General features: G+C 41.1%; 1 protein-coding gene across 1 annotated transcript; it reads left to right on the top strand.

Moving 5' to 3' along the window:
- Positions 1–225: 225 nt before the first annotated feature.
- On the top strand, positions 226–56,533 carry LOC129351595 (zinc finger matrin-type protein 4-like; the record flags this gene model as incomplete). The annotated part of the gene is made up of 5 exons (XM_055020517.1): positions 226–367; positions 18,527–18,628; positions 29,842–29,931; positions 48,476–48,632; positions 56,312–56,533. Coding segments are annotated over exons 1-5 (658 nt in total), but the record flags the coding sequence as incomplete, so codon positions are not given.
- Positions 56,534–60,661: the final 4,128 nt, after the last annotated feature.

The following is a 60,661-nucleotide window of genomic DNA, read 5'->3' on the forward strand; positions in this document are numbered from 1 at the left end:
GTTAAATGATACTTGCATGTGAACTCAGCGGGTGACCCGTGATGTTTCTCCTGCAGAACGCTGCAGCGTTCTGTGTGAAAGGTGTGTGCAGGTGATATTCCAGTGATGCGGGGAGCAGCAGGCGCTTCCTGCCGCCTGGCCCGAGCTCAGCTGTCACGGCCAATGGCGGCGCAGCGGGGGCGGGGACAGCCGGCACATTACAGATACTCCAGCGTAGTATCGCGGCCAGCAGCAGACGAGTCTCCAACTCAGTCTGCCGCCCCTCCGTATCCTCTGGTTCATGGAGTGTACACTTTCCATCCAAGTGCAACAACTGCTGGGGGTCCACCCGACGCACCACTACGAGGGCTACAGCGTGGAGTTACAGGTACCTTCCCTCTGCACCCGCTCGCGCCTGCCTTCTTTTCCCTGACACGGGGAGGGAAAAAAGTAAACGCGTGTGAGTTTGAATATGCTGCCTTGCAGAGGATGAAAGGCACAGCTGTTGGTGCTGCGTGCTGATTTTTGTGAGCATCCCGGATTGTTGTCGCGCGCGCGCGCTTCCTCTAGGAGCCGAAACGAAGCGGCGCGCGGCGCGGAGCCCCGCGGGTCTGATGGTGAATCTGATAGAGTTAAAAAGTAAGCTAACCCTCCCGGAAGGGTCCCGGGGGATGCCCCCTTTGAACCGGTTCTCTGCTGCGGACAGGACAGAGGCGGTCTGTGTTCGCCGGGCTCTCTTTTGAACCTTCGAGTCAGATTTCCCGCCGACAGTCTGTCGGAGTGGCGTTAATTTCGCTGCCCGTGGGAGCGAAATGAACCCCACTGCCGTGTCACGAAATAATAATAAAGCAAGAACGTGAGCGTCAAGTCCCCGTCCTGCGCGTGCCTCCCCAGGTTGCTCCGCGTGCTGCAGAATGGCCCCACTCTCCTCTGAAGGTGACATTTAAGGCAGAGGGAGAAGAGGAGTGGGCGAACCTTCTGGGTCACGATTTCATTTAAAACCCCAGAACAGACTGAATGGGTTTCAATGTCAGGCTTATTGAGATGTGATGAATGTTTTTTTTTTTCTCTGTTTTTCTGCTCCACCTGCAGGGGGTCAGAGGGTACTTCTTCTTTTTTTGTTTGTTTTATTTTTAATTTACCTCCAGTGTTTTTTAAACAGATTTAGTTTGTTTTCATGTTTAGTTCTCTACAGTCAACAGCAGTGTAAATTAAGCCAAACTGGCACATTTCTGACTAGCGTATCAGAAATGCAAAGGTCAGGAGATTTTATGGTCAGTCTCTGATGACCAGTTTTGTAAAGCTTTGATCTGCCAATTCAGTAGATGAAATCATAATGGGACGATAACAGAGATAAACATTTCACGCTTTCGCAGTATTACGGTGTTATGATTGCACCATGAATGTGTTTCTGGTGCAAAAGTAGTTGTGCCCTGAAGTTAGAAGAGGAGTGGGTGATGTGGGTAAGTTTTATCACAATATTTTGTGGCGCTATTGTGATAGTGGTGATGACAAGAACTATTTAATGCTTCTTTTTATAGCTGGCACATCATAGTCTCTCAAACACAAATGCTACTTTTGAAAAACATTCCCATTTTTCGTATCCTTCTTTAGGACCCCAGTCTCATAAAGAAGGTTGATTTAAACAATTAAACTGTACAACAAGCAGCCCTTATTGCTGCTTTCATTGAACAAACAGTGGAGAAAATAGTAAAAATAACAAAACTAACAATGAGGGCAGTTTTTTAAACATCCTTAATTGGAATTTGTCGTGATAAGGTAAAGTCAAACTTATTGTCATTATAAGAACTTTAGCCTGATAAATGATAGTACTATAAATCCCCACCATTAAGTCAGAAAGGAAGAAAAAAAAAAACCTATGTAGGAATTTTGTAATTGTGGGTTATTGGAAATCTTTTACAAATGCAAATTGTTTTCTTTGAGGGCTTGTGATACTGCAGCTGAAGGTAACTGATGGGCTTTAATCTGTACTTTATATCTGACCAGACAAAAAAGAAAAAGAAAACAAAAAACTTATATTGCGGCAGAAACAGCACGATGGAGGATTTTGAAACCATGACCTTTGTATACCTTGAAACCAGTAACTTACTCACGGTACAAATGGCAAAAGGACAACAAAATAGCCCGAGTGCTTCTGTCAAGACCAAAAATGTCTTTCTCTGGTTGTATTAGACTGGGCTTGGTAGGTCAATACTAGAGCTGCACAGATCTGATATTGGAAAGGAAAATTCTAGATAGGGTATCTGTGACAATGTGCCTGATTCATAGGGACAGATCTACTCAGTCTAATGGCACTGGCTGAAGAAATTAATGTTGTTTTTCCATGTTGACCAAGCTTGTTTAGTATTGGTGTATATTAAGTTATCAAATTATTTTGTAATTCAGTCCATTTATGTTTGTTTTAAATACACAACACTTATATTTATATTTAAAAACAACAAAAGGGGTTAAGTCAATTCAGTATTTTCTTCTGTATGACATTGGTATCAGTCGATGCCAAACTTCAAATATCGGTATCGGAAGTGAAAAAGGTTCATCCTTTTTAAATACATAGAAAATAGCTAGAGAGAAAGATGTAGCAGATAAAGATTGAAAGACGGAGAGAGACAAACCGATAAAAGATAGTTAAAGAGACAGAAAGATAGAGAAAGACCGATTAAAAAAGGATATATTACTGAAGAGGGATATATAAATACAGCACATAAAATTAGAATAAAGAACATTTTCAGTCTTTTTTCTTCCTTGTTAATGTTCTGTGAAATGATGTATTCAAGACACGTTCAACTACTTCTTCAATAACTGTTAGATGTATTTTGTCTGGGCTAATAGCAATCAACTCAGTTGCACAGCGTGATTGCTGTTCAACTGAATTAAATTGTTAGTCTTTGCAACAGCCTTTCCCCCCCAGACCAAGTCCCTGGGGGAAACTCTGCGTTCACAGGGAAAAGTCTGCTCAGTCAGGTCACCTGTCGGTTCCTCCGTGCAGGTCTATTTGTTGATTCCTCAATGGACAGACCTGTCTGTTGGTTTTTCCAGTTTAAAAACGAACTATAGCAGAACAGATAAAGGTCATTAGTTTACATTTCAGAGATATAACATCTGCTCATTTGCAGTTGCCGTTTGGATCATTTTTCTCTCTCACAGCAACTTTAAAACACATTTAGTGCGGCGCTCTCTAAACTCAGGCTGTTGTGTTTGATTTTTAAATGCAGTTTTTTTGCTGCTGGTGTGTGTTGGCAACCCAAACAGTTAAGATGTTATTGACTTGACTTATCAGACACTTTTGGGATGTAATTCAAACATATATGTTTCGATTGAAATCTGCTACAGTTTGGAAGTACCTCAAAAGACAAAAATTGAATAAATTAAATACTTTGGTGAGCCAAAACATGTACAACTTGATACTATCTGACTTATTAATATCTGTGTTTAACTTCCACTATCTGTGTTTAACTTTGGGGACTTTTTAAAACGATGTGTCAGAGTCAGGCGTTCTCTCTCGGTGAGCCGGACCTGGAGCGCCCGGCCGGCCAGCTGGCTGTTAATTCAGCGGGAGCAGACATCTCTAAAAACCTCGGAGCAATATTGCAGTTAGATGATTGATGAACTGAGCAAACATTTGAGATTTATACATCTACAGTCTTGCCTGAAAACATTGTAAAAAATGATTTTGTGCAATTTGAAGTGTAATACAGCAAAATAATTTTGCTGCTCTTCACAGCCATTGCCCCGGTTTGAACCTGCATTGAGTCATGTGGGTTTGAAGGATGCGGACCCATCCTTCAAATCTGGGGGAAAAGAAGGACACATTTTCAGGCCGCATTTAGAGGAGTCTTGGAATAGTCCATGTGCCACGAGTAGTGTTGACGGACTTCCATTTAATCTTAAACCACATCGATTTTTTTCTGTATCCTTCTTTTCCTTCATTTTATTTGTGGTTGTAGTCTTTTTTTTGTTTTGTTTGTGTCTCTTCTCTGTTGCTTTGGCTTTTTATGTGTTTGCTGTGCGTTCGAACCTGTTGGACACCGTACAAATGAGACAAACATGGAGGGGGCAAACACCGCAGTAGAGCTGATGTTTTTATGTTTGACTTTAAACTGAGAAAGAAAGTAAATACTGAGTCTTCCTGTTGACAGCCACTAGAGGCACTGGATTAAACCAAACGACTATGGCTTCTATTTACTGCCGAGTGTTTCTTTCACTCAAATATTTAATGTAACAGAACGTTACGCCTGGTCAGGTCATTTTTGCCTATAGCAGATTTAGGTAGAAAAATCTATTTTGGAATTCCACTCCACCGCTGTGACAAGAACCTGGGAATAAAATGATTTTCACCACACAGCTGTAACAGCCAGAACTGATTTGGCCTGTTTAGCTCGACCATGCAGAGAGACCTTTACTATTAATACTCTCATCAAACAGATGTGCCAAAAACAACATGATGTGTCGAATTTTAACTCATGTGCCTAATCAACTCACGACGTCTTATTTATGGCATAACTGATGTTTTAACACAACGATTGTGTCACTCAAATCAACACAAATGTGTGTCATTTTGACAAACATACATATAAAATGAATTATCATAGATTAGGTTAAATAAAAAAACTTGACACTTTCATTTGAGGTCATTAAAGATACTTTTATTATAAATAAGTACATTACAAGAATAAAGCTGATGCAGTATCAGTACATACCACAAATACTAAACAGTTTAAATAGAATGCTAACAAAATACCAGTTTTTCTAACGTAATTCAACACAAAACCTTTTATATCAATAAAACAACATGCTTGCATAATATTTGTTGCAGCATTCAGTAAACACTGAAGAAAAGCATTGCAATAAACTTAATAAACAAGATCATGAAAATTGCACTCCATTTGCAACATCTATTTACAACACAGTACAGTCATAAACCAAGGTGCAATATTTTGTATCTTGGTGCCACAAGATACACTGTACATAATACATGATGCATGAAGATTCATGATACAAGACAAATGCAAGATATCTATGGTGCCAAAACTCCACAGAACCTCTAAACCAGGGGTGTCCAAACTACGACCCGCAGTTTGTTTTTAATTCTATTCTGTCTTATAAATAGAATAGAATAATAAGTGCAAATCACTTTTTCTTGAGTGTATTGCACTTCTTAGTTTTAAAACCAGGGACAGTTACTGTTGATCAAGACATTTGTTCCACCAAAAAGGACAATCACAGAAGAAAGTTACTAAACATGGCGGAGCCAAAGAAGCGAAAGGTAGAAAGTGAATGTAAAAAATCTCAAATGGTGGGAAAGTGAATAGAACTGCTTATCCACAGGCCAATCTTTCTGCTAAAAAAGGGAATTATGTGTCTGATTACGTGTCTCGAATCGGAATTCAGACATCGCTTCCAGAACTTTTCTGTCATTGAAAAAGAAATCAAGCTGTTTGCGACTCCTTTCTTGGTGGATCCTGAAAAAGAAGAGAATCTGCAATTAGAACTCATGGAAATCCAATGTGATGATTCTCTGAAGAATCAACATCAGCAGCTTTCCCTCCCAGAGTTCTACCGGGGTTAGGAAAAGGAAAGGTTTTGTCCGATGAGGCACTGTGCGAAAAAATGATCAGCCTATTTGGCTCAACATACATATGTGAGCAAATATTTTCATTGTTAGCACTGAACAAAAGCAGTCAGAGAACAAAATGACAGACTGCCATCTCCGTAATGTCCTTCACATCTCAAACACTAAGTCTGCTCTGGACCTGCCAGTCCAAAGTGCAGAGTGTAATGTCGTTCCCACTTTAGGTAAGTCAAAAATATATTCCTCTGTACCCGAGAGTTAATGCATGTGCAAGTTCACATGCTTCATATATCAATAATGCGCATCAATTCTGTCACTATCCTGCGTTTGTGCATCACTTTCTTAAATATGTTTTTCTTGTTAACACAGAGTACAAAGTCAGCCAATCTCATCTGATGCAGATGTGCTACTTGATCAAGAGACATCTGTCTGAATCGTCGAATCAGCACAGCAGCTGGATGGCCCAATTTACATACCCAGTGCAGCTGATACACACCAAAATAATTTACTACAATTATACACACTCCTGTTTTTAAGTCCAGTTTAGTCTGTTAATGTTGATAACTGTTTCAAACGAATGTTGATAACTTAAATAACAAGCTTAAAATGCATCCGTCTCATTTTCTCCTTTGTTTTTTCTCAGTACTGTAAATCTTCGAAGAAGAAATCTGAGGCTGCCGTTCTGAGAAATAGCTACCAAAGTTTTTTCTGAATAAGTCGATAAAGATCCATTTATGGAAAGCTGTCTTTAATTATATTCAGCAATATAAAATATTGACCACTTTCAATAGATTTTTCTACCTTTAGTACACTGAAGTTAAGACTATAATAACTTAACCAGATAAAGGCTCATTTTTGTGATCTGTTCTTAGTGGCAGTATGGAACCAGTTGCGTAGACTTGGCTGTACACATCAACACTGAGACAGATTTATGTCTCAGTGTTGAGACATAACTAACTACATTGTGTGTTAAAACCTGTGATTGTATTCTCCTGGGTGATCTGTGGTGCTTTTTTTATGAGAAGTGATTTTAAAGGCTAATTGTCCTCTACCCTGTTGGTATGGGCTGTCGAGGATAAATGATAATTATTGCTACAGTATGTTACATTTTTTGTGTACAGTGTTCACCTTTGTACAGTTCCTGCTGAATATTGCTTTCCAGGGAGATCTAAAGTCCACAACACAACAGTGCAAATGCCACTCAAAGAATTATCAAGGTGCTTAGGAATATTTAGGCATATAATGACTTTTCATTAATATCAGACTAGTTAAGAATATGATGCACTCAGTAATGGCCATCAAATTCAAAATGAATGTGGAACATTCTTTCAACTCTATGTTGCACATTTTCTAGCATTCCAGTGTTTAGTAAGGCTTAACAAAATCAATATTGATTTCTCCAGCCTGATGCCATTAACTGCAGAACTACTTTAATAAATCAACTTTTCCCATTTAAAAACACCATCTCTTGACAGATGCAGCAAAAGGGGATTAAATCAGGATACAATAAAAGCACTCTTACTTACCCTTCCATGCCGGAGGACATATTTCATTCGACAAAACTGAACCACAAACTCAATTCCTATGTTGGATCTTTTATAAGTTGCTATAGCTTTTTTTTTTTAGATACTCAGCCTTTCTAATTAAATTTTTTTAGTCAAACAGGTCATGTTTATTGAATGTACTGCTTTTAAATCTGTATTAACACGGTATAAAAGGACAAGCGTTGCAGTTATTTTTTGTTATAATCCCGGTAACGTCATCATAACTCTAAAGTTGCAATTTCTTCTATGGTTTTTATTGGCTGCTGAGTTTCACCATAGTTCAACGTAAGAATGCTTGCTAACAGCAAATCTTAATTTTTCAATTAAATCAGAAATACACTAGTAAATATTGTATTTAGCTAAGAAATACACGGAAAATGACACTTTACAATTCCACTTGAAAGCGTCATGAATTCACCAAGTCACAGAACTGTTAACGTCCAGTTTACAGAAAAAAGTGTATTATAGACGATAAAATCTCACAAGTTTACTTTCAAGATAAATCGTTTAATAACAACATCTACACTTAATGTATGTCTTATGTTTTACAGTATTAGTTATGTTGAGATAATCAAGATAACTAGTCAGTGCTTTACTGTCAAAGTGAAACTTGATATCTATAAAATAATGAAAATTAATTCAATTCATACACAAAATAAGTGCATAAATATTCACCCCATTTTATCTTAAATATTTTTTTGTCAAGAGTCAAGTTATTTTGATCATGATTGATTGGAAAATGGTCAAACACCATTGGGGATGAATAGTTTTTTTTAAGGCACTATATAATAAGAATAGCTAAAAGTTGCTTCACTACAGAATGTCATGTTTTTACATCGGCGGACGGTTTTATATGACACTGACTTATGCTTAGATACTTTCATTTTCTATCAACACTCAGCAGGAAAGTTTGGCTCAAAGTACCAAATGAACAACCCTGGAAAATAAAGCTTCTTCGTCGACTCGTTCCTTCATTGACTTGGATTTTCTTGAACCCTGAAGTCATCCGTTTCTATTTCTGAAATCCTCTAAACGCGGGGCTAAGCGCTTTCACGGGGTTGTCTACTGTCTCTAATTTGGAATGCCTATAAATAAGTCTTTAAAGCCCAGCGCTTCTATCTCATCAATAATTGTTTGCTTTTGTTGTGTTGAAGTCGCCCGGCTTCTTTGTTGCGTTGCATTTTCTTATTGCTGCACTTGTTTCAGTCTCTTCCTCTCATACGTAGTCGGCTGTGACACGTCTTTGGGTTTATATAAATAGTGCAGTCTGTGACAAAGGGCTCCAGTAATTTTATTTTCAGTTTGGTCTAAATATAATATTTAAACAAAGCCGGAGCTTTGTTAGGCTCATGAAAGGTCTTTGAGTCTGTCACAGCAGCAGAATGTCAAATACTCTTCAGAAATACCAAACTCGTCTCAGATCTGCTAAACTACTGCTTTCTATAGAAGAAAGGGACAAAGCTTCCAAAAAGAAAGCTATATTCTCACTGACAGCAGTGGAAAAAAAGGAACAAAGGCAGCTTTGGATCACAATAGAGTCAACCCTGGTAAATCATCCCAACTGAATGAGCCGTGTTTTATTAGAGACGGGAGGGTGGGCATTTTTACATTATTTATTATTGTAAAAAACCTCTGATCATAAGGATCTTTGATTTACTGTTGTCTCGCCAAATTTTAGTGTTTGACTGTAAATAAAAATACAAAATTGATAGCGTTGTTAAAGATGTTATTTTTGCTATTTTCTCCACTGCTAGTTTCACAAGGACATACACTGGTAAATTTGGCAAATATGATTTAATGCAGTTACTTAGTGCAGCAGTGATATAAATCACACTTCTCTCAGTAGGTGCTGTCCTTAAGAAGCCTGTTGTAAATGGAAATGTTTTTTTCAGAACAGTATTTGTTTGTAGTGCAAAGACTAATGTGCCATATTGACACAGCCATACAGTTTACCTAAAAAAACAAGTAATACATACTTGATTAGTCATAAATATCAATATCACAGTATCTCCACAAAAGTCCATATCACCCATCCCTATTTTTGCATTAACAAAATAATTTTTCTGTAGCGGATAGGGCACCAAAAATGGCTCCGCCCTACGGGCCAACATCCTCGTAAATCCGGCCCTGGTCAGTATTTTTCAAATAGAGGGATGGCAGAGTGTCTGTAGGTGCGAGAAGCAAAACTTTATTATTTTCTGCATTCATACTTGACTGCTAACCAAGCCTCCGGTCACTAGGGGGCAGCAGAGTTCAAATTAATCAATAGACGGCCTGTTCAAGCTAGTAGAAGCAGCAGCCTACACAGGCAACGAGCTGAGAAAGATGACGTTTGTGACAGTGCACAGAAAAAAAAAAATAATAATAATACACATGTGAAAGAATGTGCTCTGATGGAATCCTCTGTGTGAGTTAGAAAAGTAGCACAACACGCTGCTGCACCTCGATGATTGGTGAAGCATAGAACTGGAAGCATCAAGGGATGGAAATGCGTCTCTTCAGGGAACGTTTTTCAATGGAATATGGATGGAGCTAACTGCAACACAATCCTGGAAGAAAACAGCCTGGGATCAATGTTCACTTTCTATTGGGTGAAAAGCAGAACAATGGGCCACATCTGGGCCACTAATGACCAGTGAACCAGGAGTTTGGTGTAAAAGAGCAAATTCCTTTACTTTGCTACAGGTGCATGAAATACAACAACATAGCTTGGGTGGGACTGGACCCTTTGTTGGATCCCTCTGGATTAGGATTGTCCGCCCTTCAGTTAACCATTCAGGGTGAGTCCCACTTTGTAGCAGCTGGTTCATTTGGGCTGCCAGTCGCTCCTGGAGAGCAGTGAGTTTCTTTAGCCAGTAGGCATGGATCATGTCAGGCCCTGGTGCTGTCCATTTTTCATACCTGAGACTCTTTCTTGAACATCTGTCACAGTGATGGTTACCGGGGCTTGCTCAGGGAGGTTGCTGTGGTCCTCTCGTAGAGAGATCAGCCACTGTGCATTGCTGTTGTGGGACGCCTCCCTTTCCCATATGCCTTTCCAGTATTGTTCAGTCTCCAGCCTTGGTGGGTCTGCTTTGTTGTTATTACCCTGCCATTGAGAGTACACCTTAGCTGGTTGAGTGGAGAAGAGTCGGTTAATCCTTCTGGATTCATTCTCCCTTGTGTATCTCTTTAGGCGGCTGGCCAAGGCTTGGAGCCTCTGTTTGGCAGTTTCAAGTGCCAAACAGTATGGGCAATCTGCCTGTACTTTCTGGGTATTGGTGTTTTCATTGTACCCTTGTGGGGCTCTGATAGTTGGCTCACCTCCCTCCTTGTTACCTTGATTTTAGCCTCTAACCGTCTTTTCCATGGTGGGTATTGGGTCTCATGGTTGACCCAATACCCACCATCTCAAGGATCACTGATGCTGAGTTGTAGATCAGCTCATTGGTTTCTGTTATGGTGTTGGTAGAGATCGTTCTCAATGCTGCATTCACATTCTCAATGAGACTTTCTGATGGTACTTCACTCAGCCGTTGTAATTGGCGTCGAGGAGGTCTGGTTGTCATTTGGGTCATGATTCTCTCTCTCAGGTCAGCAGCTCTCGTTCAGCTCTGTTTCGCTCATTAGGGCCGTGTATCCCCTCACTGGGTGGGGACTTGTAGTTAAGTCCCCACAGTTCTGACATCCAGGTTCCTCCTTTTTGCTGTAGCATTTGTGTTGTACCTCATCAATCTCAATTTGTGACAACAATTGTCGTTTGTGGATGTTGGAACACTGAGCTACTAGTTGATTAGCGCTTAGTGTTGACTGGGGATGTCGAAGTAACCATTCCTTCCCCAGTCTCCATGTAACCTCTCTGATTAGGGTTACTTGAGTAGTAGCATTCCAACAGATCCACATTTTCATCTCTCGCCCATTTCCGTCTTGTTCCAGTAGCCCATTTGTCATCAAGGTGCTCTGGTTCCCCAACACCTGGCGCAGACCTTGTTTGGCCGGGCGACGTCTGAGCCGGGATGTTACCCATCTTAGTATCTCTCTTGGTATGAGGTAGGCAGTAGCATATATAATTGTGAATTTTTTCTTTTTCTTTTCTTACTATTTCCTGTAACTGTGTCCCGGCTTAAGTTGAGAAAGTTTGTAGAATGAAAGTGTGAATTTGTTTTGTCAGCAGATGTGTAGATGCAGGTCAAGCCACACTGCATGTGAATGGGCCATTTAGCATCTAACGCATGGTGCTCACTACTCTGACCTCGGGGCATGTCATTCTACTTGCTGCGGCCTACGCAAAGCTCAGATCAGGACAACTGGGGTATAAAGTGAAATCTCTCTGCTGTGTTATCGAGCTGCCACACTCACCCGGTTTGCTTAATTTCCCCCCCTGGGAGCAATATTCGACTGACTCTCCGGCCCCAGAGCACCAGCTGCACAAAATGCTGATAATGATAGAAGTCGGAGGTACGGTGAGCCATACGGGTCACAGAGAGCACATCCGAGGTCACACAGCTGCTCCCGTCTTTCTACCCCTTTTGCAACTTCAACGTTCTCCATTGCATATCAGCGGTTAATTTTGTTTAAAAGGGAGATGATCCATTGTTGAGTTCTGAAATGAATTTGTTCATATTTTCTTAAATTCCAGCACTTACACATAAGAAACTAATCAGCAACAGTGACAGTCTGATGCACAGGTCAGGTGTTTCTAACAGTAATCCAGATGTTAGCGTTAGGATATTACTGGACAATTTTAGGTGTTTCACTAAGAACTAGACCTGATGCAAAAAATAATGTAGCAATTAATGGAGTCATAAATTTTAAAAGATCTCAATAATTTCCACTTGCATGATTTATATTTCTTCTCTTTTCTCTCTCTATACTTGCGTCAACCAGTCACCGTCAAAACTAAACCTTATTGATTTATTTCAGAAAAACTCAAGAAGTAGCAGCTTCTATAGTTTTTGAAGACAGTCTCATTTGTATGATAGGATGTGAGTTTTTGTTGGGAGTTTTTTGGGTGACATTTGGTCCCCATTTCTTACTAATTAGTGGTGGTGATGCTCTGTTTTTCTCCTTTGTTTTCTAGCATGACTTATTTTAATTCATTTAGAGTTTTGTTTTTGGCTAAATGAGAGATGCGTGCATTAAATGAAATAAAAACTCTTCATGGATCCGTATTCCCACATACAAAGGAAGAAGAAAAACGTAGGAGGAAGAGAATCATTGAAATAACTGAACAGATTATTAGCAAGTGAGTAAAAACAAGAATTAGATTTGTAAGATTTGTTGATCTGAGCCTGCTTGTGTGAATTCTGACGGTGTAATTTGATCCTCAGAGCAGCAGAACAGAATTGATCAACTTGGCTGTCCGGAGTTAAGAAAGTAAATATTGGGCAGGCTGGTGCGAGTCCAGCTTGTCTGCCTGGGCACCGGTCCAGCTTGGAGGCAGGCTCAACTCTCTCCCTGATGAATTACAACTGACCTTTCACTGCTGTAACATCTGCTGGGCAGTGGCTGGTGCCACCTCCCTCTCATCTCGCTGCTCCCTGCGGTTCCAGCAGCCGCCGCTCAGCCTCGGCTCATTTGCTCGTTCGTCGTCATCGTCGCAGATGGATGCTAAACAGAGTTGGCTGTGTGAGAAACAAGTTAGCCTTCTGCTAATTCTAGCGTTAAATCAAGGTGGGCTTCGGCATCAGCGTCACCCCTCCTCTCCCCCTACCTCACCAGCCACATGTTGTTTCTCCATCAAGCGGCGACATCACTTCTGTAGTGACCTCATGGCGCTTCGCTGAGATTGCTTGACTGGATTTCTGCTGACAACAGCTGCTCTGATCACATATTGATGATCAGATTGTTTAAGTCCCTTCTCTGTGGGCTTGTGATTGTGATCCATCCATCCATAATTGATTGCTCCCCCTTTTCCTATTACACTCAGTGAAAATGAATATTTTTTTTTTTTCCATTTCGGAGAGAGTCAGCCTTTTGTAATTATAACGGTGGTTTTGAAACAGAAATCCATTAGCTTAATGAATTGATCGCCAAGGAGAGGCACGTGTTAATTTACTGAGCAGAATCTGGTCTTTACAGTTTTGTACTTCCCATTCATTTGAACTCACAGTACGAATTCTGTGATAGTATTGATAGAACCGCACAATCCTGGACACCTTCTGCTGTTAGACGTTATTAAAGGGGCAGGGACATATGATATGTTTTCCAGACACATGGTGACATTTTATAGCACATTCAACTAACTACGTTACATTCAGTTGTTATAAAACTACTATATATATCAAAGTGTTTCTTATAGTATATTATATGTATGTATTGAAAGAAATTTGACGGCTTTTGTCTCTAAGAAGCTCCAAGTTATTCCTGTTCTCTACTTTGATCACATCGTCACATCACTGCTCCTCCATGATGGCGTTTACAACTGTTTTTAGGAGCGTTGGACTGAGAAGACGTTTGTTCGATAAATATAAATCGCTTCAATGTTAAGTTCACCAGATGTGCAGTTCCACCAGGGGTTTGTAAATTGCTGCTGCTAGTCTGGAGGAGCTGAGTGGGAGAATCACGGTGGGTTTGGAGCTCGCCTGGCGACGGCAGCTTCAAAGCGGCGCATGGGATTAATAGGCGGCACATTCTGTGAGCAAGCACAGAATGGTTGCCACGGGAGATTAAAGGATTTCTCAGAAATGCGTGAAACAAATCAAGACAACTCTCCAGGTATGTTTTTGATGAGGGAATAACATTATAACATGATGTAGAGCTAATAATAAAAGTGAATTTTCATCATATGTGTTTTTGTTTTTATGTTGACCAATTTGCTGAATGTTGGTAGGTAACATATTATCAGTGTTTTGATATTACTTGTTGACTTGTCATTTGCAGACAAATTTAACAGAAAACATTGTTCTGCTGATAGACATTCTTTGCTTTATTTGACTGTTATCCTAGTAAAGGTATGAAAATGGAATCGGTTCGAAACCTAGCAAATAAACCCAAGATTTACAGGACAAATTTGCTGCTTTAAGACCTTAGATTAGCTCTGGAAAATAAATTGAGAGAAGAGTGTTGTTGTTTACATGCTGCTGCGGATTTTGCCTCTGATGCCAGGGAGTTTCGGGTTATTAATCATTCATTTTGAGCATCTGTGTTCCCGTGCTGAAACAGGCAGCAGGTCTGCTGCTGGCATGAGCTGACGAGGCTTTTTAAGTCTCTAGTTTAAGTCTCTAGTTTGTGCGGTTTGTCTACTGAGAGTAAAAGAGGAAACTACACCTCTATCAACTGATTGCATGACTGAAGAGAAAAGCAGCATTGCTGATGTAGGTATTTATTTCTTCTTCTTCTTGAGCGATTGCTCTGTTGCAGCCTGTGTTTCTGAACGGCTTTAGTCCGGTCCGGTCAGTTTGGTTGGTTCCTCTGAGCTGCAGGACAATCAGAACATGCAGCACCAACTGAGGGGCAGACGCAGCTGTAAGTTAATGCCGAGTGTCTCATGCCTTGAAAAGTATTCAAGCCTTTAGATTTAGACCATGTCTGGTTGAACAATATGGGTGCCCACTTGATTTTTTCCTCTTTCTTTTTTGGGGGGGATTTTATTGTAATTCATAGGGGGGCCCAGAAATTCTTTGGGAAACACTACCTTAAGCTAAGAAACAGAGCACTGTTGAACTTTAAAGGTCTTTATAAGTAGGTTTGTTGTCTTTAGCTGCACACCTGAAACAACAACACACTTCCTCAAACACACACCCAATGATTCACACAACATGTGAACAACTCTACAGATACAAAGAATTCAAAGGAAATTAGTTCACTAATGTATAAAGTAATTATTGGTACAGCAGTGAAATGAAACAAGGAATAAGAATTGAGCATACCAAAGGAAATGTAGTAAAGTCTTTGTGGAAATTGCTTCATTTGTAAGAAAATCTTCAAATAGAAACTAGTCAGATGTAATTTTGACCAACTCCTCCAAGCTGTCTTCAAATCTTCAAAGGTTCTTGGGTTTCATTATATGCACTCTGAAAACCAGTTAAGTATTTCTTTGTGGTTAACTATTATCTTGCTTGTAATTCCAGATTTGTTTCAACTTCAGACTCTCGTGAAGAAAGTACATCTCCCCCTTTTTCGTGCCTCCAATTTTATTCGGGTTCCATTTCTCCTCCAAACATGATGTGTCCAATGAGTCCTGATTTGGGATTGGCTTACCAAATTGTATGTTCCCAACATTTATACTGGATAGTCCAAAATTTTTGCAGTCAACTTTAAATAATCCTCAATGTGCTTTTTCTTCAGCAGTGGAGTCTTGTGCAGGGAAGCCATTGCTACTGAGCGATATATTGTTGTTTGAATGGGAAAAGCTGTCAGGTATTTCCATATAATTTTGGTCCTCCAAGGCTCTTTGATCAACTGTATTGATCATTGTCATGACTCCTTTTTCAGAAATCCTACATGACCTTGCCAGTTACAGCTAAATCAGTCTCCAATAACACTCACTGGAACATTCAGCAGTTTTGAAATACAGTATGTTTCGCAACAATAACATTTTTGTGAAGGTTCCTTTTGCTTTTACCAATCATACCAATCTTGGCAATAGTTTGATATTGCAAGGCATTTTATAGGTTCTCACTGTGAAAACTGGCAGTATCCTATACCAGTTTAAGAAACACTGAAGCAGATGCTAATGTTGATGTTGCGGTTGCCAACAGTTAGCAGTTCTCATAGTGCTTACAAATAATTTGTCACTCTGTCACTGTTTCTTTTCCAACCAAGTACATATAATTAAAAGTGAAAACGGTTTTAAAATGTTTCATAGTTTTGTGAGTAATTGTCAGCCAGCCTGAGGAACAGTTTTTATTAATTGCCTCTGTCAAAACAACAGGGTAAATAAATGTCTCCTTCCTTTCTCTGGGTTTCCTCCAGAAGTTTTGTTAAGCCTGGCGAAAGCGGAGCTGGGGCAGTCATCCAGAGGCCCGCTGTGTTTCTGAGTTAAAAAATGCTTAAAGTTTGAAAATTTGAAAATTTGACTTGGTAATTATGTGTTTTTGGAAAACATTATTAACAATACGACACCAACTACAAGGTGCTAAAAAAAGGCAAATATGGAAACAAATTTTTTGCACTTCAGTTGTTTCATACTAATTAAAGTATGAATTAAAAGTTTTTTGAATCTTTATACGTGTCTTGTCACTTTTTACTGAAGTTGTTGTTGTGTAGACCGGTAAAGACAAGCCATCTTTTTTGCCGTGGTTAGAGAGTTTTAGTGAATTTAAAAAAAGACTCCTGACCTCCTGTGTGTTCAAATACTGACCATACTATGTTGCTTTTAACCGTTTTACTGAAGAGACTCTTTAACCCCTAACATTGTTACTGGGGTACAAAAAATCTTCTGATAAATAAACTCAGGGGGTCTGAGGTCAGTTTGAGGTCTTTACAATAATTTATTTTTCCATCTTGAATTTATTACACCCTTCATAGAAGTTGGAGAACAACTTAAAACAAAGAACATAATTTGCTTGCCGGTCTTATTTGCATTCAAAGAAGTCAATAAAGAAGTCATGTCTCCTGCTCCTCATAATGAAGACACGTACAGAGATGGTGATTGGGTTCAGCCTGACTGCATCCAAATATGAAATGTGAGGCCCTGATAGAAGCCTGACTGAATTAGTAATTGCAATAAGAGAAGACCCAGCTGTAAAGCTGAATGCTCTGCGGTGCCCCTTATATTTTTGTGTAATGCTTTGACCAAAGTTCCATCGTATATTTTAATGGATTTCCAGGAAAACCTGCCAGCCTGATCTGCTGTAGTAATTTATTTATCATTCTGAAAGAGGCGTTCAGTGTTGAGTCCGAAATGGGATGTTTGGCACAGGATGGTTTTTCTGGCCGAGTGCTTTCCAAGGCTGCTCTGCATCTGGTCCTGACGCTAAATGCTTCAGGTGATAAAATATTGATTAGGGACAATGGAAGTATGAGATGTGATGCCATCGGCTTACCTGAGAAGGCAAACAAACGCAAATCAGGACCCCCTGCAGTTTGCTTAGCACGGTGGAGTTGGAGTTGAAGACGCCGTCATACACTTGCTTCAACAAACCGGCTGTCATCTGGACAAAGCAGGCAGCCCTGTGAGAATAATATTCTTTGATTTATCCAGTGCATTTAATGAAATTTAGCCTGAAACTCCAGAAGACACAGGCGGAGGCCTCAGCACTCACCTGGATCTCTGACTACCACATGAACAGACCACGGTTTGTGAGCCTGAAGGACTGTCTGTCTAACCAGGTGACCAGCACCACAGGGCTCTGTACTCTCATTATTCCTTTTCACTCTGTACACTTCAGGCTTCTAGCACAAAACAGACTGTTGTCATCAAAACAAGAAACCATTCCGGATTTTAAGAAAAACAACCCTAGGTAAAAAAAAACTTTTCTATTATGGAAGAAGAAGACGAAGAAGAAGCAGAGGTATTTAAATATTTTGTTGTTCAGATGGACAACAGACCGGTCAGCAAGACGCCACAACAGACTTCTAGAAGTCATTGTTTTGGAGCAGCAGCATCAGAGACGGACGTAAAAAGACTCGACCTGATAAAGAAAGTCGGGTCTGTTCTGAGGACGACTGTTGAACCTCTGGAGGTGACAATGCAAAGAAGAATTCAGCATTCAACTTCCTTCTTGGGGTTAATAAAAGTGGTTTTGAACTGAAGTGAAATGGTCGAGGTAATCAGATTTTAATGAGGGACAACAAAAGTATGAGATACAATCACTGTTCATGTTGCATTGCTTCTCAGGTTGTTTGTCTCAGTTCCTTAAGGATTCAAACTGAAGGCCTCATTACTGTGATGACACAGTCAGATGGCTTGTCTTGAAACATGCTCAGCATTTGGTATGAAGTGGTATACCTATATGAAAAAAAAAGACTTTTTTGCTGTTAGACGTCTGAGAATGATCCTTAATTGGCTAAAAGAAATCTTCCAAAAACACAGGTAGGAAAACAAAAATAAGTCAAAGCAAAACAGAACAAATTTTATCTAGCAAAACACTTTGATGCCATAGCAGAATTTGATACCATGAGAACATTCATGGTGCCACATGAAGATGAGGCAGACCCTGGTGTCGTCTTCATGACATCTGGTGTGTCCTGTCATCTTCACAACCAATTCAAACATCTGCAGGAAATCTCAAGCGGTTTGATGAATGCACTTCCAAAAATGTAAGAAAAAACATACCTGCAACAGTGAACGCATAATGTTAAACATTTGCTCTTGTGCTGGACGTGTCCCCAACGCTCACACATCAACGCCATGATGGTTTGGAGAGATCAGCTGTTTTTATTTGAGTTCCATAACTACTGAAGTGAGATTGAAACTCTTGAATGTACACTGCAGAGGAATTAGTATGTTAACTGTGATCTCCATTCCTGCATTTGTCTTTCTTTCCAGATGAAGTCTACAGAGGTGGACCAAGGGCTATTCACAGACAGCTACTGCAAAGTGTGCAGCGCTCAGCTCATCTCCGAGTCCCAGAGGGTGGCCCATTATGAGGTGAAGATGGCATCCAAGATTACATCATCCCAGTCTGTTACACTTCACTGCTGTTGTGGGGATAATTAATTCTCAGGATCATGCTGTTGTTCTCCTGCCTCCAGAGAGACGGGCTGATCTATCCACCTGAACCCTGCAGCTGGCAGGAAACACACCTACCTTTGACTTTTTAGCTCCCTCTATGATGCCAATTCTGTTACTAAGTAGCAACTGCTGCACATAAGAGTCTGAAATGCTTAAATACGTTTATTTATTTATATATACATATTTTTATTACCAATGTTTTCCTTGTATTTCCGTACAAGAGAAGTTAGCACAACCAAGATCCACCGTTTTGTGTGACAACCATGCTTTACAGCTTCTGCTTATTTGGACTTTGAATTCACTGCAAGAATGCTAAATGTTACCAAGTGTATTTGTTTTTGTTTTTTTTTTCAAATGCAACTATCTTAGTACACTTGAAATAAGTCCAAACTAACCTACAGGTAACTTCAGCAATATATAGGAGCTTATTTTGAGTGAATAATTGGTTAATTTGATGAAAAAGATTATTTCACATCTTACAAGACATTTTCCCATGTTATAAGTGAAATAGTCTGCCAAAAGAACATGTATTTTAACCCATATTAAAGAATTATTGACTTGAAGCAAGTGCCAATATCTTGCTGAAAAGTTATTTGTAAGTCTTATGTTAGAGAAAATCTTCTAAAATTTCTCTCTCATATCCATTTCTTGTCTACATATTATTCATTAAAATGTCACTGGAGCACAAAACAATCTAAAATAAGCATTTAAAGTCCTAAAAAGTGAGATGCTTGCGCTTTCAGTACTTTTGGTGACATTAATTGTCGACATTTATTCTAGAATAAAACAAACATGAAATTTGTTTTATTCCTGTCTGACCCATTACAGTGGTTTTATTTCTAGCTGTATGTCCCTTTATAATGGCTTTTCTACCATTAAGCTGTATGAGTAATTTGCATAATAAGCGTATTTCATTAAAAGCAACATTATTAGTAAACTGCGGACACCACGAGGCTTAATGGGAGAGCAGACGCACCATATTTTAGGATATAGCGCTCAGTGCAGCTATCCTTGGTACAATTCCTGGTCCTGCGTTATTTACTGAGTCTCTTCTTCTCTCTCTTCTGTTCTTCTTGTCAAGCTCCTAACAAAAAAATAAAACCTAACAGTCCCACAAAATCTTATAAAAAAAAATCATTTTAATTGCATGAACCACATTTCCATAGCTGTCATTAAGCCTGGCATGGAATGAGTCTCTCTCCTGCACAGCCTCTAAATCTGCATGTTTCTTGTGCGAACTGCTGCACCGCTGCAGTAGTGCAGATGTTGCCTCTCGCCGGCCATCATGGCAGGCCAGGAGAGCTGCGGGTGTGACTGCAGGCCCGCATCAGCTGGACAGCTGCGCTAACACGACGTGGAAAGAGCCATGCGAACAGAAATGACCTGGCAGGAAGAAAACAGTTTGAAAACTTCTGACTGTCCAATAATGTTATGCTGGTTCTTGCTAAATAGAGAGTTATGGGCTTTTTGGGGTCATTTCAAAAGTTTGCACAACTTTGGGAGTTAACTTTTTCTTTTTAAAGTGTTTTCGAAAAGTTCTAACAGGGCAAACCTTGTGTACAGAAGGCTTTTTATTTCCTCAGAACATTGCTACGAGGCACAAAGACTTGGCCGTACCGATGCAAATCAAATATTAATTTTGTTCTTGTGTGATGAATGCTGAGTACAGCAACTGAGGCTGGAGCCTCCTGGAGATGCAACGTGTTTTGGTTGTTCTTTTAGAGCAGTAAGGATCTGATGCGTCATTGTGATGTCAGGAAACCCTAATTATGAAACCCCATTTACAAAACAGAACTGACTGTGAAAGTCAATCTATTTTCTGAGCCTCAGTTGCTCACAGGGATAACTGTCTCACAATCCGAAAAGTTGCAGACTTAGTTCCAGCTTGCCTTGCCACATGACAATGTGTGAATGCGTGAACATTTGTGACGCTCTACAGCAAAACCAGAAACAAGTCATCAAAACTCAAGAGAAAAGATAGAGAAACCACCAAGTTATGAGGAAATTGTCATTTCTGTTGTTTTTTTTTTTTTATAAAATAAACTAGTCATGAAGAATCCTCCCCTTCCTTTAAATAGCAGTTTGAGAAGTTTTAAAATGGTCAACACATAGCGCTAAATACTTTCAAAACAATTTTTGTTTTAGAGAACGTATAAGAAGACTTTAGGTAGAATATATTTGGAGTTTCTCTCGTTTCATCAGCGATAGTCAAGTGTAGAAGCGATTGATGACGCATATCTGTCCCTGTAGTGCCAGTCTTCTCTGTAGTTTTCCAGTCTGTGTAGCTGAAACCCTGTTGGCATGTCGAGATGTTTCAGTGTGATCGCAGATTTAAATGCACCCTCTGATCTTGCATGCAGCCTTCATCTCCTTCGACAACAAAAATTCATATCAAAGAGCTGCCAAGACGCAGGTGAGATGAGGCAGCTTTCTCTCCAGAGGACGTTCAGGTCATGACAAAATCTGGATATATGCCAAGAATGCCTTTCAATCAACAGTTTGGTCGCCTCAGGTGTTGCTCTCTGCTCTTCAGATCAAACAAGCCGTCTGACACACACTGCTGTGACGACCTCCTATCCAGAATGCCTTTGAATTTTAAACCTAAAGCATCATTTGAATGACAATCAACTGGAAAATGCAATTGATCTTGAACCCTCTCTCTCAAACACATCAGACCTGAAATTTCCCATGTGAAGGTGGTCAGAGCATCCTCTGCCTCACTGTTCAAAGAGTCATAGATGTTGGTAAGTTATGCATCCGTCTCTTTGCGTCTAAGAGATGGATGAGCTCTGGACTGGCTCAGGGGAGCTAGCATGGGAGCTTTTCTTTTCCTTCTCACTATGGCCTCCTCGTCTGAAGGAAAACTGGAGTTGTAAGCAGGCAGAGAATGTTTTTCATGGTTTCCTGTCCAGGCATTGCTAGTATGCTGACAGTCTACATACATGTGCACTACCAGACTTTTTTTAGGTGGCTTTTAAGGTCTTCTTAAAATAAGTATGCATTTTTAGATTTTTTAACCCTTTCCCGGTCTTAAGAGATGGTATCATTTGGGTGCCTTGTACGCAGTCAGGCAGGGTCACAAAGACCCCTTGTGCGCTTCTGGCTTTTGTGACATCTGCCACTCTCCTCCTGAGTGTCGCATTAAGACTGCGGGTGGGTTAAGAAAATATGTGAAGAGTTTTTTCCACTATGGATAATCTAGCTTGATACACTCTAGTCTTGACTAAGACTTGGGTAAGGCGGTCTTGACTACAATACAAATCTTATTTATTCTGTCTGACTTCTGAAACATTCTTGACATTGTGGAGAACATTTGATTTATTTTGTGGCTCAATTTTTCAGTCGTCTGATTGCTCCAACGGTAGCACCATATTGTACTTCACTGATATGATTCTTTTCACATGAAGTACAATAAGGATTTTTCTGGGAACGTGGAAGAAGCTACAGCCTTTGTGACAAAGACAATCATGTACAGCTCTGCAGGGGACATGGCCATTTAGCATTTAGCTGACTTGTGCAGGTTTTGACTGCTGTGCCCTTTGTCCACTTTGTATCTTCACTAATTAGTTTCCATTATCTTGAAAGCATTTGAAAAGAACTTTCCTTTTAAACATTTGTTGTGTTTTTTTGTCTGTGCTTCTCACTGTAGAGCTTTTGTCTGAGTTAATTGGCGGATGAAGAGGGCTGTAATATATTTGACCTTCATATTTAGTCCACCAGTGCCCCCACTGAGGTTTTTAGGGGTTGAATGCTTGTGCTGATACACGTTCACACAAAAATTTCTTGACTGAACTGCTGCATTGTTGAAATGTGATGTTGGATTCATAGTACAAGAAAAAAAACAAGTTGCTTTGCTGCAGCACAGATTGCGTTGTGTCAGAATATAGATGTTTGAAGAGATCCGAGCCGTGAATTTAATCTGTCAGATGACTGGCAGAACATTAAATGGTACAACAATTGTGCAATATTACAACTCTACAATAGCTCTTGGCAGAGGGAAGTTTGTTTAGTTCAATTAATTGCATGAAAAGTGGAGGTTTTATATCTCTGTGGCCAGATTAAGGCTGAAGGGTTACACAAACCTGCATAATAACGAGCCAGAGTGACCAATGGTGAAAAATGTATTGTTGTACCATGTATACTTTGTTTATATGGATACAGATTGAGTCGGTCACTGTCTTTTCATATAAAGGTGTGATGTCATGCTTGTGCAATTCAAGTTCCAATTGAAATCATTGCCACCCAAATTATTCCCACCACCAAACCCTCTACCCCAAATGATTTGCTAGCAGCAGTTTCTGATGCAGAAACGTGAACACCACTTCCTGTGGGCAGCTTTTAACTGCTGGGAATTGTCGATATTCATGGCTTCACAGGAAATCTGGCTTTTTGTCCTGCATGTGGTGAAACAGCTGTGGGACAACAGCAGTGACTGAAGGTCTGCATGTTCTATTTATGTTCGAGATTTGTTTAAGTCGAGTTGTCAAACTTAATGTTAATGCAACTTTCAGTAGAACCCTCTTCCATTCGTATATCCAGCTGCATTTTGGGTACAGGGTAGAAAAAACAAGTGGTGATGAGTCTCTGACCACGAACCATTCCATGACTTTCCACAGCCAAAAACCGATTCTGTCTCGGCTAATTCGGATGCATCCGTTGTGTGTTATTGACGAGAATTGATGTGCATTAAATGTTGCCTCGCAGCATTCATGATGGGTTTTCTCCCTAAACTGGTTGCCTCGTCACAGAGCCCATTTATCTCTGTTTCACCAGATCCCTAAACATTAAAACGATTTCACTTTCACATAAGCTGACCATTGGAGAGACGTCGCTTCCCCTCTTGGCAGTTCAGGGGCCTGACTTTCCACTTCAGTCCATTTAGGACGACATGAAGAGTGGGTGTAATTTCTGGCTTGTTTTGTTAAAGGGGAAAGAGCAAAATGTATGTTTAAATCAGTACCAACTTGCTGATTTTCCTAGTGCTGCAATGTTGTCTGGATTTTTCAAAATAGCACAGCATAGGGAGTTGGAGTGCTTCTGTTTAAGATTTGTCACTGAAAAAAGGGTAGAAACAAGCAAAAGCATTCTGATAGGTATCTACTGTATGTTTGAAGTAAAAAAAGTAAGTAAAGAAAAAAACACTCAAAATTCCTAGTTGCAGTAATTAACAGGAAGATCCCTGAAGTCAAATTTCTGAGCGGTTCAGGCAGCTCTCATCAACTAAACTTTAGAATCCAGTTTGGCCGCCATGCATGTTTAAACATACTGAAAGCAGCAGTAGAAGAATGCAGGTTAGTGGCCGTCTGGGAACCTCATTGTGAAACCTCTCCAGAACCTTTCAGGGTAACAGTAAGACTGACAGCACAATTTGTTCTTACATCCAGAAAAAAATCATATTTTGAATAAAGCGCTAAAACCCCTAAAGTCCATTATTATGCTTGGTGGCATGAACAACATCTCTTCTCTCCGGCTCTATGCTGAACCCTGTATCGGAATGCTGTTGCTTTTACATTCAGTAGAAATATTCCAGAAATGGAATCAGAAGAAGATAATATATGTCTGTTTCGGCTAATATAGCTGTGATACCCTGGTGGGCGTCTCATCACTCACCTGTTTCCCTGACTTCAGCAGCCGCGGCTGTTTTTGATTACCGTGAGACCTTAGTGTGTGATATAATATGAGCTAGCGCTACAATATGAACCCACTGGGATCCCAGTAGGTCTTTCATCTTATGGAAAATATATATGGTTCCCTGGAGGCCCGGGCGATGCCAAAGCTGTGAGGCTTGATTCACTGGGGTTTTTGCAAAATTATTTTGAAAAGTTTTAATTTGACTCAGCTAATATAGAGCTGTGGTGCCAAAGACAGTTCACCGGAGAGTAAGTTTGAGAAAGGTCAAATGTAAATGGCAGAGATGAGCCGAGTATTTATAGAAATGGCATCGGTTTAAAATATAGTTTTGACTTAACAGCATGGCATTTAGGAAGTCTGAAGATCAGCAAGTTGGCTGAAATAACTTAAGGATGACTTTATAACCGCAGCAGTTATATGCTGCGAATTAAAGGAATAACTAATGTTATTATGTTTGACTACTGCTAAAATTGTTTTCATATGAAACTTAACATTAAATTTGTCCTCTACTCCACATAGGAGTGGCCAATAAGGACTGGGATTATTCCAATATTTTGTACCGCTATTGTGATAGCGATAAAAATGATCCTAATGCTAATGCTAATGATTACTTCTTTTTTTAAGGCTCAGCATTGAAGGTGCTAAGTTTGTGATGAATCTGCAACGCCACATGTTTAAAGAAGTGTGGCGTCACCAAGCTGCACAAAGACATTATTAGACATTATTTTTGGATTTACTGTTATTTTTTGACAATTTTAGTCAGTTTATTTTTACATTAACTGAAATTTGTGATGATAAATCAAAATTCTTGTCACAAACTTAAATTTTTCACAATAAATGATAGATGATATGATAGCATTTTCATTAAATGAAGTTATTGATGTAGCTTGCGATGCCACACAGGGGTGCTGCCAGGGCCCCCCGATAAAAATATTTAATTAACCTTTAAATTGATCCTATACTCGGCGGTGATGCATCCAAAAGCGTTTCTGTCTCAACAGATTTTTAAACCTGCATGTTCACAAAGTGGTTCCGAAACGCTGTCGGCGTTAAGCTCTCATTTTAAAAAAATACGCAAACTCAGATACTTAAACTGCTCTTACTATTTTTCACTTGCTTTAGAGGCAAAGGGATGGAAATGTTAGCTATTTGTAGCGCTGATGAAAAAATGTTCTGCTGGAGCAAAGTGAGACAGAACCGTAACGGTGCCGATCGAAAATCAAAGAGAGGGTCTGTACGAGCGTGCGTTAGGAGTAATCTGTGCAGGACACACTCAGCTATTCTGCTTTGCCTTTACTTGGTTTCCTCAGGAATTAGTCTGTGTGGTAAGCGATAAAAAGCACAAGTACAGGGTGATAAAGCTGGCCCAGAACCTTTTGCCTGAATGTAAAGTGGCCTGACTCTCCGTGTTTAAGCAGAAACGGCACTGCTGAGCTGCTCGGTCCACTTTATATGGTTCACCCTAATTCAGTGGCACTTACAGTGCAAACACTGGAGAGAAGGAGAGGTTATTAACAGGAAGAGTCCTGAGAGATCAGCTGGTAGGTGGCCTTTTGAGGGAAGAAAAGAAAGAAAGTGAGACAGAAGGGTGAAAATGTTCTGTCTTCTTGAAATATGATTAAGCAGAAGGAAAACAGCAAACAATTTTGTGAAAGAGTGACAATTAGTCCGTGAAGCTAGTCTTATTAAAGGAGTACAACATTCACATTCCACTCACACTTAGGTTTCTATGATCTCAGACAGAATTGTAATGTGACTACAGGAGCCCAACTCTCTCAGCTTCACAATATGTGCTTCCAGTCACATGAAGCCAGTTCCTCGACATTGTGAGCATCTGGTTAAACTTTGGTATCATGTGAAAAGTGTTGCTGTGCTGCAACACAGGGGGGGGGAAACGGTGGAGCATGGTAAACACACAGAGAAACTAATGGTTTCAGGAAATAAACAAGTTATCGGGCATTACTATAAAACAACTTTAAGTTAAGTTCACTCTGACCAGATCTCTTGACCCTGATATGTCTTTATAATTGATATTACCTCAAGTTCTGGGCTGGAAGAGCATTTTAAAGGAAATGGATGTTTTTAATAACATTAGGAACCACCGTCTCAGTTTATCAGCAGGCTGATCTCTCATACAGAGAAATTTAGGAAAACTATAACAGTGAAACTCACTGGATGTTATCCGGCTAACACACAGGAATGTATCCGCCTCTGGGACTTACATTGAATCATTCTAAATGTCATCATTAAATGAGCACATCAAATAACAATGAACATCCTTTCTGGGATTTATTGCTGCAACTTTCTAATTGCATTGCTGGTCGGACCTTGTAGCGTCAGTTGTAAGGAAGAATTTTTCGTTTTGAAATGAAATGTTTTATTATCCTTTGTGTTTCAGATACTCATATTTACCTGTCAGTGTTTCCCAGGCCTGGTCCTTAAGGCTCACTGACCTGCATGCTTCAGGTGTTTCCTCTCTTCAGCCCAGGTGATTTCAATTGACTGGTGTTTGTCAGCTGAATCAGTTGGAGTAAAGCAGGGAGACATAGAAAACCTGCAGGGTGCTGTGTCTGGAGGACCAGGGTTGAGAAACATTGCCTTCCAGATACAAACACGTTGAACAGGAATACACCTACCTTTACACACAAAATAAAAAAATCAAAAATAACATAGGAAAAGGAAAAAAAAGAATAAGGACTAGAATCATAACCCCTGGATCCTACAGCTTCAGAACCCTTTCACATGAGGAAGAGATGTTGATGATGACTTTCATGGCCCCGGGGTCGGTAAAGGGTGGGGCAGAAGAAAGCCACTGTTAAAAGAAAACCATGACAAGTCCAACATGGCTTCTGGTTTTCTGCAAACATGTGGAAGGAGATTTGGTCAGACCAGACCAAAAAAACTGAATGGTTTAAAACTAAACGTGTTCATGTGTTGGAACAGCCCAGTCAAAGTCCAGACCCAAATCCGATCCAGAATCTGCAGCAGGTTTTACAAACTGTTATTCACAAACGGTCTCCATGTGATCTGACTGAACTTGTTTCAGTCACAGAATGACCTCAGCTGGTAGATGACAGTAAAATCAGGAGCAGCTTAGTAAGCTAAGCTATTACAAAGACTCAACACGTATTAACCTCTTTTATCCTCAAAAATTAAATCCAGTGTAGTTAATGATGCAGTGGTGCCGCTATCAAATTCTACATTTTATTATTATTTATACTCCTGAGGAGCGAATTTTACATCCAACTAGGATGAGTCTGGTTTAAAAAACAACCCTCGGTCGTTTGGCATCGAACAGCCTGCCCCCTTAACAGGGTGTTGCCTGGAATCACATTATCTGTGATCTGCTCACTGATGTGGTAGTAATGCGATATGGATTTTTTCTTCAGTCCTGATTATCTTCACCGTGCACAATAGCCACCCTCACATTCTAGCAATCCTGAAGAGGAAGTGCTTCAAAACTTTTCAGACTTCTTGTTAGTAATTATAGCCTGTATCTCTCTCATCTAAGGAATTTGATTAATGGATGTGTGAATGAATTAATGGAGATATTTACAGGACTACAACCAGATGAGCCCAGTATTATGGACAGTGGAGGATGGTTGTTTACAATGCAGGCGATTTCTGGTAGGCTTCATAGTTTCGAACTAGTGCTTTACATATGTCATGAGCAAACGTGGGCAATTGGGTAAAATGACAAATTTTGAGAGAGTTTACACCAGGGGTCCCCAAAGTCAGTCCTTGAGGGCCGACTTTTCAGAATGTCAATGTTCTTCTTAGGCCTCTAATGAGCCATCATTTGATCTGGGTGCGTTAAACCAGGGAGAAAACAAGGACTGACTTTGGGGACCCCTGATTTACACCTAGAGGAAGCAATCATCTCTCAGTAGATGAGAGCCTGGACCCTCTGGACGAAGCAAAGCGAAGAACCAGGCTGACCTTTCCCAGGCTCAGACCGGGCTGAAGCTAGCCAAAACCTCAGTGGCAAAATTCCAGGAAACATTCCATAGGAATTAACAAGGATTTGTGGGAATTGATGGGACTAAAGTTTGATTTTAAAATATTAAAGGTTGAATGGGATTTTCTCCTTTTTTTAAAATTTTTATTCAACTTTGACCAAAACAACTAAATTTCTTGCAGGTGCAGCTCGGTTCTTCAAGCCACTGTGGTAATTGACTACCACTGTGACACATGTAACACTTGGAGATGATCACAGAAAAAAAGTGCAGTTGCTTCATGTATCTGTGTCATACCTAAGTCATTTTCTTACAGTACCCAAAAAGGAATCATCTTTGTTTTATATAAAGGCATAAAGCAGTGGTCACACTGAATGAATAAAGTTTACAACCAAAGACATTTCCTTTTAAATGAAAGATTTTTGTCTGCGAGGGTGAAAAGAGCACTATGGCACTTTCTTCAGTTTTAATTGTGTTTAGAGGACAGCAGATCATTTGAGGCATAATCTGGCTGTCAACACTGTGAAGTTTTCTGTTTAGGTAACAAAATGCTCTGTTAATTGTTTACTATCTCACTCTGTATTGCTCAAGCTGCCTTCATAGGTAAACATCTTTAAACTGCTAAACTGAGATAAAAATATGCAGATCCTTGGCTTTGTGCTGGTTTTTAGTTTTCAGAGAACTATGCCAGGATACTGCGGATATTTAGAAATTTATGATGAACAGTGGGAGGAGGCAATACGCCCATGGCACTAGAGCCGAGTCAAAACTCCCACAGTGACGGTATCGGCTTTCCATATGCACATTATGATCGAGTTAAAAAGAAGCAGTGGAATAGTTTCCTTAAAAGTTCATAAGAGTAACTTTTTTTCTTTTTGCATAAACTGAAAGAAACTTTTTTTTTCTGTATGCTCGTGTTCTGCTTTTTTTTTACTGAAGTGTGGGTTTTTTCTGCATTAGTGTGAAGTTCAGAAAGTGCAATTTTGGATTTCTGAACATAATGTAATATTATAACAATATAGCACGACACTGCTCAGAGCACAAGGGATAGAATTAGACTGAATAGATCTGCCCTTATGGATTGGGCATATTGCCACCAGTATCCCATCTAAAAATGTTTTCTGATATCGGGACCAATACAGATATTAATATTGAATCAGTGCATCTCTAGTTCATAGTTCAGGCTGTGGTCAAAGTAAAAATCTCATAAGTCCACGCCTAACGGTGTGTTACAGTGTGTGTGTGTGTGTGTGTGTGTGTGTGTGTGTGTGTGTGTGTGTGTGTGTGTGTGTGTGTGTGTGTGTGTGTGTGTGTGTGTGTGTGTGTGTGCCTGCCCTTCGATTTGGCCGCTTCATGTCTCAGGATCGACCCATGATTACATTAGACAGTCAAATGCTTGATCAAACCCTTTTGATCAAGCATTTGATCAAAAGTGATCAAATGGTTGATCACTTTTGCAAGATCAAGCATTTTGTGTGATCTTGCAAAAGTGACACACATTGAACGTAATTGACATTAATTTGAATTTTTCCTGCCTTTCAGAGTCGGAAACACGCCAACAAAGTGCGGCTCTATTACATGCTACATCCTGTGGATGGAGGCTGCCCGGCCAAGAAGCTCAGAACAGACAACGTGAGACTTTATTGTTAAATCTCTTCTTTCTTCTTCAGCTGTGTTTCCCCGATAGCTTCTGTAATCACCTGCAACATGGAGTCAGGGCTGTGGGAAGCATTCATTGTGATCGGTAATTATCCACCTCGTGTGTCAGAGCAGCAGACAGATAAACAACAACAGTTTCTACCCCAGTGAGCAGCGGGTGGCAGAAGACGCCAACCTTTCATTTAAACCCGACACGTTGTTTGGGAATCAGCCTGCAAACCGTCCGCCTCACATGAGGCGACCGGCAAGCACAAAAGTTCTGCTGGTGAACGAGTTTGTCCCAGAGTCACTGTGATAAGGTTCCACGTTGACGGCACTGTCTGGGTTTCTCTCCAAGTGTCGGAGTGAAGATGATGCTCAGGGGAAGAGACGGAGGTTTGTGCTGCAGTGATCGGGACGCTGCCAGCTATCAGTGGAGAAATCAGAGTTTGCGATCCAGATAAGGATCCATCAAGGGACACTAATGCTCTCTCCTGACTCTCCTGCTGCCTGAGCTCATCATCAGGTTCTGCTGTTGTTTCTGTTCACCTCTCCATTCCCATTTCATCCCTTCGCTTCGCTCCGCTCTGCTCCGCCTGTCTGTCTTTCTTCGTTCTAATTTCCTCTCCTGCTCTCTGTTCCCTCTGTCACACGCCTACGATCACATCTTTTCTCCCACCTTCATCCTTCCATCTCTGGGTAGTTTTCCTTCATCACTTTTATTTTCTTTTTGCAACCCTAGTTTTAATCAATTAATGATCCCGGTCATAAGTCTTTATCTCACATTTTGTCATCTATTTTCCTCTCCTGTTTTCTCTGAATGTTATTTCTTTTGTTAGCCGTTTTTACTTCCTATTCTTTCCTTTTTAGGTTTCATTTTTAGGTCAATTACGTTTGTTTGTCCAATTCTTTTTCATCTGCTCTGTTTCTCTCTTATCTTGTTTCTTTTTATACTGTGAGTTATGCTGTGTCCTTTCTTCTTCAGCTTCATGTATTTTTCTTTTTCATTTTTTTTCAATTACTTTTATCATCTTGTTGAGTTTCCAGTAAATCTTTATTCTTTTTTTATTTTGCTAATACCGTTGGCTTTTTTCCCACTCTCTTTTCACTTCTTTTATTTTCCATCTCTCCCTTTTATGCCGATGTTTATATTTTTGTTATTTCAACTCTATCCCTTTCTCATATGGACAGATTGCTATTCTCTTCATATTTAATGATTAGCTCCAGGTTGAAAGCTGGCTGATGTGATGAAGAGAACGGTAGATGTTTTATGTGAGGAAGGGCAGCAAGGTTTAACTTGTTTTATTGTAGTGTGGATCAATAATCTGGCCGATTACTGATTACCGATTTTTAAGAAGTCTGCCAATCCCAATTTTGGTAAATACAGATTTTTTTTTCTGAAACATTGCTATTGTTGACTGCATGACCTTTGACCCAACAGTCAAACCTCTCTCACAGGAGACCAAACAGTAGTTGATTTTTACACCTTTTTTGATCAGTTGATCTCATCAGTTGATGAGATCAATTGATGAGATCAATTGATGAGATCTGCCTCACATGGAAGTATTGGCCAATCATTGATCTCCGAAAATCAAGGAGATTTGGGTCAATTTACTCGTTGGCTGTAATGCAGAAAGATATTCTGTAAGGATCTTGATGGAGCAGAAAGTGGTGATGAGAGCAGATCTGAATGGACATGTTGATGAAGGAAACAGCTCCTTATGTGTGTTTGTGTGTTTGTGTGTTCGTGCGTGCGCGCGTGTGTGTGTGTGTGTGTGGTTGTCTGTCCTGTCTGTCTCTGTATTGCCCTGCAACAGCCTGGCGACCTGTCCAGGGTGAACCCCATCTCACCCAAAATGTTTTGCAGTAGCTAGGCACCAGCACCTCCTGACCCCTCTAGGGACAAGGTGTACAGAAAATGGATGGATGGATGGATGGATGGATGGATGGATGGATGGATGGATGGATGGATGGATGGATGGATGGATGGATGGATGGATGGATGGATGGATGGATGGATGGATGGATGGATGGATGGATGGATGGATGGATGGATGGATGGATTGGATGGATGGATGGATGGATGGATGGATGGATGGATGGATGGATGGATGGATGGATGGATGGATGGATGGATGGATGGATGGATGGATGGATGGATGGATGGATGGATGGATGGATGGATGGATGGATGGATGGATGGATGGATGGATGGATGGATGGATGGATGGATGGATGGATGGATGGATGGATGGATGGATGGATGGATGGATGGATGGATGGATGGATGGATGGATGGATGGATGGATGGATGGATGGATGGATGGATGGATGGATGGATGGATGGATGGATGGATGGATGGATGGATGGATGGATGGATGGATGGATGGATGGATGGATGGATGGATGGATGGATGGATGGATGGATGGATGGATGGATGGATGGATGGATGGATGGATGATGGATGGATGGATGGATGGATGGATGGATGGATGGATGGATGGATGGATGGATGGATGGATGGATGATGGATGGATGGATGGATGGATGGATGGATGATGGATGGATGGATGGATGGATGGATGGATGGATGGATGGATGGATGGATGGATGGATGGATGGATGGATGGATGGATGGATGGATGGATGGATGGATGGATGGATGGATGGATGGATGGATGGATGGATGGATGGATGGATGGATGGATGGATGGATGGATGGATGGATCTTATGAAATGTGCATTATGTAAAATGGACCATTTCATAAGGTTTGATAGAAATTCCATAATTATATAAACATTTTGTGCATTTTTGTTTATAAAAAATCAAACAGTTATTACTAAAAGGCTTTCTGCTTGTGTCAAAATTATGTGACACACAAACCCACTTCATAATGTATTAACATACATTATGTTGTCAATATATAATGTAAAGACCAAAGTCCACATTTATAACTGCAGTTTAACAATCACACTATCAATGGCTTGTTTCATTAAACTGTGTGCAATGGAGAAATTAGTGAAAAATATTTAAACCTTTAGATTGAGCCTTATAAACTAAACTTATAACAGCTTTGGGTTCACTGTGTTATAAGCTGGACTGTTTATGTTTTCCAGAGCTGCAGTGAACGATATGCTGTGGAAGGACTTAGTGTAAATGCTCTTGACAAATAAATTAAAGTGCAATGGAAAACTCAGCTAATAGGATTTAGTCACTGACATTCAAGTGTGTCTTTTTGTACCTGAGGATGTATTTTATTGCAGAGGTTAGACTACAAAAGCACAATTGATCCGTTGCACTTTACATGCCTGCGGATAGGTGATTGGCCCAGACTGAAGCCACAAAGGCAGCGCTGACAATTTAATCCATAAAGACAGTACTCAGGCACCAAGTACAAGAACATGAGAGATGAAGAAATACAAAGTTAAGATGGACCTTTTCCAGAATGGATGGATGGATGATCTGAGTAGTTTTTTTGTTAAACTCTTTTTACAGCCAGGTCATTGATGTACGACAAACGCCACTATTTTGCGTCTTGTTACGCAAATGTGGGCAGGAACACCGGGGGTCGACTGTGGAGGAGCACTAGGGGGCAACTGAGAGTCACAGGGAGGCAACGAGGAAACACTAAACCCACTGACTGGAGGAGCACCTGGGGCGGAAAGCTCAGGAGCACTGGCGGGAGCGCCAGCAGGAGCCGCTGCCGCAGCAAGGAACGGTTAGGCTGAAGCAGGCTCAGGAGCGGTGGCAGGCTTGGGACTAGGAGCTGGTTCCGCTGCGGCAGGCCAGGCCACCTATCTCACAGCCTGTCAGCCAGGTGCCAGGATGGCCACCTGGAACCCCATGGCCAGTAGTACGGAGGCTGCGGAAGCAGCGGCTGGAGCAGCAGCTGGAGCAGCGGCTGGAGCAGCGGCTGGAGCAGCGGCTGGAGCAGCGGCTGGAGCAGCGGCTGGAGCAGCGGCTGGAGCAGCGGCTGGAGCAGAGGCTGGAGCAGCGGCTGGAGCAGAGGCTGGAGCAGCGGCTGGAGCAGAGGCTGGAGCAGCGGCTGGAGCAGCGGCTGGAGCAGCGGCTGGAGCAGCGGCTGGAGCAGAGGCTGGAGCAGAGGCTGCGGAAGCAGTGGCTCCAGCGACGCAGGGGCTGGTGGAGCGGAAATCCGGCTTGAGAGGCAGAGGGCCGCCTTTCAGCACGGCAATAGTGGTCAGGTGTTGCCACTCTGCCTCCTATTGCAACTCCGCCAGCCCCAGATGTCGCGGGATCCACTTGTCCAGCATTATGACCTTGCGTGCGGCTATGCCCAAGCATTGACGAGCTGAATATAGTCTAGCCACAACTGCCACCAGTGTCCCGCAACACCTCTGCATCCATGATGTTACTAGCGTGCCTCACCGTACTTGTTGGTTGGGCCCTTCTGTCTTATGGTGGTGTGGTGGTGGTGGTGAGGTAGATGCTGGAGTCCCAGGTAAAGATGAATAATCATCTATTTAATGGTCCAAAAATCCAAAAACACAGGCAACCCTGCTGAGCGGACACCAGAGCTCAATGCAGGTAGCAACTGGTCAGACGAAGGACCAGACAACAAACTGGGAACACATTCAACAAGGACCCGACGAGGAACAAAGGACACAGAGGATTAAATACACTGAGGATAATCAGGGAAACAAGACACACCTGGGAGTAATCAGACAGGACAACAGGGAGACTCAGAAGACACAGAAACTCAAAATAAATACACAGAAAACCACAGAACATGACAATATATGTTTTTTCCCAATTTGTTTACATGTTTACATTTTGTTTTTCTAAATCTCCCTCTAATTAATAAATCTGGTTGTATAAAAATTTGACAAAGGATGAACAAGAGCACTAATGTCCTGGCTTTTTAATATTATCTAAAATATATTAAACAACAACAGAAGTTCTTTTCCTATCATGCCTATCACTCAACCCACTTGTGGCCCCACCCAGTTGACTTCCTGTCTTGTCCTTGCTCTGAAAGTACTTTCCTCAACAGATCTTTCTGGTATTTGAGTTTAGCATTTAGTTTACGATTTACATCGAACATTTCATCAAGCTGTCTCATTAAGTATTTCTGTAGTGCGATACTTCCCAATTTAGGTTCCGTAGATGTGGTCTGACACGCACACTTTGCTTGACTTGTGGAAATCACAGTGTCCTTGGAACAACTCTGTTTTTCCCAGGAAGCTGCCTGTTCACCGTCTTTTGCCGGAACTGAAACATCTTGCCCTTCGATATGTTCAGCGAAGAAATTTATGTCAATATGAGGTTCTGATTCAGGGAACACTTTCCAAAATGTCTTCTTTCCGCTGCTGGGCAAAGCTGCCTGATAACATGGTTCTTTCGGCAGAGGACTGTTATTGATGTCACCATTTTCTGTCAAAAACGTTAGATCTATGGAAGCGTCTGACTCTGGGAAAGATTTCCATAACAGCGGCGTCTTCTTGAAGCGCTTTGTCTTTGATGCCTGTTTCTCCCCTTTTTGATCTGCTTTTTTCTGTGATTTGGAGATGGATTTATTTTTGGTGACCAGTTGCGTAGAAATCACAAGTTCTTCTTTGCAAGACTCCTTTTTCAAGGAATCTTCCTGATCACCAACTTCTTCAGGCAGAGAAGTGTCTTGCTTATAAACATTTTTAGCACAAGACTTAAAGGACTCTTCCTTCCCTGCAACGTCGATTGTCCCTGCAGTACGGAGATCGATGCTGTTTTGGTAGCTGGTGAAACGTCTTCCGTTGCAGTACTTTCAGCTGAAGTCCTTAGATCAGCAGAGGCCTGTTTCTCCAACCAGATATGAAACGGTATCTTTTTCTTCTTGTGGCGCCTGGTTGTTGGTGGCTGTTCCTTAGACTTAGAGGGCTGTTTCTCTAAGTCTGCTATTTCATTTGTCTCCTGCACTCTAGCGATGGACTCTTCTACACTGACCAGTGAATCGTTCTGCTTTTCGATGTTTCCTGCAGAAATCTCTGGTCAATGGGGACGTGTTCCTCCGACCAGGTTTTAAATGGTACCTGGTTCTTCTCATTGGACTCACTCTCAGGTGTTGGTCTGTCCCCTTTTTGGTCCACTGTCTCCTGTGCTTTGGCAATCGATTCATTTTCAACCACCAGTGAAGCGTCCTGCTGTTTGATATTTTTGGCAGAAATCTTTAACTCCTCAGGCGCGTACAGCTCCCACCAGACTGCAAATGACACCTTCTTCTTGCGCTTGGGTGGCTTGGGTGGCTGTAATTCCCTTTCAACAATGTTGTCAGATGAAACCTCTTCGACTCTAGGCTGGTTGGACTGCATTGTGATCTTTGCTTGTTTCAGGTTCTAAGATAAATCACTTCTCTAGAAACTCAGTAAAGATTTAACGGTAAGTTTGATGTCAATCTCCACAAGAAATGAGCACCAAACAAAGTTGAAAGTCTTACTGTGAACTGCTAAATAAATTCTCAAGACACAAGTATCAACAACGGCTGCTAGCAGGTTGTGATGAAAGTAGATCAATGTGAGAAGCTTATATACTCGCTGGTGATGTCAGAATTCTGCTTTTGGAGTTATATTGTGATGTCACATTGTGACGTCACAGTTTCGTCTGATAGTCAGAGCGGCAGAAGCTCGTGCAACCGGACTGCAGAAAATGTCAGTGGGCTTTTAAACGGTCACTGGTTGCCATAGTTACCACCATTAACTTGTTGTTTTGACATTGTTTTGCATGTCCAAGCCCAAAGCCAAGCTGGAGACAGACGGGGGACAAGCGCCTTGGAATCAATAAACATCCTTCAGAAAGACAAAGTCAAATCTCGACGAACCGTCTGGATCTGAAATGTTTCAGTGTATTGAGATTCTAACATTCAAAGTCTCTGAACTTCTTTGACCTATTGTGATGTACATGAGGTCATCTGTGACCTCATCAATGAGCTCACTGCAGTTCTGTGGCAGGGTATTTCTAAGAGTATATATATATTACTATTAATGCAGAACGATCAGATCAGTTCTGCATGACTCAAATTATAGATAAAATAATGACTAAATATTAAAATAATTTTCTTTATTTATTTAACATGAAAAGATTATCTATATATATGTATGCATAATCAGAGTTTTAGGCTGTGGCAGAAAGCTGGAGCGCCCAGAGAGAAACCTGCAAACAGAAAACCTGTCAAATCTTTTTACCCTTTTATCCCAGAAATTTTTGTGTCTCAAATTGTGAATGTTTAAATAACTGAACCTATCAGGACACACATGTTCTGTCCCGGTCACTTACATTTCTCCAGCCTCAAAAAGCTCACTTGCTTTCTCATCTGGAATATTTTCTTCAGCCAAATTAGAAATTTGCAGCTCCTCCCCAAACGCACCTTCATGATCTTTGAGAGGAGGGGCTAGAAAAACTGTCACAGTGGGTGTGGTTTCCTGGTGTTGCTCTTTATAAGTTTGCTTTTCGTAGACATAAATGAAGCCCCTTCTGTACATGTCTGCTGTCTGCATTAAGTAGGTGTAAAACAGTCCTGGGTCGAACCACGCAGATGACAGAGGAGAGGTGGCACCACTCCGTTCCACATGCTCCTGGTACATCAACGCTTGGGCTGGGAAACACTTTGTATTTTGAATAATTACACCTGGCTGACTGTGGTAGAAAAAGACCAGAATATTATCGGTGAAGCAGTGTTTGCTCTTTAACATTGATTTGCAGCCTGAACAAATAGGTTTGACCCTCAAATCCACCCAACAGCTAAAAAGATGCAATGCTGTCCAGTGATGTGGAAAATGGAAGAACAACCAGGCAGCCGTTACTCAACAGCTCTAAGGAATCCGACTCGCATTGTACAATGCAAGCACATCTGTACCAATCTGTACAAGGTATTGCTTCTGATCATTTCTATGGAAACAATCAAATGACTCAAATTATAGATGAAATAATGATTAAATAATTAATTATCCTCTTTTATTTGTTTAACATGAAAAGATTAACTATATATATATATATAATATATATATATATATATATATATATATATATAATATATATATATATATATATATATATATATATATATATATATATATATATATATATATATATGTTTAGTGTAAAATATAGTATATATTTACTATATTTTAGACTGTGGCAGGAAGCTGGAGCGCCAAGGAAAGATTGTTTATCTACATACACAGACTGTCTTTGACTTTTCTAAACACATTAATAGATGCTTAAAATATTCAATACAGGTGTGGAATAATCTCCTTGCAGCATCCAGCGATGACGTTCAGTAGAGCAACGTTACTGGGGTGTCATTTCATTTCAGTGCTTTAATTTCCAGCAGTAGGTTAGGTCCTGTACGACTCAGAGCAACCTGATTCCTGTTGCCACAGGCGGATTGAGATGAAAAATAACCCAATTAAAAATTTCATCATCTCATTCGGATTCAGCAGAACGAGGGAAAGTTTTGATCAATCCAGCGTGAGCCTTGCACGTTGGTTCTCAACTTTTGTGTGTGTGTGTGTGGTGTGTGTGTGTGTGGGGGGTGTGTGTGTGTGTGGGGGTGTGTGTGTGTTTTTTTAAGTGTCACAGTAAATCACTGTTGGGTCTGTGGCCGACCTTAGGCCCTTCGTAAAAGGGCACATTGTCATGATGGAAGAGAGCTACACTTAAACTACACAGATGTGATGCGACCAGGCTGTGCTTAAAAGGTGGCACAATCTAAAAATATACTCAGCAGCTCTGCCTCCAGACACTGGGAGTGTGTCTGACCTGGCACGGCCCTACATATGGACCCATTGGTCTAATGGGCTGACAACTGGACACGCTGCTGGTTATGCCAGTCGCTTTGATAACCTGCTCTCATGTTCTCATGGGGGATGGGCAGGAGTCGGTAGCATGTTCTTGATGAGTAGCTAGACATTTTCTAGTGTAGGGTTCCGGTTCTTCATGTTTCCTACCAAACTGATTAGATTTGGTTAGATCGAATAAAAGTTTTGCTCTGTTACTGCTAGAGGTGAACCGCAAAGGAAACTCAAACGCGCCAATAAGATCAACAGTATGAAAAATGGAGCTTTTAACTGCAAACCCCAGTTTTATCGCTTTATTGTGACACTTTGGAGTCAATGTCACATCACACTTAATCTTCTGCAGTGTAAGGAAGTTCAGACAGATATGGATGGTTGCATAAGAATTGCACTACAACTTTATTTTCCTTGAGACTGCAAAAAAAAAAGAAAAGAAAAAAAAGCTCGGAGGTTGTACAAGGCGATAAGATTTTGGTTCATAAAAAATTTAGAAATGCTGTCCTGATGTAGTTCATAAAGCATACAAGCCTGAGGGATGATAATTGCAGTTGTAGATTAGATTGCCAATTAAATTAGGGGATAAATTTATTGCAAGAAATCAATATGTTGTTGACAGCTTTGCCAATTCAGTTGTCAGATACCAGACAGAGCAGTTAAGTTGCTTTCAGTTTGTTTGCTAGAGTTTGTTATATTGCGATAGACATGTATTATAGATTATTTAGAGATTTCTTCCTTTAGTTTTTTATGTTACACTTTAATGCTTCAAATAACACTGGGTTACAAAAAAACTGTTTTGGGGAAGCTGTGTGTTTTTTTAAACTGAATCAGGACTATTTTCCACCACTGGATTAAAAATTGACATTCGTCTTTTTCAATCAGTTCAGGTTTTCATTCTAATTTGATTTTTAAAGAAATCTGATCTAACTAAATCAGTAACATTTTTGTGACTTTATCAGCTCACACTTTTGTCTGGTAAAAACTTATTTATCTCCTTTCACCTTCACTTTCCTTCTTTGCCTCTCAGAAGAAAAAAACAAAGTCCAAAGTGAAAATCAAACAGAAACGGGATGGAAAAGCTCCAGGATTTACACTACTTTCTAAATTTCAGTGGAATACACATGTAAACACACATCGGAGTGTGACTGACTGAATGCTTTGAAAAGCGCTCCGGACTGCATGAATCTCTACACAGCCATAAAAAAAGCTGAGACGTTTATTGAACTGAATTATTCAAAGGGACACCAGTGTTACCAAAAAGATGTACAGCATTCCCATTAACTCAACTGTTGACTTGTCGAATATAAATAGCTTGTTGGATTTTTTGGCACAGTTCAGCTAGCAGCAGTAAATCCCATATGCATATTCATGTGTGCAGACTTGTGTAGTTGATCTGGTGGTTCTGGTGTTTGCCTGCCAGTTTATTCAGCTGCCAGTTCTGATTAAATCAGGCCGTCAGCGACACTGCAGGATCCTGACGGAGCTATCGCACTGGAGATGGCACAGTTGTCTGCCCCGGCTCCGCTGAACGAGAAGTGATTGTGGTCCTGCGCTTCATTGCCTCAATCCCACCTTGAGCAATATCCAGCAGATTGCACTCTCGTTGCACACGCGCACACACACACACACACACACACACACACACACACACACACACACAGACGCGCGCACACGGCATATTTCATATAACACATTAAATCAAAGGCATGACCAAAAAGCATTGAAAAAAACAAGACCTGTCTAGATTTAAGTTCTCTCTCAACTTGAAGGCTGAAGCAGGACCAGCCTTCAAGATGGCCTTCATAGACCAGATCTATGAAATAATAAATCCAGCAATAAGGATATGATTTTGACATAAGCCATGACGTTGCATGTAGTACTCAGAATTCAATAATATTTACAGTAGGAGAAATAAATCCAGAAAAATATGTTGAAAACTTAATTTTGTCTCCAAAAGGTTCAAACATAAGGATTTCTATTTAATTTGAATATGATTAAAGGACACAAAATGAGCTACAGATGGCAAGCCTAAGAATAAACTGCATACAGATGCAACACACGTCTGTAACGCTGGTGCAGATTGTTATTTGCACATTAGTGCTGATTGTTACATAATTTAAACAGCAGAAGAGAATTGTAGACAATGCATAGCTTATTGCCTCCCATGTTTCATTTCGTCATAGTCAACAAATGTTTTTTTTTGTTTGTTTAAATAATTCTGACAGTCATGAGTTTAAATTTTAATGCTGCGGTTTGCAACTTTTACAAAAACAATAATTTTACCTATTTCTTTAAACCGTCACTGTGGCCTGATATTTTGTGTGACACAGATAATCTGTAAATAACTCCAGCTTCCTGTGGTTCCACAACCCCTGACAAAAATACACCACTTGGTCAGAAACAACCAATCAGGGCCAGGAGGAGGGTCTTAGCGCTGTTAATCACCCTCGTGTTGCCATGATTGATAAGGCGAGTTAGTACAGCCACTAATGAGTTTTTCTGGAACGGCACATTGTTTCTCTGATATTAGCACACTGAGTAGCACATACACAAGACTGATTGACAACTCTCAGACCTTTCTCGTGGCTCTGAAAAAGCAGGACGCCTCCTTAGTCCTGCTGGTTATGCATTAAATATGTTTCCTCAGCTGGAACGGACTAAAAAAATAGACTTAGGAAAGTGGAACACAGTTTCACCTTCATAACTTCACGTTTCAGCTCCTGTCACTTTGAAACATATCCCTCACTCTTTCATTTGTCTTCTCTAAGTGCTTCCATCTTTCACTGCAGAGCGGTTTCATGTGAATTGTTGCTCTTAGTGTCTATTAAAGGTCCGTGATTTGGCTAAAGCCTCTCTCTGAGAGCAGAGGTCAGCATAAAGAAGGACCCCAGGCGTGCATATCTGAGGGCAGTGGAGCACTTCATAGTGAAAAGTGTTGCCATATGTAGCCGGAAGCTGGAAGTGTGTGAGATCACACAGCGTAAATGTTGAATAATTGAAAATCATAGAAACGTAGACTCCCTGAGAGCCGCAGTGCAGTTTTCCCAGGAAGAAAAAAAATTGATGCTGGAATTAGTTCATTTAGAAAAATCAAAGCACCTTGAAAAATGGGTCATCAGTAGGTGGCTTACTAAGAACTGCCTCTTGAACAAGACAAGGATGTAACATCATCCTTTGACTCTGAAACATTATTCATGGAGGGCTACATTTATGTTATGTCTCTTGCAAAACAATTTGGGACTGTAACATTTTATCATGTTACAGTCCCAGACGTAACGAGGTCAGAACCGTCACATGTAAAGTGGTAGTTTACATTTGCAACAAAGGACATCTGTGTCTTTGACACTAACCCCTGAAAGTCTGAGATACACTTGCTGTTTTCAATCGGTGCCATGACCTGTAGGAGCTTTTATCCTGGTTAGATACATAAAGTTAATAATAAACATATGTAGGTATTTTGGGTCATAGTTTGAGAACTCCATCTCCAAAAATCAAGGAGTTCAATATGCTGAAGCAAAACAGGTTTACAGGGATCCCGGTATCCTCTATTCCTGCCTCACTAACTGCATATAAACTATTAAATACTCAGAATTCAATAATTGTTTACAATTATTGATTGCACTTCAGTGATGAATCAACTTTGGTCTCATAACTTCCTCCTGACCTGGTTGTGCAGAATCTTGAATCAGGGCTTTGATGTTGAATTATGAGTCCCACCTTGGCTAAACCTTAAATTCAGGAAATATTTCTGCAACGGTTGGCACAGATTTGATGATGAATCTCTTGGGATTTTTCAGCATAAATAAAGAATTATTAATAATAATGAAAGACTCTTTGGACTCTCTGGACAAGGTGTTATCTGATCTCACGCAAACGGGAGGATATGTTGCAGATTGCCCTTCTTTGTTCCACTGGTTCTCCTGGCCATAATCCTGCAATGCGCTGGCAGCCTATTGGACAGGGCGACGGATTTAGTCCAGGTCAGAGAGGATGATGAAGTACGAAATACCTGAAGGAGAGAGTAAGCGATAGTTTCCGTGATCGCAGAATTCTGAGGACCTGGAGGGACTGAAGAATATTAACAGTAGTTCATGATCACTGTTTTCAATGTATCCATCCCTCCTTAAACGAGGAGAAGGCCGGTGATTGGCCGGTGTCAGTGGGCTGCCAATCGATTTGATTTGAGTAAATAAAATGTTAGGATTGTTGGTCCCAAACCTGTCGACCCACTGGGAAAATGCCCGGTATGCCTGATGGCCAGTCCGCCCAGGAGCAGACCAGCAGTGATGACCAGTTAGACTCCACTTCATGGGTTTTTTTTTTATTTGTTTGTTTGGTGTCTTGAAAGCATCCAGAGCTCTAAGTCTCAATGAGGTCCAGGCTACTTTTTTGACGACATAAAAAAAATCTTTAAAGCATAAAGTTGGTTGCAAATATAAAAAAAATGTAAAAAGAAATTGTCCAGGCAAGGCAAAGCTGCCACTGCCAAAAGGCTGACAAAATACAAGCCATCCATCATGCTTAAGCTAATGAGGGAACATGTCATTCATTGGTGGCCTGACATGTTTCTATTAAAATTTTAAAACGTACATTAAAAATTGTTTCCACAGCTTTTTGAACGATATCACATTAATCCAAAGAGACCAGCCAGGATGTGTGTGTCCCTGCTGTCGCTTTGGCCTGCAGGTTTAATATGAAGGTCACTTTACTGTGTGTGCTGCAGCAGCTGTAGGGTATAGTGTCTGCTTAGTGTCGCCTGCATGCTTCACTTGGCAGGAAAACACCGGATTGTCCACAGCTATGTTAGGAGCCAGTCTTTTTAAAAAAAAATCTTGTCCTGTCCTATTTCTTCTCTGTGCACCTCGGGGGACGTGCACACGAGTAGCTGGAGCTTCCCGGCCTCCTGACTGAGCCCAGACATCATCCTGTGCCGAGCCAGGTTGGGCCCGTCCAGATTCCGACTGGCCGTCACCCGGGGGGTTCGGTGCAACGCTCGGATTAGCTGCGAGGAATCAAACGCTGGAATCTCCCGGCGGTGGGGAAGGAGGAGAGGCTGTGGGTTCACCACCAATTTTGAAGCGGTGGCAAAAAACAAACGGCACCAGCCCGACGCAGTGAGACGGCACACACCGAAACACGATGGCGCAAACACGATGGCGCAAACACAGGCGAGGCGAGGGAGACGAGGTTTCACTTTTTGCCCAGAAGAAAATGTGCTGCACGGCGCTGACAGCAAAGAGAATCTACTGCCTGCAAATCAAAAAGATTATTTTATTATGCCTCATGTGAATAGAAACAAGCTCTGCTCCCCTCAGCCTCCCCCTCCCCTCCACCTTCTCCCTTCCTGTCTCCATTAGTTACATATTCTATGAAGTGTGGCAGAGTCCTATATTGTACCAGTGCAGAATTCTGTTATTTCTCGTTGAGCAGAGATTTCGATACAAGCAGCAGCCGAGGCAGAGCGTGTGTTTGGCTTTGTGATGACTCATGAGGTTCTGGGGAAACAAATGGAGAAGCAAGATCTTTTTCTTCCTGCGACGCCTTCTGCTCAACAGTCCAATGCAGCTGAGACTCTGTCTGCCTGTGATGCTGCGACTGTCAGGCTGGGAACGCACACCTACACCACTCCATTAATTGCATTCCTCTACAATTAGCGCCTCGTTTATACAGCTTTAATTAAGCGTGAAATTATGGATCCTGCCTGTTTGAGGTTAGCATCTCATCTCCTGTTGCGAATGCTGCTGTGAAATCCTTCATATAAAATGGAGTTCTGCGCCTGATGCGTCCCTGGTGGCTGAAGAAACAGAGGATCCAGAGAGTTTCTACATGAGAATTAGTAAAGGACAAGACCAAGGGCAGGAGGAGGGGTTCTCTCTCAGTGTGTGTGTGTGTGTGTGTGTGTGTGTGCGTGCGTGCGTGCGTGCGTGCGTGTGTGTGTGTGTCAGAATGACTCACAGCACAGAAGAGCTTCTCTGTTATCACACTCTGAGGGGGGAATAGCTGCGGTTCTCTTCTTGTGGACATTGGAGTCGTTTGCTCACAACACGCAGCGTTTCTGTAAAACGTTGAGAGTGAAAGTTTAGAAAAAGAGTCAAACTTTAGCGACTGGACAGTCAATTTACCCTCCAGTAGATTCGTTATGTTTTGAATCCTGATGGAAAGACCTTTCCATGACTGTCACTGGAAAACCGATTTAAAGTGTTGCTGCAGCAATTCAGAGGGAAAGACGTAAAAAGAAGCTGCTAATCAAATAAGTGTTTCACTCATTCGCTGGTCTAGAGCACACAGGGTTGTATTAGCACAATGTCAAGAAGGAACAATGACATTTTCCTTCTTCAGAGGAAAATTGAGGTGAAATTCCCTCCACACTCACATGGTTGGTACAAATATATATTTACTATTTTGCATGGCATTGAGTGGCACTGCATATACAAGTCACGTTTTTAGCATGAGGATGATTTCCATTAATTGACAGATTTTCATGCGGAGATGCTTTGCAGAAGAAGTGTGAAAACTCTCATTGGCTATAATAGGTGTGTAATCAACCTTGTGAACGTGCTGCTCCTCTGAGGACAGAAAACAACTCACTGTTCAAGGTAAACAGTTTCACCTGTGGCTATGCTAATTAACCTTAGCATTCATGACAGGCTAAGCTAATTGGGGAAAAACTGCATTGTAGTGGAGAGCAAAGGGGGGAAGTGGCGCACACATGTGAGTGATTGACAGCACTAAGACCCACCTGGCTCTGATTGGTTGTTCTTAATTAGCACTGGGAGAAGGCACTCTTTATCTGTCTGTTATTACACTATCATGGCATAGTGACAGTTTCAACAGACCAAATAAGTTTTTGTAACAATTATGTTCGGCAGCTTTAAGTCTGGTAGCGTTGGAGTTTCTTGGCATTTCTGTTCTGTGGGATAAAAAAAACCAAACAAAATTCTAAATTTGAGCGTGTGTTTGGTTTTCTTTATTGAATCACCTAAATAACAGCTTATTTATCCAGCTCATCTATCAGCTGGATGTTTGCTCTCTTGAGTTCAGAACCTCCCACACAATGAATCTACAGTAGATTCCTCTGAGGGGAAGCTTTTGTGTTTGAACCAAACACTTCTCTTCTATCACATAAAACTGCTCCACTATGAAGTGTCAGCTACCTTTCTTGTACGAAAAAAGGACGTTTTTTTCACCTGCCTCTCTAAGTGAGGGCATCATTAGCTAAATCGTTAATTAGCGTAATTACCCTCCAACTTGAGTGTGATGAGAAATAGATGCTTTCACGTCGCAGAAAATTAAACGTTGATCTACGGGTCACGTGACCTTCAGCTGCTATTCCTCACGGTGTGGAAAGCAGAGACTTTGTCTGTAAACAGGTTAACCAACTGGTAAAGGAGAGCTTTCATAGGAGCAGAGGAGTAAAATGATCCACGTCTCAGTCCATGTTTTGTTTTGTTTTGGAAGCAAACGCAACCCAGTTACCGTTACAAATGATTCAATGATTCTCTCCACATTTACATGGCTGTTGGCCCGATTGTTTTTTCGTGTGTGCGTGTTTTGTCTCTGCGGCTTCTAAAAGGCTCCGGTTACTCGGGCACTAACATACTGCAAGAAGAAACTCTCCTCGTTCTCGAACACAGTTTTAGTCACCGCTGTTGTTCCAACACATCCATCAACATCAAGTCTCTTGAGGATAACGTTCTCTAACGACGGTTGTTGGGTTGCTGTTATTTCTTGTAAATATGCAAATAGTAGCAGAGGGAAAAAACAAGTAAAAAAAAGAAATAAAAAAATTATGTTTTGAAGACTTTATGGAAATTTCAGGGAATGGAAGTAACCACTCCAAGCTGTGGCTTCCTGTTTTAATGTCGATTTAATCGGTGAAGCTTCGTGTGCCAGACGAGACACGAGAGACGTTTCTCCATCCACGCATAAAGAAATGTAATTTTAAAAAACAGCAAGGGAGGAACATGACAAGTAATCATTGTGATAAAAAAAAAAGAGTCTAACACAAAAATATGTAATTGTGCTTTTCTCTGAGAAATGACAGTGGTTTCCTTGTTGGTGTAGAAGGAACTTTAGCTCTGTATTTTGAAATCTCTGCTTATTTTTTGCGTGCTGTTACTTCACAATAATGTTTATGGGGATGCATTGATCCACATTGTTTACTTGGATACAGATACCTGATTAGTATCAGGCATTACCAATCCAATTCAGAAAAACGGTCCTGATTTTGTTTTTAAAGGTTCTTTTTTTTAAAACACAGACATAATTGTACTAAAATATCAATGCATTTGATTAGTTTGCACCAGCACAGCAGACTTAAATACATCAATAGTTTCACAAACTTGGTCAAGCAGATGAAAACAACACAACTGTAATCTAATCAATTAGGAGTAAAACAGCTGATGTGAAAGAAATGATAAAGAAACTGAAACTGAAAGATACGACAGGTTGACCACATTGGCTGAACATGTAGAAATAAATTACAAAAAATCCTTTCAAATGGTTCAGAAAATGCGATTAGGAACTCAAAATAAAGTTTACACTTTATTTTGTGTAAACTTTACTGCTACTGCTATTAATTAAAGCGAGACAAGTGTAACGTTGTCTCGCTTTAATTAATATTAAAGCGAGACAAATCATAGCATTAGAGTGAATAGATGGGCCCCTTGGGTTTAGCTTCTGATACCTGATCCTACAATTGAGAAAAATATATATCAGGACCATTCCAGATATTAATATGGGATCGGCGCATCTCTGCTGAACAGAAAATATAATCGTTTTTGAGTCTTCTCACAAAACTGACAGAAAATATCAGATAAAACAGTAAATTTCTCCCCCCTGAACAGCCTGGTGAGTGATGACCACTCCCTTCATTTTCGCTTTTTGTGTCTCTGAAGAACAGAGGGGAAAAAGTTCCACCGTATCGACTAATGCCGAGAACACAAGAGTCCTTCTGCTGGCCGGGGGAAGTGATGGAGTACTGCTGAAAGTAATTGAGTACTGCTGAAATCCCCGATTGGATCCTGCGAGAGAAGAGAGAAAAGACTGAAGTGTTTAACGGCTCGGCGGAGTCGGTGCCAGCTGGCAGCATTTGCATTCTGGCTCTTTTCCAGCATTCTTAATGAAAATGTGAAACAAAAACACAAAGCAAAACAAAAAAGGGTCTCTATTCACATTTGCTTTTTTAATTAATTTGAATACTGTGTAAATTGACAGGAAGTGTGGATGGATGCGTGAACAGTGACTGTAATGATGACAGATGCAAGTGTTAACAATTAATTATAAAACGCTTAATGAATACATTTTACAAAATGAATACATCTATAGTTCCCTGTATTAATTCTAGCTGCATGCATGTGGAGTGTATTTTTTCCGACTGGTCAATGATAAAAAAGTTTGAACAAAATGTTGGAGAAATTAAGTGGTCAAGATACAATAATGTTGTGATTTGTTATGACCTTTATTTTTCTTTCTGCTGTACTTTATGACCTATAAGGATTTTCCTATTGCATATAAAACCGAATAACATTTTCCAGAAGATATCAAACCCACAATAATTAATGAGTGATGAAGCAAAGCAGATTGCACTCATTGCCTGTCCTCTCCTGTAAAGACAGTCTCCGTCTAATTATGGGTGGGAAATGGGCTCCATGGCAACGTCTACCTCACAAAACTGGTACCTGGTTTTGTTTGACGTTTGGGTTTGTGCCTCGACCATCAGATCATTTTGGTGCCTTTGTTTTCCTTTGCAGGGCAGCGATGAGAGCGACGTGGACAAGAACAAGTGCTGCACGTTGTGCAACATGTCCTTCACCTCAGCAGTGGTGGCACAGTCTCACTACCAGGGTAAAATCCACGCTAAGAGGCTCAAACTGCTGCTGGGAGAACAGCCTGCCATCACAACCAAAGGTACATAATATTGTGAAAATGCTCTGAGTATAAATAACGGAGTTTGAGAATAATGTGGATGCTCAGCAGTCAGTAATTCACTCTGATTTGATCTGGAAGATCCACCAACATAAAATGCTGCAGCAAAAGGACTTGAACCCAGTGGAACCGAGGAACTGTCTGCTGTCGGGTTATGGAGAACGTCTCTCATGTGCTTCACTTGTTTGCTGCTCATCCAAGCTCTTGATTTTCCTCTGTTCAGCGCCAGACTCTGTTTTAACACCCTGGTTCACACCTAACTCCTTTCCAAGTCCCAGTTTTTCTTCTGTGTTTTATAATTGAAAAAAACAACAACATTTGCTTAAATTTGTCATCAGTACCTGTCTGCGTACGCGCTCCATCTTTTCATCACTAAACATGATGCGCACAGCTGCAACCCCAAAATGCAAAACACCCACAAACTGTGACAATTACAGGCCAAATTATCGCTGGTGCTGTTGGAACGTTCTCATGTTGTCAGGCTATTAGTTCACCACTTTATTTCTGAAATGATGGGGAAACATTCATTACTGCCTAACATCTGGCTGAGGATCTGCTTTTCTCAAATCACTGTGAATTTAATCACACGCTGACCGGCTCGGGGTTTGCTTATGCTTAAATGTGTTTTTACTGTTGTTATTTTCTTAGTTTGTTTTCATTGTTTTGTTTTTGTACTTTTTTTTTGTAAACCCACATTCTTCAACTTGCCCGTCGCTTGCTGCTGCAGCCCCACTGAGGAGAACAAAGGTTGTAGGGATATTCAGTTCTTACTCAGGCTGACTGAAGGCTGGCATGATTGTGAACCACTAACAGCTGCTCACCTTTAATCTTCTTACAAATCGGCAGCTGTGGAAATAATGAGCAAAGGTCACGGGGTGTGAGAGCTTTAACACGAAGCCACAAACTGCAAACATTTTACTGTCAAATTGGTGTGAAACTCAGTCACTGAGCACACACACACACACACACCCACACACACACACACACACACTCTGCACATACACGCATGGCATGCGTGTATGTGCAGAGTTTGGCCGTGAGCTTTGTTTGTTTACGAGCGCATCCTGGCTCTCTGCTTGACCGGGTCATTTATATGCACTCCGCAGCTCCGTGTTTTTACTTTTGCTCTGGGCGCAGCTGAGGCGCTGTGCGGACCGATAAGGCGGCGGGCTTGATGGTGTTGTTTATCTGAGCTATGCATTGTTCAAACCGTCCTAAATGTATTTATTACTTGTGGTAAGACCCAATCTACTTAATGGAGCGCCAAAGTCTTGGTCAGAAAGGAGGAGCTGAATATTTTCCTCTTATTGCACAACCATTGTAGCATTTTCACTCCAAAGTGAAGCACAAGACAAAAAAAACAACACAAAAAAACGCACAAAAACGCTGCATCGTCAGACCAGCAGAGGCTACAGAATGCTTGTTTTTTGTCTTTTAAGAAAAGAAAGCACATTGAAAAATTCATTCCTAAATGAAACCATGCAGAAATCCCTAGCTGGTGTTTCTTGGTCACCTCTGCAGCATGGCTCGATGTGCTGCGTTTACAGCCTGCCGTTCGTTCACCTGTGGGCTCCGTTCACTTTTATCCCGGGGCTCTGCATCGATCTCTCTGCTTCTCTTTAAATCTACTAGGCAGCTTGAAATATTTATGCTCTCAGGCAGTGATTGAACCAGAAGTGGATGCAGAAAAATGGGGTTTGCTGTTTGTTCTCGCTGCAGAGTTTGTGTTGAACTAATTTATTCGGTACTTTAGGGCCAAACTGTCCCTTATTTTGCATTTTCCTATGCATATTGAGGGGATTGAGAAAACTGGAATGAAACCATAGTTTGAAACTTTTGATTTATTCTTTCAAGCTGGTCTTTCTTTGCCGTGAGAGAAGTGTCTAACCGTGGCGTCCTGCACAGCTAAAATAATAAAAACCTGACATTATGCTTGTAAATCTTTCACAGTTCCAAGCTGAAAGAGAAGCATATGGAGTTTTGTTAGTATAAGCAGATGCAGTGACACAAACACCATGATAGTTCTTCTCAAGCTGATGTTTGCTTCAGGAGTTACTGTTAAGTTATTAGCATGATAAAACCACATCTGATTGTCAGTCTTATCAATCAATCAATAGTTTGTATAGCACATTTCAGTGACAAGGCAGTTCAAAGTGCTTAAAAGTGCATTAAAAACACAAACATACCAGGTGATGTGGTGGCGCATTGACACAGCCAGAGTCCTCGTTGCAGCCGTTGCAGGTTCAATTCCCGGTTTGATCTTTTTCGCATGTCTTCTCTTTCGCTCTCATTGTCTGATCACTCTGAAATAAAGGCCACTAGAGCCAACAGAACCTTTACAAAAAAAACATACAAAGGCACAAAAGATGCCACACAGTAAACCAGGAAACATTACATTTTGCTAAGTGCATCGAAATGCTGGTTAGTGTTTCATTTCTCTTAATTTTATTACTCATCAGACAACGCTAGGATACACGAGTGTCAAAGAAACTGAGCACATTTAAAGGGGGCAGTGTTATCTAAAATCTATCTTTTTTTTTTTAGTTTAGTCATGTTGTGATATTTCTTCATCAGAAACAGAATTTACTGCCTTGATTCTTTAATGCTTGTTTGAGAAATCCTTTAAGCTCCCGAGTGGACGTAGCTCCGCCTTCCAGACACAGCTCCTCCTCTCAGGATATATCTGTTAGAAAGCGAGTGAGGATAATGTGCTGCCTGTGGATACATCAACCTGAATGCATAGCCAAGATATTTCAGATTTGCTCTACTGAAAAAAACCAGACAGGCCAGTATTCTGTGAACCATATGCAGAGGTCTGCTGTAACGCATATTTTTAGAAAGCAAAAAAAAGCCAGATTTAGTAACAGAGATGTTGTAGAGCAGCGGTTCTCCAATCCAGGCCTCAAACGAAGGTGTCCTGCAACTTTTAGATGCGTCTCCGCTTCAACACACGAGTCAAATAATGAGGTCACCAGCAGGACTCTGGAGAACTTGACTACAGACTGAGAATGTAATTAAATCATTTGATTCAGGTTTGCAGGGACACATCATAAAGTCGAGGCCCCGGTTTGATGACCTGCTGCAGAGCCTAAGGCGAACAGCAACGTTGAGTTTCCCTGTTGTCACTGATGAAATACGCCAGAAACACACTAGGACTCTCTCATTTTAGCATTTCAAATGTTCAGATATGCAGCACATTGTTGTATTTCCTCAAGTTAGATGCTCGGAATGCTGCGTGATGATGCAGTGCTCTGACAGCACACTGTGCTCTTTGCTCTCCCTGCCATGTGTCAGTGACAGACACAGTCATTAAGGATGCCATCTGTGGTCAATGGTTCAGAACAGGAGAAGCTCCAGCTCAGCCCAAAAAAAAGCGGGGAGGGTTGGTTCAGCCATCAATTGAGCTGACACCCTGCTACCAGGGTCTCTCCCCACTAACAAGCAAATATGAGAAATGAGGGGAAAACTTTTACGTTTGCAAATGTTTTTCACTTTTTCTCGCCGGGCTTTTTTACTGCCTTGAATGTGACGCCTGCAGTGCCCACTCTCACCTTAAGTACAAAGTTTAACATCTAATTATTTTTACTCCATTACAAAGCCATATGCACAGTTAACTTTCACCATCAGAAACAAAATGCTTTGAGGTTTTATCATTAAAATGTTAAATGTGTTGTTCTTTGCTAATGGGAACTAAAACAAGCGCAGCCTCCTGGACAGAGCTGACTTTATTCTCTAAAACTGTTAATCAAAGCTCCGCTGTCTGTCGTTCAGGCACCCAGACACATCCTGGTGGATAAATCCAACACACCTGGAGCTCTGGGATATTGATTACTACAGAAGCAATGTCAGCAGGAAGTCCTGTTTATCTGGTCGTTTGGATCCAACTCTTCCTGCCTGCTGGCACCAAAAACACAATCCCACATATAATGGACACGACCAATACAATACAACACAGGAGGTTTAGTTCTAGCTGGTAATACTTTGACGGGTTGTGAATAAGACTGTCATAACACTGTCATAAACAGGACATGACCACCTGTCATGAACACAAGTAAGTCTTCGTGAATATTTATGACCGTTGTCATAAAGTGTCATTCAGTAAATCATGACACTTTTAGTACAAAGTTGACATTCAAATTGTCTTCGTTATGACAATTTGACATTAACCAAAAATTTATAATCTGACATAAATTTGTTCTAAAGGTATTACTGATTAAACTTTAGCTTTAATAACATAAAGTTACATCATTTTCAAAATGTAATCGTCCCCGGTTTGTCATATAAAAAACCTTTTATATCAGTGAATGTTGCTGATGGAAAGGCTGATATCCAAAATTACAGTTTACAGCTAATACCGATACCGATACCATGCCAATAACATCGTGCATCCCCAGATGGAAAGATGAATGGATGTAAAATTATAAAGAGCCATGTTAGGCTGTGTTCCTGTGGGTTGCCCCTCCATGTGGTAGATTAGTAAACTGCAGCTTCTCCTTGCTGATGTTTAAACATGTATTTTAAATTGGTGAAGGTCTTCTCATTTAGAGTGTTGGACGCAGCTGGTGCAGTGTCGAGCAAAAACCCTCTGCACTCTGAATGGAGCTGAACCCTCCCTGAAAGCTACACACTATAAGCTCAAATAAACTTTTGGAAAACACTTTCACAGAACACACCTCTTTGGTAGCAGACTTTGGTGTATTCGTCATCATCCTGTAAAGCAAAGATGCTGGATTGAGGTTGCATTGTGAAAACATGTGAAATATGAATAATCCTTACAGCTGCTTACAGGAGTATTGAGACAGAAAGCACCACAAGTGATGAAAAGATGACTGTTATATTCCACTTTAATGTTAGAAAACAGAACGCCTAAATTTGCAGGTTTTGTGCCGTTATTTTCAACACCGTTAGGCCAATATCACATTTCTTTGCTTCACCTTAACTATTAAATATGAGTAATGATGTAGTAGTGCCAGTAGAGACCTACAAGACCATCAGTCAATGGCTCTTTAAGACGGATGGGTGGGTGTGTCGGAGCCAGCGCTGGAAAAAGGTCTAACGGGCATATCAGTTATTTGAAAAACTAACCTCTAATGTAATTGTTATTATTCTGGGTTTGGTCATATGAAAGCCCCTCAGTGTGCAACCAGGTGCAGGAGACGCAGACAGGACGATTCAGTTCAATGCATCAGCTTCTAAAGATATAGGAGGACATTCTGAGAAAACTGTGGACTTTAAGTTTGAACAAGCACACCTGACGGCTCCTCACTGCGTGGAGAAAGGGTGTGAGCACTGCGTGCATAAACATGATTGACACTGCTAAGCCATTCCTCCTGGCTCTGACTTGTCATTTCTGATCGGGACTGGTGTGTTTCTGCAAATTGCAGTAAGATCGCTAGAGGAATACATTTTTTTATTTACTTATTTTTAACAGATTACCTGTCTCATTTTATACTCATTCTCCAAAAATGAGCCCTCATAGAGGAATAATGTCAATGCTGGTGCAGGCAAACCTGTTTGACATGAACAACTTCCAAATCATCCATTTTGAGTGACATTCAGGCCAAGTCACAAAAATTTGGAGGTGAACATCCAGGCGCTGCAACAGGAAGTGAGGTCAAGGCACAAAGGTCCTATTAGTGCGCACGCCCTCACACCCAGTTTAAAGCTTCAACTGTAAATCTACCTTAAAATAGCTTTAGCTAAAGCCTGGCTGTCTGCCAGAATTATAATGCATTTCCCCCAGAGTATTAAATATAATACACCCTGTAGTTACAGAATTGTCTCAAGACTGCAGAATTCATGATTAATAACTTTCTGTACGCCTGCAAATCAAATCACGGCAATTACCAACAACGGCCTTGCAAAATACGTGCATTGTTTCACATCCACTGAACTGAAATTAGTTGATGATGATGATGTACAGCATCATTCAAATTCTGCTTACAAACGAGACGCTATAAATATGAGACATAATGCATGCTTAAGCATCACGCTGTTGACTGCAATAACTGTTTATGTTCTGTGATGGATTCGGTAAATATTTCCCTCCCTGTGAGTTCAGAACAGCGTCTGTATTGTTTTCATCCGTCATCCCGGGCTGCCAGATAACTGCCAGCATGTTGCTGTTGCTGATCCGTTCAAAGACTGTTGATTCCATCATACCTGATCTAAATCGCCGTGCTTTCTGAACGAGGCATTGAAGCTGCTCACTGAACCGCCTGCAAGGTCTAGATGTGGTCTGACGTTGCATTAGTTAGTTGAAGAGGTCGTCCTGCAACCACCGAGTCTCAGATGAGAGCTGTGCAGAACCGAGCGCCCGCCGCTGTGCGGGGAAGCTTCAGCCAGATGCTGACAGCAAAGGTTCCTCACAGTCTGCCCCCCGTGGCTGTTTTTTCCACCGGATTTGCCATTTCGAAATGTTGACTGGTGTAATGGTACGTAATGGGACAGCACTAAATGTTGACTTAGGGTGATCTGAGTGCTGGAGTGTTAAAACTGATTAAGCTGATAGTGGCGTTTTGTTTCGGGAGCCCTGGGCGGTGTTTGGGGTTAACGGCGTCATCCATGCGTGAAAGCACAAACGGCCCCGCCTTGAGAAGAACGGGCTATTTCCTCCGTTTGCCAAGGAGAATTTAGCTTCTCCTCTTCAGGCATTTAATGAAGATAACAGCTTGTTATTCTGAGGGCTCCAATCACAGGGCCGCGGCCGCTGGTTCAGCTTTGCAGATCAGAGCTCGTTAAATCCTTTGCCTTGTTCCCTTTCTGCTTGCTAAGACAAACTTGTGTTTTCACCCCTGATGGCTGGTCGTATCCTTTTATTTTTAGAGAACTCGGCAGCATTAAGTTGCTGTAAGGGAGCTTGTAGTTTAGCTTCTTATTTGGTGTGTTGCTGTTTTGGTAGATATTTTGTGGGATCCACAAATCCAGATCTGCAGGAGCACAGAGGACACAAACCACTTTGCGTCCCAGGAAGCAATGTGTGAATGGTTCGTGGATGTCTAAGTTTAAACTGGTATGTGGTGTAAACCAGATAATGATTTTTGTTTTTTATATTATTTTATCCATCAGGATGGATAAAACCAGTAGAATGGGCCGGTTTGTAGTAAGAAGTAAGGTCTGTCTGTCTGTCATAAATGCATGACTGTGTTTAATATTGTTCTCTGTTTTTGGCCATAAAGTAGAGGTTTTTCTGAAAATTATTATTTTAGTGAAATCACAATTGTAAAAGTATGAAAGACATTCAAACTGAATTCAATTTTGTTGTTGACATTTTTTCAACTCCTATGATTGTTTTTTTTTTTTTTTTTTGTTTACATTTTACATCTAAGCTTTCTTATATCACAAACATCACAGAAATGACACAATTATATAACTTCGTCTCATATTATGCTTCATTTACCAAGGGATACATGGCGGATGAAGCTAATCTTGGGTTTTTCTGGCTGTCTGACTAATTTGGCTAAGAATTATCTGATCGCCTCGTAGAGGATTGGAATGACCGAATGGTCACATGATCATTACATAAAAGTAATTCAGCTTGACACTGATGCATCGATAAATAAGATTCACCTGTAGCTTCACTAGGTAAAGCGCTTCTTTAAACTTGCTGACCAAATTGCAGACTCATGATCACGTTTGTTTTGTCCCGGTTTTTCTATCAGAGGCATCCCACAGTGATGTAAAGAGCTCCCCAGAAACGTCTCCCATGATGTCACCGCGACAGCGCCGCGACTCAGATCGATACTGCCAGCTGTGCAACGCCTGGTTCAACAACCCCGGCATGGCTCAGCAGCATTACGACGGGAAGAAGCACAAGAAGAACGCCACCAGAGCCGATCTGCTGGAGCAGCTGGGCCAGACCCTGGACATGGGGGAAATGAAAGGTACTCTCCACATACTTAAGAACGGTTCAGTCGGACACAAGAGAAACTTCAATTTAAAATCCATGAGCCAACAGAAATGCTGCCAAACAAATCTACATATCTGTGTATGAAAGAAAAAAAGTATATTTCTTTGTCCATCTTTTCCTTTCAGTGCACATATGTAGCTTTTAGTATTGCAAGTCACCACATATAAAAGTGCTCCTCCATGAGGAATAACTCCTGGACCAGCTCTACACCCTCAGCAGGGTGCATGGCGGGTGCATGGCAGTTCACCCAACCAGTCTACAATCTGGAGATAAAAGAAGGAAATCTGTTATTTTGGACCAGGACATTTCGTTCAAATCCCATGTTGAACTGAGATTGTTGCTTATTATCGGAGTTTCAACGCCGTCCAGGTCGAGTGACAGAGTGACCAGGTTCTTTTTTCACAGGTTCTGCTTCAAAGATGACAACTTCTGTCCCGTCAGAATTTAAACGAATAAAGTTTAGTGTCATTCGGGTTTTATATCTTCAGGATAAATCAATTTATGGATGGATATGGTGGAGAACCATTAGCATAACAGTGGAAATTCATCCCATGTTGTCTGATGGTTTTTCTATTGGAGATATAAGTAAAGGATTGGTCCAATCATAGAGTCATGTGGTACTTAAAAAGTCACCCTCGAGTGTGAAGAAGATTTATTATTTATATGAACAAACTGGAATCTGTCTCACATATTATCAATGTAACCCATTGTTTTCAGGACATCGTCTTCCCAAAGAAAAGCAATGTTATTACCATCGCACACTGAGGTTATTACATTTTCAAATGATTTTTTTTTTATGCTTTGCCCATAATCTCATAAATAGAAAAAAACTGCGTAGGCTTCATCACACAAAAGAAAAAAAAATCCATAGTCATTCCATTCGTAGGTTTTACCTTCTCAACCCTTATTACATTTTTGGTTGGTGCAATGGTTGTAAACCAGGAGTAAAACAATAAACCTGTAGTTTATTGTTTTAAACCAGGAGTAAAACAATAAACCTGTAGTTTATTGTTTTAAACCAGGAGTAAAACAATAAACCTGTAGTTTATTGTTTTACATCTTGACTCTGCTGTTGAGCAGAAAATCTTCAGCCACTCTGGAGTTCTGCAGTTTCTAAAAATACAGCAACGCCTCTTCTTTTCTTAAAACGGTTGAAACAAAATTACATCTGAGAACCTGTAACTGTTTCAAATCTCACTGATTGCTCCAAATCTACAGATGCACGTAGTTTTACGTTTGTGCCGGCTATTTTCCACCTGTCTGTTTTCCATTTCGCTGTTAAGGAAGGCCCTTCATAAATATTAATGATCCGCCTAATCAGACGCCACATAGAAAGCAGCATAATGCGTCGCATGTGGCTCATCAAGTTCTTCTTCAAGCTGGGAATAAAAAATGACCATCAAATCATTTCCTCCACTGAAAACATGTTGGCTGTGAACCAGAAGGGCCCATAAACCTGGAGCCCGTCTCACTGTAAATCTGATCTCTGACTTGTGCTGCGGCTGACAGCCTGATACTGTTTTACAAGAGAGGAACAGAATTGCCTGGTTGGCTGTCTCCCGGTTACTGTGCGTCACTAAGAGTTTCACAAAATCATTTGAGCCAGTGAAGGCTGAGAGGAGAGCAGGAACTTCTCTAAACTGATCAGCTCATTCGTTAAGACCTGGTTAGCTGTTTGTACAGCATCCTGTCTGTGAATCTTCAGCTTCCTGACTGACTGGCAGTGACAGGTGAGGGATCTTCTCCTGTCCTGGAACCACGGGCACCGGAGTCCCCCAGGGGCCTGTTTTCTCCCCGTTTCTTTTGTCTCTGCTCTTAAATGACTGCAGCTCCGTTTATGACGTAGTCATATAAATCAAATGGCGTAAATCCAGCGATTTGATCAACAAACATGTCAGGGAGGAGACAGGATCATATGGTATTAATTCCATGTTTTGTAAATACAGCTGCGACTTCTACAGACAAGTTGGTGCGAGTCGAACAAGTCAGAAGACACGACAATGAAGGCAACTGGACAAAACCATCAACATGAGCTTACGTAATTGCAAAGGTTCAGTACTGTACGGTACACGCTTGTCAGAAACCTGCATGGTTAATCGGCTCCTCTAAAGAATAAAAGGTCGTTGTTCAATCATTTGGTTATCTGAGCCGGAAGCTGAACCCCCAGACAGCCTTTTCACGGAGCCTCAACGCCACTTTCCCTCTTTGTTTTCTTCTGCATCTCCTGTTTCTCCTGCCATCAACTTTCTGCCCGGCAGCACCGCGTTAAACTGCGTCTTTATGGAAGCTGATGCATATTTCATCCTATGGCAACATTTAGTGTCAGATTGCACATTTGCTCTGCTATCTGAGAGGCAGGCGAGGACAGCAGCGGGGCCGAACAGAACGCCAGCGAGCCAAGAGGAAAGTAGGAAGAGATGGAAGGGAAGAATGATGACGAGTGTTGGGAAAGAGATTTTCTTCATCCGACATTCCCTCCTTCTCGGTTGCTGTCCGCTTGTCTGCAGCTAATTCTCTCCCCACATGCAGACGCTGCTGATTTTTCCTGATGGGGATGTTTTCCTCTTCAGTCCTAATCAGCGCACTGCAGAAACACATCTTACCAAGTGTTTTTGTCTTACACACAATTGTAATCCCGCTTGACATCGCTCTGAGTCTGGTCTGGATTCTCATGGATTATCTTTTCTACTTTGAACGCATTTTTCCTCCTAAAATATTTTCTCTTGCAGTGCAGAATTGTGTGCGTTTCTTTATGTATTTCCTTTTTTCAACTTTTAACTCAGTTCTTCTTAGTGATTCTACTTATCTCAATGTTATTACTTCTGCTGGAGTTTAGAGTTACCATGGCGACAAAATTGACTACTTTTCAGGCTCTGTACGTACCTAGAAACACATCTTAACTTTTTAGTTTGCAAAAAAATCCAAGTTCTGTTCAGAAGAACGGTCTCTTTATGGACCGTGTGCTTTGTCCTGCTCTTAATAAGGAGAGGATGGATGATGCCACTGAGTGATATTCCATAGCTGGCTGTGTTTTTTTATTTTATTTTTATTTGAGACAGAGCAGGACTTTGCTTTGTTTTGATAACAAGGATTGTGATGACGAGTTTTTGTCACCTCGTCCTCACCAGCGCAGATTCGGCTCCGCCATCCTGAATTTTGGTCCGGCTGCAGCCACGAGGGTCTGCTTTCGCAGAGTCTGCTCGGGTTTACTTCAGGCCTCACAGTTTTCTGATGAATCGCTTCAACATGCACAGAATTCAAAGAAATTTCTGCATTTCCTGACGCGCTCGCCGCTGTGGCTACAGCAGCGTGTGTGAATAGGTGAATGACTGGAGCTTCACAGAACAGTACAGGACATTTACCATAACTGACTCACAAATCTAAACTGGCCTCTTGACAACATTAAAGACCAGAGTCAAAACACACTGTCTGAACCCTATCAGCCGTGTCGTCATGGATCAGTGTCCTAGCAACTGTACCGGTGTTTTGCAGTTTCTCGGTTGGTTGCGAACTGAAGAGTGTTTCCTCATTTTTGTCCGTTCTCTCTTCAGACAGCTGAGGTCAGTCCTCACTCTGCCAAACGTCCCATCAGACGTGCCGGGTTTCCTCGGAGCCCATCACAGCTGTTAATTGGAGACGTGGTGGTGGCAGACATGATTTAGCGCTTTGTTTTTCACCTCCTCAGAGGCGTCGTCGCAGCTCACAAGTTGCAGTTATCAAGCTGTTGCTCACAGCCGTGCTTTCTATTCAGCGCTCCCTGTGACAATAAAAATAGATCTATAGCAGCCTCAAAGATGGGGAAATTGCGCTGAGCTTATCAGGGTCCTCTTAGTAAAGAAAGAACGCCGGCTTTTCAATCTGACGTTCGATTCAGAGATGCTTGACCGCTTCGGGATATTTAATCTTAGCTTTCTGCTCAAATTCAGAGACCGGTCTTATCTGGGATTTGGCAAGTGCGACCATTTTATTTCTTCAAGGGGATGAAAGCACTTTTGAGCAATGATTTCATTATGGAAGTCCATTTCATGCTACAGTCTACTTTGTGATTCAAACAAATTGCTTGGTCCACATTGAGATTTGGCGGCGCGCCCGTTCAGCCGGG

The sequence above is a fragment of the Poeciliopsis prolifica genome, unplaced genomic scaffold, assembly GCF_027474105.1.
Source record: "Poeciliopsis prolifica strain line A6 unplaced genomic scaffold, Auburn_PproV2 SCAFFOLD068, whole genome shotgun sequence".
In the NCBI taxonomy this organism is placed as follows: domain Eukaryota; kingdom Metazoa; phylum Chordata; class Actinopteri; order Cyprinodontiformes; family Poeciliidae; genus Poeciliopsis; species Poeciliopsis prolifica.